Source organism: Lampetra fluviatilis, chromosome 16, assembly GCF_964198595.1.
Source record: "Lampetra fluviatilis chromosome 16, kcLamFluv1.1, whole genome shotgun sequence".
In the NCBI taxonomy this organism is placed as follows: domain Eukaryota; kingdom Metazoa; phylum Chordata; class Hyperoartia; order Petromyzontiformes; family Petromyzontidae; genus Lampetra; species Lampetra fluviatilis.
In genome coordinates this window covers 4,580,028-4,652,116 of record NC_136290.1, presented here as the reverse complement: position 1 = coordinate 4,652,116, position 72,089 = coordinate 4,580,028, and the positions used below count along the sequence as shown (strand labels likewise).

Below are 72,089 nucleotides of genomic sequence, written 5' to 3'. Positions count from 1 at the left end.
ACACATAAGCATACATTGACTCACACATGTGTAGTGATGTAAAATGGATCACTACAGCGCATATCGCAAAGTGCTGTAGAACAAGGAAATATGAGTGCAGAGGCTCGCACACCATGCAGTACTATCCAGTGGGTTACTAGGGGCATGGTACCGGATACTAGCAGAGATAGCAAATGAGTCCTACTGACAGAGTAGGGGATTGCAGCCACTCCGCCAGCGCAGTGAGTAATTGCCACATAATTGGTCACTGGGGAGCGTGGTGCGGGCTGCTGGCAGAAGGGGGCATATGAGGACGAGTCACCCCGGCACCGAGTGAAGCCTGTGATGGGCCGGGGTGAGGAATGTGGGGGAAAAGTGACCGAGAGGACACGGGAAGTGTAGCCAGGAATCGTCTAGAGAGTTCCCGAAGGGGGCGTGGTTAAGGGCGGAGCTGGGCAGGTGGGAGGTGTAAGGTAGTCTGGAACCTTTGGGAATGTTCCGGAGGAAGGTGTGGCCGAGGGTGGAGCCAGGCCGCGCTGAGAGGGATAAAATGGAAGCCCCGATCGAATATCGGGGCTGTCTGTAGGTGAATTGGAACCCAAGTGCAATGTTTTCGTCTCCATCTCTGACATCGTGGATCAGGCAGCACGTTGGCTGTTCTGACCCGGTTATAGTCACCCATGTGCGCAAGAGATAGGCGTGTTATAGTTCCGTGTGTAACGAGTGTAAGAGTTAGGTGTATTGAAGTCCCGTGTGTAACGGTGTTATGTAGTAAAGAATAAACGTTGTTGCCTTCTAAATAGTGTCTCCGAAGTGACTCACTACACATGCATGAATATACATGCACATACTTTACACACACTGACATACAATGACAACAGCTGCTGTGGTGCCATGGCCTCGAAGCAACTCTGCAAGCACCGCAACCCCCCCCCCCCCCCCTGGCCCCCACACTGAGCACACACACACAGCGCATACACGTACTCTCCTGAAGGAGGATCGCCTGGCACAACGGGTGTTAATCCGAAGGGTCCCTAGGAGGAAAGTCCCACGGTTTCCCGGTGCCAGGAGATTGGCCAACCCTCGCAGGACAGGTTACATTGCGGTGCTCCTGAGTTGGCTTAATATTGTATGGGCGCAAAAGGTTTACCGAGCCAGCCGCAATTAGTTATTCATGACATCGGGAGTGGCTGGGGTAGAATATTCAACGAGAAGGGCAGACCATGAGATCAGGGAATCGCAGCGCCACGACCTCCCCCAACCCCCATACCGAATACACACTCGCAGGGTGTGTGTTCGCCAGTCGGGCGTCATTCCGGATTAACAAGGGTGAGTATGGACAGACAGATAAGAAGTTGCAGAAGCACTCGCCGCAATGGTCAATGTAATGGGAAAAAAGTGGGTGGTAATCACAGGTAGGCGCTTGATTGGCCGCGCGAGACAACGTGACGCCGGGCTCTTGAAGTCAGGAGGATGAAAGGGGAGCCTGAGGCCGTTCAAAAATGAATCTTTTTCAACATCTTGGTCGCCAAGACCCCCCCTGCCGTCCTGCCTTCTCGAGCTGCTCACAGCATCCGTGTGATGACAACGAGTGCTGCTATGAGGCAGTGATAGGCAAGGTTTTTTCGTCCTCTTCCCTCTGCCTCTCACAGCGTCCGTGCGATGCCGTGAGTACAGATTCGAGGTACGTGGTAGGACGTTTGAGTGACTGGGGACTTGGGCAGCAGTAGGCGAGGCTCTTCTCGCAAAATATTCCCCCAGGTAGTGCGTAATTGCGCCGAGAATAACAGTTAGTACAGAGCATAGGTGTGGTGTTTGTGATTTCTGTATAGAGCCACTGCGTGGGGGAATGCGCAGTGAGAGTTAACTGGAGCCGTTAAGAGGTAATTGTCCACAGGTGCGAGCGCGTTCGTGCCCCCCTGTGTTAGCGATAGCTGCGGAGTGGACAGGCGCGTGTTACGAGGTAATGGCTCGCAGGTGCTAGCTTGTTCACGCCTCCCTTTGTTAGCGACAGCTGCGGAGTGTAAGGGCATGTGGTATAACTCAGTGTGGCTCCAAAGCCAGCAGCACGAGGATGTCCCTCAGAGAGGGTGCTAGAGCGAGGGCCCCGTTACTGGGCCAGCGGGGGCCCAGTGGGAGCCAACCGACGTGGGGGAGGAGGGAGCGGAACGGGCGGTCGTCGCGCCCCACCTGCCCAGTGAGGGCGGTGGGGAGGACGTCATGCTTCACACTGCCATTAACCACTAAGTAACGTCACCACAGTGTCTGTGCTTGGTTGAGGCCCACGTTTAGGCTATGTGAAATGTGGAAGGCTCACAGGAAGGAAATCACAGAACTTATCCAGGTGTTATGGGTTAACTGATAGATATTGCTGGCAGATGCACCACTCATGTCCCCCATTGTGCCAACCTGCTGTGTTTTAGCCACCCAGCACTGCTCATTGTCAGTGTCGCTCCTCCACCCTCCGTTTTTATTGGAGTGCGACTGCCTCCAACTGCCCAGCAGCTTCCTTCACGAGCTTCATCCTCAAGAAGTCGATCTTGAGACCGCTGGTACCAGTCATCGACAAGTACACTAAGCTATACATCTTCCTGTACTACATTAGCTCATCTCTTCTCCAACCCGTAATGTGCCGTACCAGTGTAGCCCCCTCTACCCGGCCGAACAAAAGCTGCTTGGGCATGCAGTGGCTGGGCATGTGGGCTACATGATCCAGTCAACTCAGTATCGCCTGCTGGAGGAGCTCACTGACTGGACGGTGTCCAGTCTTTGAATAATCTGTGAGCTCACACAATCCAGTCTGGTTAACTTTGATGGATCATAGGCAGCCAAGCCTAAATATTTCTAACCAACACAGATGCTCCTTTAATGGACTCCACGTTTTGCAAGCCGACAGAAAATGCCACAATTGTGGCCGAGAAGACCCAGAGCTTCGTATGGAGCAATCGGCCACGTCACTTTTACACAGCATTATGCAGCTGATGAAAAGATAATGCTGCTCAACTGATCCTAATAGAGATTTCAACTGTCAACCCAGATACGGTCAAGGGCATGCTGCCAATTTCTAGGAACACAAATATGCATATACTCATATTCACACACACAAATAAACCTCGGTGTTATGAGTGAGAGAACTCACTTAAACACTCATAACTCACAAGCACACACTCATGTACACGATTTGTACTTGCACTACTGTCATGTGTTTGTACTGTTGTAACGTTCTTACCCGCCCCTCGATAGCTCATCGGATTCCTCCAGTATCAATAAATATTCTGATTCAATGCAGTCAAGTGACTCCGACTCGCTCCTGAATTCTGGATTGTGACCTCGACTGATTGCAAGACTCGCAACCAGGCTCCTTCGGGCGAAACATCGTGCAACCACAATTTCACTGATTGCACAGCGCAATAATGACACAATCGTGTGGGAGACCGTTATGCCACTGAGAACCATTGCAATTTAAATTTCATATTGTATTCATGCTGGTACGGATCATGGCACATACAATCTCGTCAAGGCACCACGGTGGCGTGATGTTAACTACCCGACCCTGATTGCCTGTGAATTTGGAATTTTCATGTTCTCCCCGTGTTTGTGTGGATTCTTCTCCGGGTCCTCCGAATCAATGTGGATAAAATTTCCACGTAATAAACCACTTCGTTGAGCTCCCATTTGTGGCCAAGTCGATTCAGAAAAAGAACTACATTGCTCAGTGAGTTTTAACTGGTAAAATAAAATACATTTAATGGTTTAGTATAAGGTGATAAGCCATTCACAAGTAGTTCTATGGTGGCATCTTCCAGGATCGTTCCCTGACTTGATGCAACGCTGTGCTGACTGTTGAGGTTATTGAATAAATCTTCTTGTTCACTCAATAGCGTGACCATATAAGGACGAGCCCAATTGGTGCTCTGAAGCCCTGCTGGTACGGTGCCATGACTTGGAAGCCATGCTGCTGTCACGAAGAGATTGCATTGTCACTCGTGCAGTATAATTCCAGAGTGTGCATTAGGGGGCATTATTGTTATTTAAAGTTACATAAGCGACGATAACTATCATGCCTCAAGCATAACTCCTTTTGCTCTTTCATCGCTGGAAGTTTAACTTTTCTCACGTAGAATAATCTTTAAACGTGTTTATTATCCATCTGTACAGTCATTTCACTCTCGACTTAGCGACCAACTTATTGTGGCCCCATAAGTGCATATTTTCAATGTTATAACGGCCGCGTTGCATTATTTGGCGATGAAGGGTGAAATGTCTCAATCTATCCATGGCGTTTATGGATCACAACACAAATTGAGCCACCAAGTGCAAGCGATAGCGACGCACAGAACAAGGTGCCCTCGGGATGCAGTACAGAAAATAGGTTCACTCATTGTTTGCGTGGAGTTTGCACTAAACGTGTAAGTGTGGGTCTTCTCCGGGTACTGAACTTTCCTCTAAATGCCAAAAAAATACTGAGAAATAAAATAATTGTCCAAACTTATGAAATAGGATTAAAGTAATCCAATCACCGTACTGTAATATTTTCATGTTTAGGTTATGCAAATTTACATGTTGACTTATCCTTAGATTTAACAGCTTTGTACTGAGTATAGATTTTCACAGCCTACGCTCAGTATAATAATAATTGTTGCAGTTATACGGCATTGCTTAAATGCCTCAGCAACTCACAGCCCCTTAAATGACATATCATCTGAACCAAATAAACTATTGCAACGGACAACAATTTTATTTGACCAGGTAAGACCCACTGCAACTATATAGCTCTTTTTCAGAAGTGACCTGGATATAACAAATGATAGCTCAACGAAGTGGCTATCATGTGGAAATTTATAGCAAACAAATACTATAAATGCATGTTTCTAAGCGTGGAGGGAAAAATCGGAGGTCCTGCAGATAAATTCACGTGACCACGGAGAGAACACACAAACTCCAACTATACAGGCGTCAGGGTCGGGATCGAACCCACAACCTGCTATATACCAGGCGTGGCAGTTTAGCATCTCGCCACTCTGGCACCCATAATAAAGGGTGACCCCCAGTGGCAGCTGTCCCTGTGTGGCACAAGGTGACTCAGCACTGGCCTAAACGTGGAGAATAGTTTGTCGGTAAGGGGCGGCAATGGTTGCTCTGTGTTCTAACTGAGTACTTTGCAGGTACGTTCTCTAATTTGGGAAATTTTAACCATGACGCCGGCACACTCTTTAAAATTACATCCCGCGATCAGTAACACACTTTGAAGAGAAATGTCACGTACTCTACGGTTAAATATTAACCAGGGTGGCCTGTCAGATTCAAATCGTGAACCTCTCCAACATGCAACGAACGCATTTGCCTTTGAGCCATATTCACTGCCCCACGCAACAGTTCGAGTATCAAAGGGAAACGCAAAGGATTAATTTCAGAGCTGCAATTCCTTTCTTATGCCAATGCTGGTGGAAGGGCCTCCCCTAGAGGGGCCCTCTAGAAAGTCTAGAGGATATTTGGGCTGTTCTTTCACGCTGGCTAGACAACGTGTGGGGCATCCAATTGTACTGCTGTGGGGCGTCTTTTAAGGGACGTGCCCATTGTTTCAACTGCCGTGCCAGGAGATCAAAACCGGCAACCTCGAAATTAATTTAACACGTAGGCTTTCGCGACCAATATCATCCATCATAGAGGGGGGGGGGGGGGTTGGGGTTAGATCGCGTAAATATATAAATGTGTCGTTAAAACCCTCTAAATCGTGTGCCAGTCCAATGTGCCAGCCATTACACCACGGCATCACGAATGCTGCTAAGAAGAAAGTTGTCCCCGCTCAAAGGAGTGCCGCGCTGTGCGAACTGTAGCTGGTGGCCCTGGATCAGTAGGTTGGAAACATTTCACAATCTTGCGTGGCATGGGCCAGTCAATCCGTAGGACAACCACTGGCGACTTCCGAATAAGTGGCACTTACAAATCTCACATCCAAAATTCCAAATGCTGTTAATATCATCATCATTTACCATACCATACAATACACCTGACTCCTGCCCATGAACTTATCCGGGCTGTGGCGGTGCGTGCCTGTAATCCAGCACTATGGAAGCGAGGGTTGGTGGATCACATACATGTTGTCAAACTCTCTTCCCGTCAGCATTGAGGTTGCCAGAGGAACGTGGTACGGCTGCATGTGGACTCCACCTGTTCCATCTCTTTGGGATAGAGTGTTGCCCCCTCACATGTGTGGTTTTCCTCCGGATGCTCCAGTTTCCTCCAACATGTAAACACTCACTAATTGGTCGTTAAAAACGTAATATATAGAGGACCGCGTAGCTTTGGTGGAGGGGCTTAAAATTGGCACCAGTTCATCGCCTGGCTGCCTCACTTATTTGTGGTCTATCGTCCCTCTGAGTTATTTTCCTCTAATCGAGAGTAAACGAATACTGTGTGGCACATTACAACTGTATATAATAATTATTATTTTAAATGATGGGGCCTTTTTGGCAGTATCAAATTATGAAAAAGTAAAAATAGGGCAAAACTTCTTTTTTCATACTTTGATACTGGCAAAAAGGTCCCATTTTGTAGCTACTCACCCCAACCTAAAATGCTCTGATAGCTATCAATATAGTCCATTGTCTGTTCGCCTTTTGGCGTTCTCTAGTCTGACATTGATGGAACTCTGGCATAAAGGTGTTCTCTGGTGTAGGCCAATCAGTTTCAAAGACAATGCCTATATTATCAGAATAAGTGTGTGTTTGCATGTTCACCACAAGTACGTGTGGTTAATGCAGACTTGATTCCTTGCAAGAGGTTTCTTTTTTGGTGTTTGAACATCTTAACACCTGTTTTATTGCCAAAAAGTGTAAAACCTACTCTTATTTTTAAATGATGTCATCGTTCCATCCCTGCGGTGGTGGTCGTCGCCTCCGTGGATGCGTCGCCAACTTCGTCCATCGGCCATCATCTCAGAGCCCAATAAGACGTTTGTGGACGCTCCGAATATATAACACCATAATAATACTACGACTACCACGGTAAATGTTCCTTGCAGCAGGACTTCAGCCAAGAAACCAAAGCAGGCCCGTCATAAGGAAAACAAATAGAACTGATACTCAGTTGGAGCTTTGTAAGTAAATGGCAAGAGTATACTTAAACTCTCTCCCCACCCTACCAAAATCCAGCCCATTCAAAAGCAAACTATTTTCACACACTTTTGTCATCACAGACGTCTGGTGACCTGGTGACCAAGTCAAAAGGGCCATCATGCTCCAAACACTCGAAAGCAGTTATCATCTCCATTGACCAGTGAGCCAATGGGATAACTTGAAGGCAGTCTTTCCACAAGACAGTTTCTATTTAATTCCCACTTAACTGTTACAATTTTATAGGTTGTGATTAGCTGAGATTACCACTGAATGGGCATTGAACGTGGATCCTTCCGATTGAGAGTTAAATACTCTGCTAGATGGTAATGACTGGGTGCAGCCGTCTTGCACCCTCGCATTGAATTTTACCGAATTACATGTGAGCACTGCTGATGTTGCCGTCTCAAAATTGGAATTGTTCTTGTGGATTTTATTAGGTGGAAAAAGACTGCAGCACTTTGCGTGTTAACAATGTATTTTTGTATGTTTAATGGAGAGAAACAAAATACACGATTTTGTAAAGTCTTTATTGGCCATTCGCAGTGGCAGTGATGGCCAATGTGCAGTCAACTCTTACATCTGTTTTTAAACGATTCCTCGGCGACAGGAACGCAGAGCCACAGGTGTCGAGGCCGAATTGTACTCCATGGATCACATCCCTCTGTCGATCGGTTATTGTTCACCGTGGTCGGCATGTACAAAGCCTGGGCCTTGTCATAAGCCCCGAGGGAGTGGTGGCTACCCCCCCCAATCCCGCGCCGTGTGGAGGCGGCGTCGCACGCAAGGTGTTGTGAAGCTCCCTCCCCGTGGGGGTCAAAGGGGTGAGCCACAGCCCTGGTTCGCCAAGAGAAGGCAGTACGGCAAAATTGTGGACTCCACCTGTTCCATCTGTGCAGTGATAGAGTGTTGCCCCCGCACAACGCGTGATTTTTCTCTGGGTGCTCCAGTTTGCTCCCACATGCAAACACTCACTAATTGGCTGACAACACCTTCATATATAGAGGATCGCAGAGCTTGCGTGGGCAATTTGACGTCGGATCACCACGTAGCTGGTGCTGCCTTCCCCGCTCGTCTGTGGTTCTTCGTCGCTCCTCCGAGTCGTCCTCTCTCCCTTCGAGAGCGAGCCAATATTAACCATGCGCGTTACAATGTGAAATTATTTGAACAACTTATGCCACGAGCTAAAAGGCTGTTACCTGCATTGGAAACGTGCACTATGCCCATGCTCATTTGAGCAGAAACGATGGTCGACTCTGTTAATTTACGTGCACGTGTTTAAAGAGATACACTCCTAGGAGGGATTTTGACATGACCCCAGAGTCAAACATGCTCATATTTGTTTTGTTAATTAAAATCCACAGTCTGAATGGAGAAACAGCTTGCATATATTTATTTTAGCATTAATAAAAATACAGACCTGTTAATACAGACAGATGGTAATAAGATTCGATAGAAAGGTTCTGCTGAACCCTGAGAAAGGATGCAAAACCAATACCCGTGATTGTGTTCACAACATCTCAGGAAGACTCGTGAAATGTGAGGCTTTTAATTCTACCTTCATCGTATGAGGGCCCACCAGAAATTAATTTAATGATCAGGTTCGTATATATTTTTCAGAACATGTGTAGGGGTGTTAGAGAGAGAGCCGTTATGCATGGCAGCTTATGGGAAACAAACACAGAGGGCGGGGCTACGTGAGTGCACGGGGGGGGTGCTCTCAACGACGTCCGCACCAGGCAGCCCGGGGCCCCACCCCTCAGCGGGGGTAAAGTATAAAGGGGGATGTGTCAGAGGGCTCGGGGCAGAATGTTAAAGCTAAACCAGTGAAGACCGAAGATCGTCTAGCTAGAGCCCTGGACTCCCCTGGGACGCCGCCCTTGTCAGGGCCGCGCAGGACCGAGCCAGCGGCGTGGTCCCGAGAACCAGAGCTAGTGCTCTGGGACTCCGGGTACCGTAGCCCGACTTACCAGTGTCGGGCCAGACAGCCTCCCCTAGCCCGTTAGTGGAGGACTAGGAGGTAGGTCAGAGATAGCTAGCAGTGTATTCCCAGCTAGCCGGGTGAGGGGGCCGATACCCCCTCTAGTATTGTATGTCCACAGTTGTGACTACTTGTACGGAATAAATACGTGTGCCTCACCAACGGTGTCCAAGAGTCATCAACGGTACTTCATCTGGTGTCAGAACAACTACGAACATGGACATGCGCCGGACAGCTCGAGCCGGAGTACCGCAGGTGGAGGACACCGCTGAAATTGTCGAGCCCGAGACGGCTCAACAAGACATCGTGCAGCCGGGGCCGGACGCATTCTTACCGGGGCATCAGGATGAAGAGGAGCCGCCATCAGAAGGGCTGAGGCTGGCTCACGCGAGGCTGGCGGAGCTGCTTTACGCCGCTGCCGCCACACTCGAACACATCACGCGGCTGGGGGCTGGTGGACCACCACGGGGCGAGGAGAACCGACGTCCGATGCGCCTTCCCGCCATCTCAACGGATTCAAACTTTGAATCTCCCGCCATCGCCGCAGCAGCTGCTGAGGGCGTGGCCGGCCTGAACCTCGGGTCCAACATCGCTCTCGCTGGGGCTGCCGCGTCACCGCCAGCGGAGGGAGCGTCATCACGGCTGCGACAGGCGATACCATCTGCCGTTCGCGCCGAAGCGCAGCCGAGTTACGGGGACAGCAGCCTGCGAGCTTCCATGGCGACCGCTGCGCTGCACCAACGGCTGCCTCCGCTCAAAGAGTTTGTTGGCGCGGAGGGCGACTGGGGCAGCTTCCAGCGACGCTTCCTCGCCCACCAAGAAATGGCACGGTGGTCGGATGCTGAGGCTCTCTGCGCGCTGCCGGCGCTCCTCGACAGCGACGCACTCGCCGCCCTTACATCGGCGCCGAGGGAGAAGCGCTCCACGCTACAGATGGCGCTGCAGTTGCTGGCCGGGGTCTACGGACCTTCAGCGGAATGCAGGCAGCAGTTTTACGATCGCCAGCGGGGTGCAAAGGAGTCGCCCCTGGCGTACAGGACGAGTCTCCTGGCACTGGTGAAGACGGCCTTCCCTCGAATGGACGACGACGGCGTGGACGCCATGGTCACAGAAAAAATCCTCCTGCTGGCAGACGACCTGGACATCGCCGTTGTTGCACAGGAGGACACGGAGATGAGTTCCCTCCAGGCTGCGCGGCTCCTCCACGCCAACCTGCTGTCACAGCGTCGGAAAGCCAGCAGGGCAGCGGCCGGGCGTGCGGTGGCTGCAGCCACCCTCCCGGCGGAGGAGGTTTACGCCGTCGACCGTCGACGGCAGCAGGGGACGGGAGCACGGTTGGGCCGGGATGGGTCGAGCCGCTTCGACCGTCCGTCATCGCCGCCGGCGCTCCCGCGTTGCTTCAACTGCGGCGTCCGGGGCCATATCGCCTCGGGGTGCCGCTCTCCTCGGCAGCGCGGGACGACGCCTCGACAGGACGCCGGCCCTCCTCTTCCCAAGCTCCATCAACATAATCTGGCGAGTCGCGGCACCCCTCATGTTTGGCCCAAGCACACACTCGTCACACACTCGCACACCGCAACGAACGGGGGCCCGACATTGCGCTGCGACGGGCCAACACGCACCACTATGGGGACTCAAATCGAACCCAGGCAGTGGTCCATGTTGGCCCATCGCGTTGTGGCCGCGTCGTCGGGGTCGTCGGCCGTGGTGGGACACATTGACGGGGTGGAGGTACGCATCCTGGTCGATACGGGGGCATCGGCGACCATCATTTCCGAACTCATTTACAATATTCTACCTGTCCAGAGCCGTCCTTTACTGCCGGTTAACGTCCCATTCTTTGCTGCTAACGGGGGCTCTCTTGGCATCATTGGACAGATTCGAGCGCAAATTTGCATCGGGGATATCAAATTGTCGGGCCCGATTTTTGTTTCCTCCTCGCTGGCGGTTCCATGCCTGCTGGGGACGGACTTCTTGGGCAAAATGCCGATTCGTATTTTAATAGACCAGGGATGCATTGAGCTCCGGTCGGGACGATGCATGGCGTTCCTGCTTCCCCTACTGCGGCTCGGACGGCGTTCGTAACAATACAAGCGTTCGTCGTTAAAACAGTTCGTGTGCCGCCGGGAGCTCAAATGTTGGTGCCTCTAAAACTTCGTCAGCCCTTCGCTGAGGGCATTGGGGACCAGGGAATTCTGCTGGGACCATCTAGGGCCGGGGTTAGTGGACCTCATTTGATTCCGGCCCAGACCGTCGTAAGAGGGGACGGGGACCCTTTCATTGCGGTCCTCAATGTGGGGTCGCAGACAGTGGTAGTTCCTCAAGGGACGGTGCTTGCTCACGCGACGCCGGTGCCCTGCGAGGAACCTGTTGCGAATCACGTCGGCACTGCTCCCCGGCCGCACCCACATTCGGACAGCGATGGAGGGTGGCTCGATGCGCTTTGTGCGGGATCGACGGACCTGTCAAATTCAGAGCGCCAACAGCTTAGAACGCTACTGCGGGAATTTTCCGACGATTTCAGTCGGGACAAATACGATTTGGGTTGCACTCATCTGCTGCGTCACCATATTGACACGGGTGACAGCGCGCCAATACGCCAGAATCCGTTTCGGTTAAGTCCCGCCGAAAAGGACCATGTCAAATCGGCTATTGATGACATGTTAGCCGCCGACATCATTTCTCCTTCCACCAGCCCTTGGGGAGCGCCGATCGTCCTGGTTAAAAAGCAGGACGGCTCGTTGCGGTTTTGCGTTGATTTTCGGCGCCTTAACAAAATTTCGGTTGCCGACGCATACCCGCTCCCACGGATGGACGAATCGCTGGACGCCTTGGCGGGAGCGCGATTCTTCTCCACACTGGATTTACTTTCGGGATTCTGGCAGCTTCCTCTGGACGATGATTCAAAGCCTAAAACTGCTTTCCGTACACCGCACGGCCTGTTCCAATTCAACCGGTTGCCGATGGGCTTACACTCAGCGCCGGCAACTTTCCAGCGTTTGATGGAATTGGTTTTGGCTGGATTGCAATGGGAGTCGTGCCTGATATATTTGGATGACGTTATCGTCTTTAGTAAAACTTTTGACGAACATCTCCAGAGGTTGCGGGCGGTTTTTCTAAAGATGCGGGCTGCTAATTTGAAATTCAAACCCCAAAAATGTCATTTGTTACGCGATTCGGTGCGTTATTTGGGGCACATCGTGGGGCGCTCAGGTATTGCTACCGATCCCGCCAAAACGCAGTGTGTCAGCTCCTGGCCGACTCCCACCTCGGTGGGAGAGGTCAGGAGTTTCATTGGCTTCGCGTCGTATTACCGACGGTTCGTCGCTGATTTTGCGACGATTGCCAAACCCCTACATGCTTTAACATCAAAAGGGGTTCGGTTCTACTGGGGTCAGGAGGCGGAGGCTGCTTTCTGCTCCCTTCGGGACGCCCTGGTAAAAGCTCCTCCCTTGATTTACCCCGATTTTTCGGAACCATTTTTGCTCGACACTGATGCGAGCAACACGGGTATTGGGGGCGTGCTTTCCCAAGTGGTTGACGGCGTGGAACGGGTGGTTGCGTACAGCAGTCGGGTGTTGTCTCCAGCGGAGCAAAGATATTGTGTCACCCGTAGGGAACTGTTGGCAATTGTCTATTTCATCCAACAGTATCGCCCATATCTGTACGGTCGGCATTTCACCGTCCGCACAGATCATGCGGCACTGCAGTACGCCCTGCGAGTTCAAAAGCCATCGGGACAATTGTCCCAATGGTTGGAGATCCTCCAGGATTTTGATTTCGAAACCACCTACCGTAAGGGCGTTCGCCACACCAACGCGGACGCTCTGTCGCGCATGCCAACCACCTCCGAATGGCATGCCTCCTGGGGTCGGGACGTTGCAAGCCAGCAGGGGACATGCTGGTTCCGGTCCTGGCGGCCGCCGCCGACGACGAAACATTGCTTCCAAATTCTATCGCACAACAGGGAAAAGATTCCCTGCTGGGTTTGCCTGTTAATGAATGGGGGCGCCTCCAGATGGAGGATACCTCCCTCCTCGCGTCGCGTCGTCGCGCCGGGGAGGCGGGGCGGGGGACGGGTGATGCCGACGCATGGGAAATGCACGCGGGGTTGCTGATGCATTGGGACGGGAAATCCCATCGACACCGGCTGGTGGTCCCTTCTGGGTTACGGGGTAGGGTGGTGTGGGCTGCTCATGAGCGCCTCCTCCACCTGGGTACCCAAACGACCCTCGCCTTGCTCCAGCTTGATTTTTTTTGGCCAGGCATGACGAGGGATGTCGCAGATCTGTTGGCATCATGCACTCGGTGTGCGCAGCGAAAACCACCAGCACGGGAGTCAAACCCGCCTTTGCAGTCTATCAGAGTCTCCAGAGTGAACGAACTTGTCGCGCTGGATATTCTGGGGCCATTTCCCGCCACCCCTAGGGGCAATAGATATTTGTTGACCGGGGTGGAATACTTTACGCGCTGGCCTATGGCCTGGCCCCTGGCCAACCAGTCGGCAACAGCCATCGTGGAGGCCTTTGTCCAAGGTTACGTCATGGACAAAGGTGCTCCGGAGCGGCTGCTGACCGACCAGGGAAAACATTTTTCCGGCAAACTCCTCCAACAGGTCTGTGAGCTCCTGGGAACGAAAAAAATTCGTACCTCTCCCTATCACCCGCAAACTGACGGGATGGTCGAGCGTCTGCATCGAACCATCACGTCTATGTTGTCGCAGCAGGTTTCGGACTCACAGACCGATTGGGACTTGCAAATTCAAGGGGTCCTGGCAGCATACAGATTGGCCCCCCATGCTGCGACGGGATTTTCACCCTTCTTCCTCATGTATGGCCGCGAACCTGACCCACCTGTTCGGGCACCGCTGCAGATCCCCGCGCCACTGGGAAAAACTAAATTGGCCGACCATGTTAAATTTAACCTTGCGAAATTGACTGAGGCACGGGATGCTGCCATGCTAAATTCCGACAGGCGTCAGAAAGCGAATGAGCGCCTCAGACTGGGTCGTGCGCACGTGCTACAGTGGAAGCCGGGGGACAGGGCATGGCTGCACTGTCCCCAGGTACCACTCGCGACCTCCTCAAAACTGGTGCGGCCGTGGCGGGGCCCCGTCGAGGTGGTCGAGGTTTTGCGGCCTCAGTGCGTTCGCATCAAATGGGGGAAGCGCCGGTGGTTTGTGCACCCCTCTAGGCTGAAACCCTTCGTTGCGGTGCGAGGCCCCACTCCACACACGCGTGGCCAAACATGTGGGGGGTCGGCCGACTCAAAGGGTCCGTCTCTGCTGCTCTCGCCTGACGTGTTGCTGGCTGTCCCGCCCCCAGGTGCACCAGGAATGACGGGCTCCCGCCCAACAACCCCTACGGGGGATGCCGAGGGTCTCGCGACATCAAGCGCAGACTCACTTCGAAATGGACAGCTGCCACCGGATGGTCCGCCATCCGGGGTTGCCCCGTGTGACGGGCCTGCGGCAAGGACGCGCGCAAGAATGCGCAGACTCTTGTGATGCACAAAAAGAAGAAATTTTTTTTCTTTTTTATTTTCACGTGTATGGTTACTGTGCGCTGCGTCGGTGGTGTGCTCCTGGCACATTGTGTTGTGTGTGTGTTGGGGGTTCCTTGCGATTTGTATATACGTTGCTTTTACGGAATTCGTATTTATTTGGGGGGGGTGCGTCGGGTTGTTTTCCCTTCGGGGTTTTCTGGTTCTTGTTGTTGTTCTCTTCGCGTTATGTTGAAAAATAGTGATGCACACGCGCGGTCAGGGGGTAAATGCGCTTTTATTGTCGTTTTTTTTGTATGTTGGCAGCCGGGACGGCTGCAAGCTATGCGGGGGAGGGGGGGTGATGTAGGGGTGTTAGAGAGAGAGCCGTTATGCATGGCAGCTTATGGGAAACAAACACAGTGGGCGGGGCTACGTGAGTGCACGGGGGGGGGTGCTCTCAACGACGTCCGCACCAGGCAGCCCGGGGCCCCACCCCTCAGCGGGGGTGGAGTATAAAGGGGGATGTGTCAGAGGGCTCGGGGCAGAATGTTAAAGCTAAACCAGTGAAGACCAAAGATCGTCTAGCTAGAGCCCTGGACTCCCCTGGGACGCCGCCCTTGTCAGGGCCGTGCAGGACCGAGCCAGCGGCGTGGTCCCGAGAACCAGAGCTAGTGCTCTGGGACTCCGGGTACCGTAGCCCGACTTACCAGTGTCGGGCCAGACAGCCTCCCCTAGCCCGTTAGTGGAGGACTAGGAGGTAGGTCAGAGATAGCTAGCAGTGTATTCCCAGCTAGCCGGGTGAGGGGGCCGATACCCCCTCTAGTATTGTATGTCCACAGTTGTGACTACTTGTACGGAATAAATACGTGTGCCTCACCAACGGTGTCTAAGAGTCATCAACGGTACTTCACATGCAACATTCTCGCACTCTATGGCCTAAGAACGACTGCGGAATTCTGTCACGAGGTCTCTTATTCACCTACACGTCTTGTCGGATGCAATACAACAAAGAGGTTTCGAAAAAAAATAACAAAGATATATTTATGTAAAGTAATAATTATTGTAGGAGTTGTTATAAAACTCTTGTGAGGCTGTGGCACGCCAACACGAGATTTCATTGATCGATCTGCTTCGAGGCGTGGCAGGGAAGGGTCGTGACCCACTCGCCGGCAGCCAGAGTAGGTCACGTGACAAGCGTGCTGCTCGGGTTGATCAAGTGAATGGGGGAACCAGTTTAATTGCGGGGATATTTAAAAATAAACAACAACTTATAAATACAGTACAACTGAATTACAAACACGGTCAAAACACTCGAGAAGAATTTGACCTAACGGCACGAGCAAAGAAGGAACCTCCTGAAAATGATTATTGAATATTGAGTGACGCTTTTGGTGGGTAAAGATCTTCAGTTTTTGCCGATGATGATCATGATGACAATGTGGATGGCGACGATAATGCGACGACGAGAGTAAACAACGTACTGCGTCTGTCAAGGGAAAAGCTCAAAAGACCGATTGGATTCAAGATGACGAATGACGAGCAATTCTGCCCAGCTCTTGCGCATTCAACATCCCTTGACGTATTCCTTGTAAGACGCACTCGGGTGCTCGCCTCTGCATCCCACCACCTCGACCACCACGTCGCCATCCATGCGCTGCTTCTCCGGCTCCCCACCATCAACCGCCTTCACGTTCACCTTTTCTTGGATCGAGAGGGGGATGGAGGTTTCCACGGGAAAGCGTTTTGTCTTTTTCTTCCTGCCAGATGCACACACGGGGAGAGAGTTACGGACGATAAACAACGCCGTTCGGACAGATTCGCAGAGCTCATGCAGTCGCCATTCTATGGGGGAGAGACATGAGAGGAGAGGGTGCTGGCAAATTGCACCCCCCCCTCTCCTAAGGAGAGCAATGCCTGCGTGTGCCCCCTACTTAGAGGCAGCTCCTTGGAGTGGCTTAGGAAGCACTCAAGTTAAAGTCAACATCTCGCGGTGGCGATATGTTATCTTGCTCGCCTTGCGCAGGAGGTTGGGGGTACGATCCCGACCCTGACGCCTGCTGTATCTTCGGAGTTTGAATGTCTCTCTCCCCGTGGTTGCGTGGATTTTTCTCTGGGTCCTGCGGTTTTTCCCTCCACATTCAGAATCAACATCACACGTTTAGAGTATTTGCCTGCTATACATTCCACGTGATAAGCCACTTCGTTGAGATATTATTTGTGGCCAGGTTGCTTCTAAAAAACAGCTATATAGCTTAGTGGGCCTGACCTGGTAAAATAAATAATGGTTTATAGTTCAAAAAAGTCATCACTGCTGATTTTGTTGATGCCGGAGCACGTCGCCATCACTTCCTTTCTGACCCGTCCCAACTTGATATCCATGATAAAGAGCTTCATAGCTCATCGGATTCCTCCAGTATAAACGAATAAAGATTCGGATTCTTCATTCTGCCAGATCTCAGTCCAGTTGCACAGTTGTCACGTGACTTCCAATGCCTGTTCTCCTTTCAGTTTTATTCCACGGATGTTTGGAGACAACAAATTTCACGAACAAACAACAAAGCAAACGTTCTGATGTATTACATTTCACCGTTAGAGCTGCTGTGTTATAATTTTCGCACACTCAAATGTGTAGGTTGTGGTTCAAAAGTATCCTCTAATAATTGAATCAGCCATACTTTTAATGTTTGTGTGACTGTTGGAGATGAGCCGAGGATTTATTCCTACCATTCTCTGGCACTTTTAGCAGGGCAGGCTCCATAACCATCATGTAAACCACTCAAGTGATTTTCTTTTCCATTGATATATTTATGGTTAAACAAACGCAAGCTACATTTTAAATGCACTGTTACTAAACGTGTCATCCAACTGATATTTGCTGTTAAGTCGACTATAAAGTTGCTGTGCCATTGTTTTCAAGAGGAAAGTCATTGTGTATAGGTCTATCCACAAGAATATCCACTGTGGATAATCTGTGAGTAAAACAATCCCATCTCCCAGTAGGGATCCGTATACCTGCTAATGAAAACTGTGAGTCTCAGTGGGTCCACTCAGCATTCATATTTTCATTTGCAATTTCAATTTAATTGGGTAGACGCAGGAAGAGTTCGCCCACTTCATGTAAATGTTCTGCTATAAAGAGCTGTACCAAAGTGAAAGCTGCAGCGCCTGCAACTGCTCGCTCACACTACTGCTGGTAGAAGGGCGTCCACTAGAGGGAGCTCTAGAGAGCCCCCCCCTGGCGTGAATTTTGGCCTACGCTTCCATGCTATGTCATGGAAGAGGTGGGAGTACCCACACCTTACCCCACGTGACCTGCCAATCGACTATACGTCGAGAACGTATTGAACAAATGAAGGCCGCCATTAGCGTCCTCCATTTTGTATTGACATTCAGATTCACCAGCTGAGTGGCTCAAGGGTGCATCACATGATGCCTGATCACCACCCCAGCACCGTCGAGATCCTGGGGTCGAATGATCAGAGCAGGCTCTCAAGCGTGGCGAGTTGATGGACTCAGCCTGGACACCAATTGAGATACTCTACAAAAAACACGTCTATACATATAAACGTGTTTTTTTATGACACTGCATTTGCAGTAGTGCACACGCACAAGTCACAAAAACGCAACACATCCAAAGAGGAAAAATATTTGAAGCAATCGAACGCTTTAGACAAGGGTCCTTTCGTCATAGCAGAGAGATGATGGGACATGATCCAATTAATGTGTTGCATTTAAGATACATTTGTTTGTTAACTTTATTTAGAAAAGCCCATATCTGAGTGGTAACATTAATGAATGCTGTTTATCAGAGAACTGACGTGCAGTGAAGCACTCTCTCCACAGAGTGAACAGGTGTTGTCCAGCGTTCGCTGAATGGGGTCTTTTGAAGTGATTGCAAAAGTAATGCTGGTGCTGTCTCCCCTACGCGACGTGATTCTCCGCCGACTACAAGTCCCGAAAGAACATCACTCGGCTTCGTGACAGGAGGAGACGTTGAAGCGGAGTGAGGTGCCCATCAGCTAATGGATACGGCAAATGGAAGGAAGTGATGGCGAAGTATTGGTCGCTTCAATGCCATTCACGTTTCAAGTTTGGTCTGTTTCACCAGCTGAGTTTAGTCTCATTTGCAAGAGCGACGAGTGAGTGAGTCGGTGAGTGTGTGAAGTAAGAAGGTGGGTGGGTGGCTGAAGAGAAATAATAGGTGAGCGAGTGGTGACTGAGCGAGTGGGTGGAGTTGGTGAGTGGAGAACGGTAGTGGAGCGGTTATCGCTCTGCTCTATCTGAACCGGTCCCATGTCTCCCCTAAGTCAACTCAGCCTCAAATGAGTACCTGGTGCGGTGTGTAAACATCGCCACTGGGGAGACAAAGGCGGCCGGGTGTGGTGCTGGCCACCCACCCCATCCTGAGCCGTGACGGCCATCATAGGTGCTCGCTAACAGCACTTTCCGCAACAGTCTGTTAAGGCTATAGGGGGGATCTTTATCTTTGGAGTTGGTGAAGAGGGATGTGGGTGAGCGAGTGGGTGAGTGAGTGGGTGAAGATAGATGGTGGGTGAGTGGGTAATTAATCGAGTGAGACAATGAGTGCGGTCGATTTCAAATCTGAACTAGGGGAGAACTCAAGAGGCCAGGATGAGTTTCATTGGCAAGAGTGACGTGGCTCTCCAAAAACACGAAAAGAATCAAGACAGAGTACAGCACCGAAGGTGCTCGAATTGTAAATGTCGTGGGTGCACTCTCCAACACACCGGTGTGCTGAACTAGTCACGAATTGGCACGTTTGATTCACATGACAGACCTTACTAATTGGCTGTGTCGAGTGGTGGTAGGTTTGACGACACATTTATATTTACGCGATCTAACCCCAACAACTTCTATTTTGGATAATAAGGAAATAGATATTAGTTCAAAAATAACTCTGTGAGAAATTTAATTATTTGCACTTGACATAAATCAGTGTTAAATAATGACATTCTCTGTAGCGCAGGTCGGCTCCAGATTGTAATAAACCAGTACATTATATCATTACTCGCTGACCCTGAGAAGATGACAGACACGCGTGTGATTTAGATCACTATGATCATGTTGATGCAATGTTTTAATTGCGTCGTATATAAAATGCGGTTTGATCATTGAAAAATGTGTAAATAGATTCAGACAATTAAGCATAGTTATATTGTCAAATATGTGACCCGTGCTTTCAGATGATATAGTTCACTGATGATGATGTGTAAAAACATGTAACGGTGTTGATAACACTTTTACCTTCGACATTTCAAGACACAAAATGCGGCCGTGGCGATGATGACGGCGACGAAAATCAGAACGATCAGTACGGGATGTTTCCAATCTGGAAAAATAGTAACAACAATTGCAAAAAAGATCAACATATTTTTGGGGCCTTCAAAACATATATAACTATCTTCTTATCATTTCTGGCCAAATTTGTGTGGTGGCCAAGAATCTTGGATGTAAATATATCAGCCGGAGCACGTGGGGCTCATGGATAAAGCAAACGGGTGAAGCCTGTAATACGCCGATGCCTACGAGAGGCAGTACAGCAAGCGGGATGGGCGGGTGGCTCAGACGGCTACGCCGACTTTAGCGGGTTTCCATTCAAGCAGCCACCGGTGAGTTTAACTTGGTTCTTAACTGATGTTAGTCGATTTGATGGTCTCAGCGACTTCTGGATGAGGGATTGATTGCAACGTTTGAAGTGAAACTTGTTTGCATTCTGGATAAAAGTGAAACCGTGAATCTGAGAAATAGGATGATATTAATAAAACAAAATTGGGTTAGATTGTTTAAATAAAATACATCGGCATTTTGCGACCCCCCCACTGTCACTGTGTAGCATATTATTACGTGCCAGGGACTCTATGAGATGATAGGACAATAGTCTGAGCCCATAATTGGCAATAAGTAACGGCAAAGCAGTTATAAGTGACTCACAGAATTGTGCGCAGTTGCGTATACAGTACACGACTTCCCTGAAGGCATTCACCTTCAGCGAGCGCGATGCCGATCACGCAACGCGGTTCGAATTCGACCCTCGATCGATGGCTGTGCCATCGCCGCACACGCGTCGAATAAAAAGCAATGGACAAGTCCTTACTTACTAACAACTCCTCTATCATTTTTTTTTATTGCTGGAGGGGTTGCCCACCCTACCTGAAAAACCTGGCTCCGCCATTGAGGGTGTACGCATTTACCCTCACAAAGATACTTGCAGCGCCAAGGGCTTTTATGAGGATCAAGCAGCTACTACTGATTGAAATGTCCCTCTACGCTGCAGTGCCACGTACTACGATCTGGGTGCAAGTCAAACATTGTTTACCAGGTAATACATTGTCCATATACAGTAATAGGATTTTCTTCGATTTAAAGCTTTCGTGACTGCAGGAATTCATATTTTTGGTTCTTTCGGTAAAGTCACGTAGAAGGGAAATAATAAAATAAAAATTCTTACTTTATTATTTCCCTTCTACGTGACTTTACCAAAATAACCAAGAATATAAATAGTAATAAGATTACGATTATTGACTTGTCAAAACGTGTCCCCTATGACAGTGAGTAGTCATCGACTGTTGTGTGACTTGTTCGGCATGTGGTAAATGCTGAGTTCGAGCGGCATGTGCATGATGGTTCGCTTGCACCTCCACTCGTATTGTGTGTTGTTTTGCACAGTACTTTAAGTTGCGCGTCACATATCATCCGATCCTTCAGGAACTACAAGTTCTAAATCGTTATATAAATTTAATATTGCAAAATGTAAAAGTACGGACGTGATGGTGGAAGGGCCTCCACGAGCAGCCTCTCTCTGGAGGGTATTTGGCCTACTCTTCCACACTGGCGAGGAGTACTCACGCTTTTCCACACGCAACCTGCCGACCGACCCACTGCGGTCAACCCATTTCTACCACTGGATCGACAGAGGCGAGGAGGGGAGTGGATTAAATAAATAAAAAACGACGGCCATGCGGATTGCAAGTCCGGTGTGCTAACCCCTGCGCCACGGTGGCATCGCCACTCGTGAATGAGGAATGTCCACAACTCCTCACTACAGGGCAACAGTGATGGCGCAGTTGGCAACATTGTGCCCCACAGCAAGAGGGGGCCTGGGCTCAATTTACAACGAGGGCACCTTTCTGCAATGGAGTTTGTATGTTCTCTCCCCCCGTTCTGCATGGGGTTTCTCCTGGGGTTTTACGGTTTCGGCCCATGGCTAACAAAACATGAACGTGCAACAACAAATTCCGTGGCTGGAAACGTATCTGCAACTCACTGACTTGGAATCACAAACAGCAGCAACATGGGACCCCTTACTGCAAAACAAACTTTGAAAAACATTCTTGGAACTTTCCTGGTTAAACAAGCATATTCATAAAAATACGAATACATGCGTTTAGAATCTACATGCGGTTTAGAGTATGTGGCTAATAGAGATGTCTACATATAATACGCCACTTCGTTGAGCTATGATTTGTAGCCAGGTCGCTTCTAAAAAATATCTTTATAGCTCAAGTGGGCCTGACCTGGTTAAAAAAATAAGTACTTAAGTTTAGTTTAGAGATACAATTTTGAAAGTTGAGATGATAAGTGAAATGCAAACCTCAGTACGGGCACACCCTGGGGGTAGGGGGGGGTGAAGGCTACATCATTGCAAGTGAACGAGGTACTGAATCACATGTATATTTGGACCTTATGTCAGATTTAATAATTGAACGTGGCAGCGAAAAAGTCGTGGAAGTATCCGGTGTCATGGGTCTGTCTGCACCAATGCAAGGCAGCGGCCTAAACCGCAATGCGGGACACACCCTGTGCGCTCGAGGGCTGCAGCTTCATCTCCTCGGTCGTCAGGAGCTGCGCTCCACTCCCACTGCTGCTGTGGGCGAGTGTGGCATCCAACACTACAGCAGCAACAATGGTGTGACATAAACACACGGGCAATGTGTTTCACGAACAATATCACTTACATCAAGTACGCCTTTTGGCGTCCTCTGGTCTAACACCGTTTGAGACGAGTCTGAAAAGAAAGCTGTCTCTGGTGTGGACCAATCAGTTTCAAGGACAATGCATATATTATCAGAGTATGTTTTTTTATATTTGCATTCTTACCACAAGCATTGTGGTTAATGCAGACATGATTCCTTGTAAAAGGTTTTAGTTTGGTGTTTTAACATCTTAACACCTGTTTTGTTGCCAGAAAAAAGGGGAAAACCATATTATCACAATATCACTTACATCAAACCCATATTCTGTGTTACAAACTACATTTGCTATCTACCCTGAAGATGGCATTAGCTTTGACGGGGAACCATGGTGGCGAGATGTTAACTACCTCGCCTGGTATGCAGGGGGTCGTGGGTCCGACCCCGACCATGATGCATGTTCTCCCCGTGGTTGCGTAGATTTTTCTCCAAGCCCTCCAGGTCTTCCCTCCAGATTTAGAACCATGCATTTCGAGTATTTGGCTGCTATAAATTTCCACACGGTACGCCACTTTGTTGGGCAATGATCTGTGGCCAGGTAGCTTCTGAGAAAGAGCTATATAGCCCAGTGGGCCTGACCTGGTAAAATAGTTGAAGAGTTAGAGTATATTGACGATAATTATTGATTTATCCAGTGAAGCCACACTGAGTCCAAGGACTCTCTTTCAGGGGGATCCTGCGGTATTGGGTTCTTATTTTTTAAAGATATTTTAAGCCAATGAATGAGCGTTTACAAAAGTGGGAGGCAGCTGGAGCAACCCCATAGAAAACCCCACGCATGCAAGGGGGCAACATTCTATCCCCATACAGATGGAAACAGATGGAGATACGTCTACTTGCTGTACTGCTTTCTCTTGGCAAGCCAGGGTATGGCACCTCGACGCCCATGGCAAGGGAGTTTCACAGCATTTGTGTGATCCACCAACACTTGCTGCCTCGACAGCGCTGGGTCACAGAGCACTTGCATCGCCGCCACTACCTGGCTAACATGTTGCCAATACAGCACATACAGTGCATTGTCTATATTTTTAACAGTTATTCCAATTGTGCTGTCGGAGTCGTATCATAAATCAATCGCATGTTCATTTGCAATTTAGCCAGTGCAGCGTCTCACCCCGTGTTCCAGCGCAGACTGCAGAACGTGACATCACAGAATTCCTTCTGAGATCCATCTCAGGTCACCTTTTATCCACACGTACGATCACTGGACTTGCAAACGCACCGTGCTGTACGGACGTTTGTCACACACGGCAGTCTAACCGAACTCTTATCGCTTTTAGTTCTCTGAGATTGATTTGTTGAGGCAAAATTAACTACAAACCAAGCGTAATGATAGTTTGTGTATGTGCAGTCATTGGTGACTGGGTTAAGATGACCAACTCACGACGACACTTTTGAACCCAGTGTAAGCACGTGCAACGAAAGGCTATACTCGAACCTACGACCTCAAAGATGCCATCTTCGTGCAACTTATAGCTTTATTTCTTTCGTTTTCTTCTACCCTCTTCCTTTGCCCCTTATCTAATTGTCTTCCACAAAACTCTCCCACTGTATATGGACGTATTGGCGGTACACCGGTGCAGCATAACACACCGGTCCTCATAAAACAGTTGTAAAATCTAAATGTGAACTGACATTTGCCTTCCAACCGCTTCGACATCGCAATAACTGATTTTGACGCCGCACTACCACCAGTACCACCCAGCAAGATGTTCTGACGGGGTTGCGAATCGCGGGAAAATAAATAATGATTGTGAAAATGTTATATATATACCACGCGCTGGTGTATCGCCAATACGTTCATACAAGTTACGTTACAAATAACCAATACTGTGTTGATCGAAGTGATATTTTCATTTGAAGGCCAGAGTGTCCTTTTTACGAATGTGTTGAGTTTTGTTTCATTTAATGAAAAAAAACATTTAAATAAAACTATGTTTTATTTTACCAGTTAACAGCCCACTGAGCTATATAGCTCTTTCTCAGAAGCTACCTGGATATCAAAAATAATAGCTAATTAAAGTGGCTTATCAAGTGGTAATCTATAGCAGCAAATGCAGCAGCGTCGCCAAATAATTTGCGGCAACATAATCACATTATTGAAAGGAGTCTCTGGGCTATTCCATTTAGCCATGAGCTGTTACTTATCAAGTGGCAGCTGATTAGCTCTTACGAATAGAAAAGTGTGTTGCACCTATTTAATTACTTGGGTGATGGAAATAATTATGGTTAATAGATTTGTTTAACATCGCAAAAAGCAGCTAATTCATATAAATCACTTATACCAAGCCTGCAATGGGAGGAGTGTTGGCGCCACTGCAGAAACTTTGCATAAATGTGAACATTCATACCCTTCCCTTATGAAAGGGATACTCTTGAGATTTTAAAAAGTAAATTGAACGTGTATTTAATATACTGAATTTATATTGACCATTGCTGAAGTCAATGATGAGGCCTTACCAGTGAAATGTCCTTGACTGGCATAAGTGGCTGTTTGTAGATTCTGTGTGGTAGTGGCAGCCAACTCAACATTAGTCGGCACGTCGGTGAAACTTGAACCATTTTCCCACGCATCTCCGGACGCCTCGAGCTCCCCAGAGAATGGGTTAGCGTCACTCGCCACGGAAGGAGTTGCACTCGGCAAATGAAAACCACTGCTCGTGGACAATCTTCCGCTGTCATCCAAGTGCACTGGCGTCAACGTTGAAATTACATTCGTGGCACCGTGAGCCAAGGAATCGACTGTTGATTCTGAACGAGAGGGAGGTACAAATGACGGTGCAGTATTAAAATGTGGCAAAGGTGCAGCCCTGCAATTGGGATGCTCACGCCACTGCTGATGGGAAATGCGTCCACTGGATGGAGCTCTGGAGGAGCCCCCCTCTAAAGGGTATATTGTACATTCTTTCCACAATGGCCAGACGCCTCGGAGAAGGTGGAAGTACCCCACGACTTTGTCCCCCGTCGCGTGCCCCCTGTCGACTGGCCCAACCGTGGTGAACCCATTTTGCCCTGCTTGGTGGACGGAAGTGGGTGGAACCTAACAAACTTGGGCCATTGTTTCAAAGGCACCACACCAGGAGGGGAAGTCGCATCGGCGACCTCTGGACTGCAACTCCAGTTTGCCGACGATCACAACACCACGGCGGGAGTCCGATATTTTTTTACTTCAAATATCCTCATAAGTTACATTTCTTTTTATTACCCAATGGTCAACCTCCATTTGACCCCAAACATAGGGGTAACGCTTCAAAACGTCTTATTATTTCACTCAGCGATCCACATTTTAGCACACGCGGCTAACTGTGGAGTACCCATTCGCACTGCTGTGTGGACACCGGGGAGGGGAACTTAAATAACTTGCCCGAGATTTCCACTGCTGTACTGGAAGATCAAATCGAGCCTCAGACCCCTGGACTGCACATCCAGTCTGCTGAACAGGACACCATTTGAATCAAGAACAAATTGAATGAAATCGATCGAGCTGATTTATTTTTTATCCATTGCTGTCGTGAATAATGAGGCCCTTACCAGTGGGAGTTCCTTGGCTGGTCTGAGTGTCTCTTTGTGGACTCTCCGTAGTACTGACAGCCATCTCAACATTGGTGTGCGCATCGGCGGGACTGGAATCGTCTCTGGGGGCATCTCCTGATGCCTCACGATCCCCGGAGACTGGACGAGCACCTCTTGCCACAGAAGGCATTGCACTCTGCAAACGAAGATCGCTGCCCGTGGATAATTCTCTGTCACCCAGGTGTGCTTGCGCCGACGTTGAAAATGTTTTTGTGGCACCGCTAGCCAAGGAATTAACCGTTGAATCTGAGCAAGAGGGAATATACACATTGTAGTGCTTGCAACTTTGGATGGCTGAACAATTAAAACAACATCTTGCAATAGTACCCTGCTGTGTGCAGGCTGTACTTTTTGAATGTAACGTATAGCCCATAATATAGGTTTTGGGGGTAAGATTGCGTAAATATAAAAAGGTTTGTCATGTAAACCGAATATGCCATTCCGTTACTATTGTAGTAGGTTCCAGGAGACTTGGACGACGTAGTTGGAGGCACACTTATTTATTAACCACAATGTACATAACAGGCCGAGATGTACAACACTCGAAGGGGTATCGGCCCCTTCACCCGTCTAACAGGGAGATCACACAATCTATGTCATGGCTAGCCTACTCCTAGGTCCTCCACTACAGGGCTAGGGGAGGCTAGCTAACCCAGCTCTAGTTAAGCTGGGATTACGGCACCCTGAGTCCCCAGACCGGCTCTTACAAGAGCATCGGCTCTGGGCTCTTGGGGCCACGCCACTGGCTTGCCCTGGTCGGTCCTGAGAAGGACAGCGATCCAGGGGAGTCCCAGGGCCTGTCTAGCAAGTCTTCTTGCTTCGCTGGTTAAGGCTGTACACTGAACCCCGAGCCCTCCGGCTCACCGCCTTATATAGCAACTCCCCCACTGAGGGGTGGGGCCGTGGGGGATCCCAGCGCCGTGTTAGCCCCCCAGGCTAAACTGTGCGGACGTGGATGTAAGCACCTCTTGGCGTACGGGCATAACCACGCCCAGTGTGTTTGTTTGCCCTCCGTAACACCTCTACATCACCCTTCCCTGTACAGACCACAGCCGTCCCGGCTGCAACAAAATCACAATAAAGATGCATCCCCCCAAATCCGTGTGTGCCTCGCGTAATTAACAAGAACAACAACAATCAACAACAACAAGAGAGAGAAAAATAACCCGACGGACCCACCCCCCAAATAAATACCCCATCCCGTAAAAAAACCCAACATATATACAATTTCCAGGACGCCCCCCCCCCCGCCCACCCCGCGACCCCCGCAAGGGCCGCACAAGCGGCCGATCTCACAAAAGTCTGCGCGTTTTGGCGCGCGTTCTTGCAGCGGGGCCGTCAAAAGGAGCAGCCCCGGTTGGCCCAGTGGTGGGTGTCAACAATCCGGGTGCGAGAGTGCCTGGCTTCGCTGATGAGCGACCCCCGACCCCCCCGGGAGGGGTTGGCGGTCGTGAGCACGTCAATCCTGGTGCACCTGGAGGTGGAACAGTCGGTGGCAAGTTAGGCAAAATCAGCGAAGTCGGACTCCGGGAGTCGGTGGACCCCTCCCATGTTTGGCCATGCGTGTGTGTGGTAGGAACATGGGGCGCAACGAACGGTTTCAACCTGGAGGGGTGCACGAACCACCGACGCTTCCCCCATCGGATACGCACACATTATGGCCGCAAGACCTGCACCACTTCCACGGGCCCCCGCCACGGCCGCACCAGCTTAGACGAGGTCGCCAGTGGTATTTGGGGACAGTGCAACCACGCCTTGTCACCCGGTTTCCACTGGAGCACATGTGCCCGACCCAGCCTGAGCCTCTCATTCGCCCTTTGGCGGAGTTCTGAATTCTGGATGGCCGCCTCCCGTGCCTCTGTCAATTTAGCGATGTTGAATTTGACATGGTCGGTCAATTTTGATTTAGCATGCGGCGTGGAGATCTGCAGCTGAGTCGCGATAAGTGGGCTAGCCTCACGGCCGTACATTAGGAAGAAGGGCGAAAATCCGGTCGCCGCATGAGGAGCCATTCTGTATGCCGCCAAAACCCCCGGAATATGAAGGTCCCAATCGGTCTGGGATTCAGAGACCTGCTGGGACAGCATGGACGTGATAGTCAGATCCAGACGCTCCACCATCCCGTCAGTTTGCGGATGATATGGGGAGGTACGAATTTTTTTCGTACCCAGGAGCTCGCATACTTCGTGTAGAAGTTTACCCAAAAAATGTTTACCCTGGTCGGTCAGCAGCCGCTCCGGAGCACCTTTGTCGAGGACGTAGCCCTGGACAAAGGCCTCCGCGATGGCTGCTGCCGACTGGTTGGCGAGGGGCCAGGCCATAGGCCATCGCGTAATGGGCCCAGAATATCAAGCGCAATGAGCTCGTTAACCCGGGAAACTTTGATAGACTGCAATGGTGGGTTGGACCCCCTCGCTGGTGGCTTCCGTTGCGCGCACTGAGTACACGACCCTAAAAGATCATCCACGTCCCTTGCCATGCCCGGCCAAGAAAAATCCAGCTGGAGCATGGCAAGGGTTTTGTGAGTCCCCAGGTGAAGGAGTCGCTCGTGTGCAGCCCACACCACTCTACCCCTCAATGTGGAAGGCACCACCAGCCGGTGGCAGCGGGATCTCCTGTCCCAATGCATCAAAAGACCCTGAAATAACCCCCACGAGTCGACATTTTCCGCCCCCCGACCAACTCCCCCGATGCGACGGCGCAAAGCGAGGAGGGAGGTGTCCTCCATTTGGAGGTGCCCCCACTCCGCAACAGACAACCCCAGCAAAGAATCCCTCCCTTCTTGCTCAATAGGACCCGCAATCGAAGGCGCATCAGCAGCGGCCGCAAGGACCGAACCAGAGATCACATTCGGAGGACTGCAACGCCCCGAACCCAGGAGGCAAGCGCACTCGGAGGTGGGCGGCAAACGCGACAGAGCGTCTGCGTTCGTGTGGTGAACGCCCTTACGATATGTAGTTTCAAAATCGAAATCTTGGAGAATCTCCAACCATCGAGACAATTGTCCCGATGGCTGTTGAACCCGCAAGGCGTACTGCAGCGCCGCATGATCTGTGCGGACGGTGAAATGTTGACCGTACAGATATGGGCGATATTGCTGAATCAAGTAAACGATTGCCAATGGTTCCCGACGGGTAACACAGTACCTTTGTTCCGCCGGAGACAACACCCGACTGCTATACGCAACCAAATGCTCTACGCCCCCAACAACCTGCGAAAGCACGCCCCCAATGCCCGTGTTGCTTGCGTCTGTATCGAGCAAGAAGGGTTTTGTAAAGTCAGGATAACTCAATGGCGGAGCCCCCACTAGGGCGTCCCGGAGGGAGCGAAAAGCAGCCTCCTCCTCCTGACCCCAAGGAAACTTGACCCCCTTTGATGTCAAGGCATGTAAGGGTTTCGCAATTGTAGCGAAATCAGCGACAAACCGTCGGTAATATCACGCAAATCCAATGAAACTCCTGACCTCCCCCACCAAGGTGGGAGTTGGCCAGGAGCTGACACATTGCATTTTGGCGGGATCTGTGGCAATACCTGAGCGTCTGACAATGTGACCCAAATACCGCACTGATTCGCGGAGCAAATGACACTTCTGGGGCTTGAATTTCAAATTAGCAGCCCGCATTTTGAGAAAAACGGCACGCAACCTCTGGAGGTGTTCATCGAATGTTTTACTAAAGACGATGAGATCGTCTAAGTAAATCAAACATGAATCCCATTGCAACCCAGCCAGGACCAATTCCATTAATCGCTGAAAAGTTGCCGGCGCTGAATGGAGCCCCATCGGCAAGCGGTTAAATTTGAAAAGGCCGTGCGGCATACGGAAAGCAGTTTTAGGTTTAGATTCATCATCCAGAGGAAGCTGCCAGAACCCGGACAATAAATCCAATGTGGAGAAGAACCACGCCCCCGCCAGGGCATCAAGCGATTCATCCATCCGAGGAAGCGGGTATGCGTCGGCTACAGAAATCTTGTTCAGCCAACGAAAATCGACACAAAACCGCAATGAGCCATCGTGTTTTTTAACTAAGATGATCGGCGCACCCCAAGGGCTGGTAGAAGGGGATATAATATCCACAGCTAGCATGTCGTCTACGGCCGATTTGACATGATCCTTTTCGGCGGGACTCAAGCGAAAAGGATTTTGGCGGATTGGCGCGCTGTCACCCGTGTCAATATGGTGTCACAGCAGTTTATTACAACCAATATCGTATTTGTTTTGACTAAAAACGTCGGAAAACTCGCGCAGGAGGATTCGAAGCCTCTCACGCTGTGAGTCGGACAGGTCCGATGATCTCGCACAAAGCGCATCCAGCCACCCCTCATCACGGTCCGAATGCGGTCGCGACGGAGGTGCGGTGCTCACCTGACCAATGACCGGTTCCTCACAGGGTACCGGCGTCGCGTGCGCAAGCACGGTCCCTTGAGGAACCACAGCCGTTCGCGATCTCACATTGAGGACCGCAATGAAGGGGTCCCCGTCCTCTTTCACAATGGTATGGGCCGCTATCAAATCGGGTCCGTTGACCCCGGCCCTAGATGGTCCCAAAAGAACCCCCCGATCCCCAATGCCCTTAGCAAATGGTCGCCGCAGCCTAAGAGGCACGAGCATCTGAGCTCCTGGCGGTACGCGTACCGTCCTCGCAACCAGCGCCTGTACCGTCGCAACTTCCATACGGACAGTAGCGGGGGAGGACAAGAACATCATCCGTCGGCCCGACGGGAGTTTGATGCAACCCTGGTCGACCAAGATACGAATTGGCATTTTGGCCAAGAAATCCGTCCCAACAGGCACGGAACAGCCAGCGAGGAGGAGACCAATATCGGGCCGGATAATTTGATGTCCCCAATACAAATTTGTGCGCGGATCTGTCTGATAATGCCCAGCGAGCCCCCGTTAGCAGCATAGCACGGAACATCAATGGGGAGCAAAGGACGGCTTTGAACGGGGAGAATGTTATGAATTAAATCGGACACAATAGTTGCCGATGCTCCCGTATCAACTAAGACCCGCACCTCAAACACATCAATATGCCCCACAACGACCGACGACCCCGACGACGCGGCAACAACGCGATGGGCCAACTCAGACCACTGGCCTGGTTGGAACGCCCTCCCCAGCGTGGCACGTTTCGGCGCGACGACAGGAAATTTTTGACCCCCGTTCGTTGCAGTGCGTGAGTGTGTCACAGGTGTGTGCGTAGGCCAAACATGTGGGGTGCCACGACTCGCCGGAGTTCGCTGGTGAGGCTTGGGTAGAGGCGTGACGTCCGGCCGAGGCGTCGAACCGCGCTGTCGAGGAGCCCGGCATCCCGAAGCCACATGGGCCCGGAGGCCACAGTTGTAGCAGCGCGTGAGCGCCCCAGACGGCTTGGGCTGATCCTGGCAGATCGGTCCGTCCCGAGCTGGTCGTCCCCCGGATCTCCACTCCATCGGGCGATCCACAGCGCAGACCTCTTCCGATGGGAGGGTGGTTGCAGCCACGGTATGCCTGGCCGCCGCCTTGCTGGCCTTGCGACGCTGGGACAGCAAGTTAGCGTGGATGTGCCGCGCGGCCCGCAGGGAACACATCTCCGTGTCGTCTTGCGCCAAGACGACAATGTCCAAATCGTCCGCCAACAGCAGTATCTTTTCTGCCACCATGGCGTCCACCCCTTCCTCGTCCATCCGAGGGAAAGCCGCCTTCGCCAGGACCAGGAGAGCTGTGCGGTATGCCAGAGGCGATTCCTTTGAGCCCCGCTTGCGATCATAGAACAGCTGTCTGCATTCAGAAGGTGGTCCATAGACTGCAGACAGGAGTTGAAGCGCCATTTGCAGCGTGGCGCGCGCCGTTCTTGGCGCCGAGGTGAGGGTAGCGAGGGCGTCACTGTCGAGCATCGCCGGTAGCGCGCGTAGTGCATCATCATCAGTCCATAGTGACATTTCTTGGTGAGCGAGGAACCGTCTTCGGAAGGCTTCCCAGTCACCGTCTTCACCCACAAACTCTTTAAGGGGTGGCAATCTCTGCTGGAATGCGGCGTCCGCAGCCGTAGATCGCGCCCCGTCGTTCCCGCCACTCCGCACAGTTTCGGCGGGAAGGGCGGGTGCCATCGGTGGTCACTCTTCTAGTGACGCGCCGGCCGCTATTGACGACGTGGCGGCTTCTGGTTGGCGAATGTCGGTCACCTGACGTAGCCCGGCTCCGCCCTCAGCACCCACTGTACTGATGGCGGCAAATCCGACTTCCAGCCCCGTAGAAATGGCGGGAACCGGCGTCACGTGTCGTCCGTCGTCGCCCCGTGCAGCTCCTCCAGCCCCCAGGCGAGTGATTTCCTCCAACGTGGCAGCTGCGGCGTAGAGTAGCTCCGCCAGGCGGGAGTGAGCCAGCCATAGTCCGTCAGCCGACGGTCCCCACCCGTCCTGCCGTTGCGGTGTGGGTGGACTCGGCCCCGGTTGCTCGGATTCGCCCTCAGCAATCTCGGGCTCCGAGTCGGCCGAGGTTTCCTCCTCCCCCGGTTCCCTGGTACGAGCCGTCTGTCTTGTATCCATCCTTAGAAGACCACTTCTGACGCCAGTTGTAGTAGGTTCCAGGAGACTTGGACGACGTAGTTGGAGGCACACTTATTTATTAACCACAATGTACATAACAGGCCGAGATGTACAACACTCGAAGGGGTATCGACCCCTTCACCCGTCTAACAGGGAGATCACACAATCTATGTCATGGCTAGCCTACTCCTAGGTCCTCCACTACAGGGCTAGGGGAGGCTAGCTGACCCAGCTCTGGTTAAGCTGGGATTACGGCACCCTGAGTCCCCAGACCGGCTCTTACAAGAGCATCGGCTCTGGGCTCTTGGGGCCACGCCACTGGTTTGCCCTGGTCGGTCCTGAGAAGGACAGCGATCCAGGGGAGTCCCAGGGCCTGTCTAGCAAGTCTTCTTGCTTCGCTGGTTAAGGCTGAACACTGAACCCCGAGCCCTCCGGCTCACCGCCTTATATAGCAACTCCCCCACCGAGGGGTGGGGCCGTGGGGGATCCCAGTGCCGTGTTAGCCCCCCAGGCTAAACGGTGCGGACGTGGATGTAAGCACCTCTTGGCGTACGGGCATAACCACGCCCAGTGTGTTTGTTTGCCCTCCGTAACACCTCTACACTAGTACAGCACACCGGTGTGTTGGAGAGCAAATCCGCAACATTTACAATCTGAGCACAATCCACCCTCTGATATTCATATGTGTTATGAAACAACAACAAAAATTATTATAATCACCCCTAACAGAGTTTGTGTGTTAGATCGCTTAAATATAAATGTGGCGTTCAACACACCGGAATGGTGTACTCGTAACTAATTGGCACGTTTTGTTTGTATGACAAACCTTACTAAGTGGCTGTGTCGGGTGGTGGCAGCTTTAACAACACATTTCTATTTACACGATCTAACACTAAAATAACCTCGATAATGGATATTATTGATCACGAAAACCTACGCGTTAATTATCATCAATGATTACAAGCATCAAAGTCTTCTTGGGTCTTTCGGTGAAGTCACGTAGAAGGGAAATAATAAAATAATAACAATAAAACATAATAAAATAATTCTCACGACGTTTCGGCCACAACACAAGCAGCCGTCCTCAGGTGAAGAACAGGTCTGTCGGAAAGACAGCGTCTGAATGGGCACCACCAGGCTTGGCAGCGTATATTTAAGCTGGGTTGGAGGGGGAAGGGGCGCCTTGACAAAGGAATTTGCATATCAAGAGGAATTTAGCATATGTATGGGAAATGCAGATATGGGATTACTTGTGGTATGTGTAGGAGGTGGGGGGGGGTTTCAAAGTCATATTATGCCCGTGCATTATGCAGTATGCAGGATTAGCAGCATCAAAGGGAGGGAGTAGGGTTAGCAGTAATAGAGGGAAGGAATTTTAATAGTAAGGAGCTGCAGCAGCTAAACCACCACGGAAGCAACTAAAATATAAACTACATCAGTATCATCAATATACTAAATATACTCTCCAATAAGCTGAGCTACTAACAGTAAGTCATACATTACAATTCTATGTCGCAAAAAATATAATATGCCTCCAGCTAAACTTTTTATCACATCACACGGGTCTACCCCGTACTATATACTGCCATAGACAACCCCAACATTAAATTATATACTGCTTTACTATACACCAATATTACACTAATGCAGTTCGGCCATACAAAGTTTCCCCCCTCCAACCCAGCTTAAATATACGCTGCCAAGCCTGGTGGTGCCCATTCAGACGCTGTCTTTCCGACAGACCTGTTCTTCACCTGAGGACGGCTGCTTGCGTTGTGGCCGAAACGTCGTGAGAATTATTTTATTATGTTTTATTCTTATTATTTTATTATTTCCCTTCTACGTGACTTTACCGAAATAACTAAGAAGATGAATCCCTGCAGTCACGAAAGCTTTAAATCGAAAAAGCATAAAAGTATTTGCTATTTTCTCCTAAGACCGAGTTAAATCGAAGTTATAAAAAAAAACTCTTTAAAGTTTCACAGTAAAGTTTTCGAAATGTGAAACAAATTTTTCCCTGAATTTGGGAGTGCAGAAAAAAATATCTTGGTTTCCAAAAATATCAGACAAGGGCAATCTCTGATTTATTCCCGAGAACAATAGGGTAGTAAATAAACAGATGGAAGCTAGTGTAGTGGAACATATTCCTAGGATATGTATTTGAAGATGCACAAGAAGAAAATGGGTTACATGTGCTGGCAAATTTTCAAGTGTTAAAAAAACATAGCCTGGAAGGCGTATAGAGTTTCTGTTCATGTTTTTGTGATAGTTTTGGCTCGATTTACTATGCGGAAGTAGTGGCACACCCACCGCAAAAAGAAAACCCGAAGAGAAATCTTGTAATCAGGGGAGTGCCGAGGGGAATCTGGGTCATGCATCCTCATATCAGCATGCCCGAACCGACCAATCAGCTTCTGTCAATCCAAAAAAAATACAAAGATCCCCCATATAGCCTTAACAAACTGTTGTGGCAAGTGCTGTTAGCGAGGAGTAACTATGGGGCCGGCATGTCACACGAGGGGGCAGGTGGCCAACACCACGCCCGGCCGCCTTTGTCTCACTCATATTGTACACACCGCACCAGGTACTCAATTGAGGCTGAGTCGACCTAGGGGAGGCCCAAGACGGTTTCACATAACCGTCACTGGTGTTGGCCGTGAGCGGGAGCCGAACCAGGGTCATCTGGTTCATAGCACAGCAAGGCTAACCGCTATACTCTCGCTCCCACCCTCTAAGTCTCTCACACTAGTGTGTGTTTATGTGTGTGAGAATTGTTATATCTACTACCGAGGAGAAGAACTGTAGTGTCAGAGGTGGCTTAGTGCGACTTAAAAGGACAATGATGATGTTGAAGACATTCACACGAGGGGACGCTCAGAACGGGCTCCACTGATGTGTGACCATCGCCTGTACTCAAACTTAAGTGCACCAGCTTTGTAGTGTAGTGCTCGGATGTCTAGTGGCATGAACAAGGGATGTACTTGAACGATTCTCAATGCCAACATGACTACTCAAAGGACAGTCATAGGATGGACATAATTAATATTTTATCATAATCTTATGACAGTAGAGTCAACCTGTAGATCGAGTGGTCAAGGGCCAGCGAGAAGGTTCCAGAATAGGGGCGTGGTCACGGTACAGGTGCGTGACCACACACTGTATATAAGTAAAATGCGCAGGAGACTCGTGGATGTTGCAGTGGGGTCTTCGCCTGTTCGAGGGTGAGCACGTGGCTCCTTAAATAAATAAATCCTTCCCAGGACAAGTGCGTCGAAGTCGTCTTTACAATAATATTTTTGTCTTCTTGTCCATTTCCGCTGCTTGTTGAAGGTTCCCCTGTGTTGTGTTGTTTACCCAAACTTAACTGCAGGATAATAGAGAAAACAAATCTAATAGAAAATGTTGTGACTTTTTTCGAAGTCAAAAGAAACCCCGCTAATGTTTAGAATTTTTTATATCATTTAATAGAAGTCATATATATATTCATATGAGTCCACCACAGTGGATATGATCGATTATGGCATTGCATCACTGTTGACTTACTGCTGAGCAATACTCAGTTTATCACCCACAATATTCCTCTGCCATAGGAATGTGGAATTTTTACAACCAGCTCAGGATCAGCAATGGAGATTAGCACATATTACGTGGTTGTTGTAAGCAGGGGCATGATTTCACTTGGCTTAGTTTGGGTTTTTTTCCAAATATTCATACAAATTTTTCATTATATTATACAAATATTTAAACAATGGCTCACTTTTAATATTAGTGTACAAATTTAACTTCGTCGACGAAATCATTTTCTATTTTATTTGTTACAGGGGGACAAAGGTTTCCGGGGTTGAGGCAGTGTAGAGGCGACCGAGTGTGGAGGCGGGACAACTGTAGGCCGGGTCCCATGGGCCGGAAGGGCCCAGGTGCCGGGCTACAAAGAGGGGGAGGGGAGGGGGGATAGGAATCCCTTGGGACCAGGCGCCGTGCCAACCACACTACACCACTGGGGGAAAGGCGAGGAAACCTAGGGGCAGAATGTTGAGTGGAATGACTGAGGAAGTGAATGACTGATTGACTGTCACAATGTTCACAATGTCCAAACAAAATCTAAACTATTTTTTTATTTTACCAGATTAGTCCCACTGAGCTGTATAGCTCTTTTTCTGAAGCGACCTTGGCCACAAATGATAGCTCAACGAAGTGGCTTATTACTTGGAAATGTATCGCAGCCAAATACTCTAAGTGCATGATGTTGTTTCTAAATGTGGAGGGAAAAACTTGAGGACCCGGATACAAATTCACGCAATTAAAGGGAGAACATGCAAACTCCAAATGTATAGGCGTCAGGTTCAGGATAAGACCCACGACCTGCATACCAGGCGACATACTTAATTTCTCACCACCGCGGTGCTCCCAGTGTGCTCGAGCAATGGGCATGAGGACTAAAGGCTGAAGGAAGTGAACTAGGTGGAGCAGCAATGTATATGTTGGAGGGGACTGCACAGTATCGTGACGTTCTATTTATCCATAAAATCCTCACTAAGCCTCAAGACTCTTTTTTTAAGGGAGTTCTGTAATTACTTACTTGGCCAAAACAATTATTGAGGGTCAAAATTGATGTTTGAGTAAGATTGTGTTCATAACACGCGGCCTATTTATGATCATTAAACTATGAAACATTTTATTTTTATTTTTTACCAGGTAAGGCCCACAGAGTCATAAAGCTCTTTTTCAGAAGCGACCCGGCAACAAATGATAGCTCAATGAAATTGCTTATCACTTGGAAATGTGTCGTAGCGTAATGCGCGCATGATTTGCAAACAGCAGTTGCATTCATGTACGGGGTCGCAAACAGTGAGGTCAGGACGAGCAGGTGCGAGCATGTGGCATGGGAGACAGCAGACAGAGAGACGCCAGAAATTAGGGAAAGAGGCAGTGATTGGCTGGCTGCAAAGGCAAACGCGGGGTAGGCGCCACGGAGGCGAGAGATAGAGGGGAGAGACGGCCTAATGAGGGCCACCTGAGGGCACGTAAGGAGGAGGGGAATATAAGGGGAACATGTGAAGCAATGGAGAGAGTTGTTTGGAGATGAAGAACTGAAGAGAATTCAAGACAAGTCTGGCAACTCGCCTTCCACACCTCGTCCTCCCCAGCGGTGTTGGCTGATCCCCCACTGGGGGCACGGGCGAGGTTGGAGGTGCGGGTGTATACAGGCTAGCAGAGGAGAGCCTAGCGGAATCTTGAGTCTGAGTGTGATAGGCTAGCGGGGTGAGAAGCTAGCAGAGTATACAGAGAGAGAGAGAGTTTGTAACAGGTTAGGATAGTGGAGAGTAGCAGGCTAGTGGAGGAAGAGAGGAAGAGTTCGCGACAGGAGTACGTGGTGTTGAACGTGAGGAGCATCCGTGTGGGATGCTGCGAATGAAGTGACATAGGAGAAAAAGATTAATTTGTTCACGTGAATAAACACCACACTACAAATGTATCGCAGCCAAATACTCTCAACGTATGTTGATTATAAATGTGGAGCGAAAAACTGGACGACCCGCATACAAATCCATGCGATTAAGGGGAGAACATGCAAACTCCAAATGTGCAGGCGTCAGGGTCAGGATAAGACCCACCCCACGACCTCCTACATACCAGGAGACATACTTAACATCTCACCACCGTGGTGCTCCCAGTGTGCTAGAGGTTAACTAGGTGGAGCAGCAATGTATATTTTGGAGGAGACTGCAGAATATCGTGACATTATACAGACGTAGTTTCAGTGGCAGCCATAGTTAACCCATTGCTCCATAAAGCCCTCCCAAATCCACCACATCTCTTGCAATCCGGCACTGGAATAATCCACATAGCACCTGCACACGAGCTGGTTCCATCGCTGTGTCTTATCAATGAACGTCCTGTCGGACGCGTCACACTCCTAGGCTGCCACTCTGTCATTATCCTTGACGGTCGGCAGTCTTCCCTTCTAAGTGACATGCCCTGACCAATATCCACTTACTGGGCTGCAGAGATGGTGTGCTGGCCTCCGGCTTTGCTGTTGCCGTGCTGTCGGTGCGCCGGTCTGCAGACGTACGTAGTGCGGAGGTAGGTGATCTTCTCGTCGGTGCTGTTGTCGCCATTGTAATGGTGAGCGTTTTGCTGTCTTTTTCGGAGGAATTATTTATCTTGTCTGCAATGCACATGAACGTAATTTTGAAACAATTACTGCTACGTCTATTTTACTCCTTCTGCTACCAGTTGAAGTGTCGCACGTTGCTGTGTTTGAAACACCAAGTGGAGGAGAACAATCGAGTTGGATTGGATTTTAACAATGGTATATTGATTGGATCCCTTGAATCAAAATAATAATGATAATAGCATTGCCTTATATTTATCCATGAAATCCTCACTGAGCCTCAATGCTCTTTTTTAAGGGAGTTCTGTAATTACTTGCTTGGCCAAAACAATTCGTCATAATTGATGTTTGAGTAAGATTGTGTTCATAACACGCGGCCTATTTATGATGATTAAACTATGAAACATTTTCTTTTTCTTTTTTTCCAGGTAAGGCCCACAGAGTCATAAAGCTCTTTTTCAGAAGCGACCCGGCAACAAATGATAGCTCAATGAAATTGTTTATCACTTGGAAATGTGTAGTAGCGTTATGCGAGCATGATTTGCAAACAGCAGTTGCATTCATGTACGGGGTCGCAAACAGTGAGGTCAGGTGAGGACGAGCAGGTGCGAGCATGTGTCCTGGGAGACAGCAGACAGAGAGATGCCAGCAATTAGGGAAATAGGCAGTGATTGGCTGGCTGCAAAGGCAAACTCGGGGTAGGCGTCATGGAGGTGAGAGATAGAGGCGATAAGGAGGGGAGAGACGGCCTAATGAGGGCCACCTGAGGGCACTTAATGAGGAGGTGGATATAAGGGGAACGCGTGAAGCAATGGAGAGAGTTGGTTGGAGATGAAGAAATGAAGAGAATTCAAGACAAGTCCGGCACCTCACCCTCCACACCTCGTCTGCCCCAGCAGTGTTGGCTGATCCCCCGCTGAGGGCACGGGCGAGGTTGGAGGTGCGGGTGTAGACAGGCTAGCAGAGGAGAGGCTAGCGGACTTATTAGTCTGTTTGTGATAGGCTAGCGGGGTGAGAAGCTAGCGGAGTATACAGAGAGAGAGTCCGTGACAGGTTGGGAAAGTGGGAAGTAACAGGCTAGCGGAGCAAGAGAGAGTAAGCTCGAGATAGCAGGCTAGCGGAGGAAGAGAGGAAGAGTTCGCGACAGGAGTACGTGGTGTTGAACGTGAGGAGCATCCGTGTGGGATGCTGCGAATGAAGTGACATAGGAGAAACATATGAATTTGTCCGCGTGAATAAACACGACGCTACAAATGTATTGCAGCCAAATACTCTAAACGTATGTTGATTATAAATGTGGAGGGAAAAACTGGAGGACCCGCATACAAATTCCAGCGATTAAGGGGAGAACATGCAAACTCCAAATGTGCAGGCGTCAGGGTCAGGATAAGACCCACCCCACGACCTCCTGCGTACCAGGAGACATACTTAACATCTCACCACCGTGGTGCTCCCAGTGTGCTAGAGCGATGGGCATGAGGACTAAAGGCTAAAGGAGGTTAACTAGGTGGAGCAGCAATGTATATTTTGGAGGGGACTGCAGAGTATCGTGACGTTACACAGGCATAGTTTCAGTGGCAGCCATAGTTAACCCATTGCTCCATAAAGCCCTCCCCAAGCCACCACATCTCTTGCAATCCCAAACTGTAAAAATCCACATAGCACCTGCACACGAGCTGGTTCCATCGCTCCGTCTTATCAGTGGACATCCTGTCGGATGCGTCACACTTCTAGGCTGCAACTCTGTCATTATCCTTGACGGTCGGCAGTCTTCCCTTCTAAGTGACATACCCTGCCCAATATCCACTTACTGGGCTGCAGAGATGGTGTGCTGGCCTCCGGCTTTGCTGTTGCCATGCTGTCGGTGCGCCAGTCTGCAGACGTGCGTGGTGGGGAGGTAGGTAATCTTCTCGTCGGTGCTGTTGTCGCCATTGTAATGGTGAGCGTTTTGCTGTCATTTTCGGAGGAATTATTTGTCTTATCTGCAATGCACATAAACGTAATTTTGAAACAATTACTGCTACGTCTATTTTACTCCTTCTGCTACCAGTTGAAGTGCCGCACGTTGCTGTGTTTGAAACACCAAGTGGAGGAGAACAATCGAGGAGGATTGGATTTTAACAACGGTATATTGATTGGATCCCTTGAATCAAAATAATAATGATAATAGCATCGCCTTATATTTATCCATAAAATCCTCACTGAGCCTCAAGACTCTTTTTTTAAGGGAGTTCAGTAATTACTTGCTTGGCCAAAACAATTATTGAGGGTCATAATTGAGGTTTGAGTAAGATTGTGTTCATAACACGCGGCCCATTTATGACTATTAAACTATGAAACATTTATTTTTTACCAGGTAAGGCCCACTGAGCTATATAGCTCTTTTTCAGAAGCGACACAGCCACAAATGATAACTCAGTGAAATTGATTATCACTTGGAAATGTGTAGTGGCGTAATGCGTACAGGGTTTGGAAACAGCTGTTGCATTCATGTACGGGGTCGCAAACAGTGAGGTCAGGACGAGCAGGTGCGAGCATGTGGCATGGGAGACAGCAGACGGAGAGACGCCAGCAATTAGGGAAAGAGGCAGTGATTGGCTGGCTGCAAAGGCAAACGCAGGGTAGGCGCCATGGAGGCGAGAGATAGAGGGGAGAGACGGCCTAATGAGGGCCACCTGAGGGCACTTAATGAGGAGAGGGATATAAGGGGAACGTGTGAAGCAATGGAGAGAGTTGGTTGGAGATGAAGAAGTGAAGAGAATTCAAGACAAGTCCGGGACCTTGCGCTCCACACCTCGTCCTCCCCAGCGGTGTTGGCTGATCCCGCGCTGGGGGCATGGGGGGGGGGTTGGAGGTGCCGGAGTAGACAGGCTAGCAGAGGAGAGGCGAGCGGAATATTTTGTCTGAGTGTGATAGGCTAGCGGGGTGAGACGTTAGCATTATACAGAGACAGAGAGTCCATAACCGGCTCGGAGTGCGGGGAGTAACAAGCTCGCGGAGCATGAGAGAGTAAGCTCGAAGTAGCAGGCTAGCGGAGGAAGAGAGGAAGAGTTCGCGACAGGAGTACGTGGTGTTGAACGTGAGGAGCATCCGTGTGGGATGCTGCGAATAAAGTGACATAGGAGAAAAAGATCAAGTTTCCGCGTGAATAAACACGACACTACAAATGTAATGCAGCCAAATACTCTCAACGTATGTTGATTATAAATGTGGAGGGAAAAACTGGAGGACACGCATACAAATTCACGCGATTAAGGGGAGAACATGCAAACTCCAAATGTGCAGGCGTCAGGGTCGGGATAAGACCCACCCCACAACCTTCTGTGTACGAGGCGATGTTCTTAACATCTCACCATTGCGGTACTCCCAATGTGCTAGAGCGATGGGCATGAGGACTGAAGGCTGAAGGAGGTGAACTAGGTGGAGCAGCAATGTATATTTTGGAGGGGAGTGCAGAGTATCATGACGTTCCACAGGCATAGTTTCAGCAGCAGCCATAGTTAACCCACTGCTGGATAAAGCCCTCCCAAATCCACCACATCTCTTGCAATCCGGCACTGGAATAATCTACATAGCACCTGCACACGAGCTGGTTCCATCGCTGTGTCTTATCAATGGACGTCCTGTCGGACGCATCACACTCCTAGGCTGCCACTCCATCATTATCCTTGATGGTCGGCAGTCTTCCCTTCTAAGTGACATTATCTGCCCAATACCCACTTACTGGGCTGCAGAGATGGTGTGCTGGCCTCCGGCTTTGCTGTTGCCGTGCTGTCGGTGCGCTGGTCTGCAAACGTGCGTGGTGGGGAGGTAGGTGATCTTCTCGTCGGTGCTGTTGTCGTCGTCGTAATGGTGAGCTTTTTACTGTCTTTTACGCAGGAATATTTTCTCGTTTCTGCAATGCACATGAACGTAATTTTTAACAATTGCTGCTTCTTCTATTTTACTCTTTCCGCTCCCAGTTGAAGTGTCGCACATTGGTGTGTTTTAAACACCAAGTGGAGGAGAACAATCGAGGAGAATTGGATTTTAACAATGGTGCATTGATTGGATCCCTTGAATCAAAATAATAATAGCATTGCCTTATATTTATCCATAAAAGTATCACTGTGTCTCAAGACTCTTTTTTTAAGAGAGTTCTGTAATTGCTTGCATTCCAAAACAATTATTGAGGGTCATAATTGATGTTTGAGTAAGATTGTGTTCATAACACGCAGCCAATTTATGACGATTTAAATATGAAACTTTTATTATTTTATTTTTAACTAGGTAAGGCCCACTGAGCTGTATAGCTCTTTTGCAGAAGCGACCCGGCCAATAATGATCACTCAATGAAATGGCTTATCACTTGGAAATGTATCGCAGCCAAATACTCCAAACGCACGTTAATTCTAAATGTGGAGGGGAAAACAAATCACATTGAGAAAAATCCATGCAATCACTGGGAGAACATAAAAACTCCAAATATACAGGTGTCAGGGTCGGGATCGAACCCACGACCTCCTGTATATCAGGCGATGTAGTTGACATCTCAGCAGGACCACGGTATGTTTTAGAGCAATCTCACAACATGGAGAAGGGTTTCATGACACACATTTTACTCGCGCGATGTGACCCGAACATTAATTTAAATCACTTTAGACCCGAAAGCATCTGTGTTAACTTTACGATTCATGGCGGTTTGGCACTTGGGAAGGAAACAGAGTACCCAAAGAAAACCCTACACGACTGAGTTGGGTGCCAGTCAGCACTGCGGTCTGATGCCCCCTCCCAGCCCCACGCCTACAACACCTGGAAGGCCTCGGTGGTCATCTATCCCAGTGCCAACGAGGCACAAGGCTGCGTAGCCTTTGAGATCCGACGAACTCAGGAGCACACTTCGGGTAGTTTGGCTGTGCGGTTAAATTGGAAGGGAAGGCTGTTGAAACCACATGCGGGGCCAACTCCAGCAATCACCAATCCAGGGTGGATTAAGCAATTCAATAAATGCCACTCTATGTGAAGACAAACTTGGGTCTCCATATTCTTGGGTCTTTTGGTAAAGTCACGTAGATAGGTTCAAAGAAAATAAAAATTAAATGACAAAAAAAACTATGACGTTTCGATTGCAACACAAGCAATCGTCATCAGGAGAGAAAAAAATAGTAGGAAAGCTGCCAAGGCAGGATGTTTTAAAGGTTAGTTTTAAAGCTTTAAGTCAAGATTTAAACATGGGTCTCTTATGCCACCGCTTATGGTCCACCGGTGGAGAACAGCACCACTTGCTTAATCACGGAGACACTGACGTGTATTATACGTGTGTCTATTGTTGAGCCTCATGGCAGATGTGGAGCGTACGTTCACAGGAAGTTCCTGTTTTTTTATGCAAATTTTGGTCACGTAACCAGGAAGTCACGATGTTAGATTTTCAGTGAACCACGCGGGCATCGGCCATCTTACTCATAATTCAAGATGGCGGCACGCATCGCATCTCAGTGAGACCACAGCCGCACTTGTCCATAGTGGGAGCTTAAGGAGCATTGTCTGTAAGTTTGTTTATATTCCTATGATATTGGCAATGCTGTTGTAATGTTGGAATGACCATTATACTGGTAGGAACGAAGTGGACCAGCCACCAATAGATTATTTCGTCCGTCCGCCCGACCGTCCGTCCGTCCGTGTAGCAACATCGCCCCCTACTGCAAACACTTGGCATGACCCTACAAAAACCTTTAGACTCAGTGACGCTTTCCTGGCTAAACAAGTGTAACATTCCCTTATAATTCCCTCAGATAGCTTTTAATTAAAACATTTAAATTAATGAGGCTTTCCTGGCTAAACACGTGTAACATTCCCTTGTAATTCCCTGAGATAGCTTTTAATTAAAACTTTGAAATTAAAAAATAATATCGTCCGTCCGTCCGTCCGATGTCCGATTACGTGTAGCAACATCGCTCCCTACTGAAAACACTTGCCATGACCCTACAAAAACCTTTAGACTCAGTGAGGCTTTCCTGGCTAAACAAGTGTAACATTCCCTTATAATTCCCTGAGATAGCTTTTAATTAAAACTTTTAAATTAAAATTTAACTCACAGCGCCCTAAAGCCTACAGCTAGGCCTAAAGCCTCGAACTACGCCTAGCACTCTCCCTTTGTATCGTACCCCCGCGTGTGTGCAAGGGAGTTAATGTTTAACAATGTTACATTCCCTGATGCTTTTAAATAGAAACATTTAAATTTAAAGCTTTTACTTAAATAATAAAAACATTTAATTTTAAAATTAACTCATGGCGGCCTAAAGCCTACAGCTAGGCCTAAAGCCTAGAACTAGGCCTCAACCTCTCCCTTCGTATCGTACCCCCGCGTGTGTGAAAGGGAGTTAATGTTTTACAATGTTACATTCCCTGATGTTTTTAAATAGAAACATTTACATTTAAAGCTTTTACATAAATAATTAAAACATTTAAATTACAAATTAACTCACAGCGGCCTAACGCCTACAGCTAGGGCTAAGGCCTAGAACTAGGCCTCACTCTCCCTTCGTATCGTCCGATTCGGTGTAGCAACATCGCCCCCTACTGCAAACACTTGGCAGGACCCTACAAAAACCTTTAGACTCAGTGGGGCTTTCCTGGCTAAACAAGTGTAATAATACATTATGTTTATATTCTTTGGTTATTCGTTCCTACCAGCCCACCCCGCAGGGTCCTGTTAGTGATGTAAATGCCTTTATGGTGCCGTTAAGTTGTTGTAGTAAATACGAGGCCTAGTTAGTAACGAAGCCTGCAACTTTCCTTATTGTGGATGTTACTTGTGATTTAGTAGGTCGAGTCAGACTTGTGCCCAGGTGGCTATGTTGCGATCCTGATAGTAAAGATGACGAAGTATCTCATCCACAGTTTAGTGTTATGTGTAATGCTGTACTTTTGGGGTGCAGTGGGATGAATACACGATGTGCCTGTATGCAACGCACCGGCTTGTGCTTTTGTCTAGTTGTTCAGTGGTAATGTAGGGGCCTGGTCCGTCCAGGATCTATTGTTATCTAAGACAATGGTGTTTCCGGATTATAACAGATGCTGTATCTGTGTTTTCTCACCAGTTTTACCTTGTTACAATCAATAAATGACGATTGGAGTTGGACGTTCATCCTTGCTCCGAGGGTTTATTGAACGCAAGGTTATCTACTCGACTAGCGGTGCAACGCTGCACACAGCGAGACCGAGATAGTAAATATTTTCTGATTTGGTACCTGGATTCATTCGGGTTTTGGAAATGCAGGACCTCAGCCGAGCTCACTCATTGCTCTGACATGTTCGTTATTGACCCTTCTAGCCAACCAGGGTGACAGGGGTTTTATTTATTTATCCGATTTCCTCTCGACTTAAATTTTTTGCTTGGATCAACAAAACGGGAAAGCTCTATCTCATTATGCGGCACAACTGTGTACTGCTGGGGTCATGGGTCCTTTCCCAGCGCAAATCAATCTTGTCAGTGGACAAAATAATTTCACCTTGACACAGCCACGTCTCACAGCAGAGACAATGAAGGCACCCTTGCCACAAGATAAACATCTGAGGTGAGGTCAACTCAATCTTATTATACCACCGCCGAATCAACAATAGGACTATTGTCGCCATCATCACCGTTCTGTTTTGGTATGGTGGAGACGCAAACAACCGCTGGGTTGATATCGCGATTCTTAACCTCAAAATGCACACAATCAAATGAATTGTGTAAGAAGCGATGTTTTCCTTTATGTATGTATTATGTAATGAGTTCACATCAGCCTAGCAGCCAATAGAGGTGCTACTAATCCACATCAGTGTTAATTCATCGATTGTTGACTCGCTCCATTCCCCAATGCCGTCGTAAACCGTTAAGCGTTTGCAAGATGAATGCGACCTGTTTGGTCTGCACCGCTCGGTTCAGTAAATTCAGCGGCAGTTATTGCGTTAAGTTATACTGATGTCTGCCATGGGAATGTGGAGTTTCCATCTGAGCAACCAAAAAAACAATGAACAAGATGCGATACATTTGAAGTGTTCTCCTCTCGTATGGGAGGTTTTCTCTGAGAACACCGGCTTCCTCTCCTGTTACAAACACGAACAGCAGTCATCCAAAACCTGATCCTCCTCCAAATCAATTCCTAAGACTCGGTGAGGTTTCTCCTGGGTGAACTTATTTAAAAAAGGAAAGGACTACTTTAAATGACAAAAATACAACGTAAATCTGCTCAAGTGAAACACTATATTGAGATACCAGAGCATATGCAGCATGCAAAGCGCTAGCCACAAATGAACCACGACACTTTGCTGATCCCGTCAACGAACATAAACCATCACGCAAACTACGGTCATCCTCGCAGCAGCTCTTAGCCATCTAACAAAGACGGCCACTGCATTGCACACTTTCAGATGTGCTTCTGCGGCTATTTGGAACGCTTTTACTTCTGATATCAGGAAGCCACTGGAGCAATGCACTCTGAAATCTAGATTGAAAAGTAATTTCTTTAGAACTGCTTTTTGTGTTTCATGAAGTGTCCTTCCTCCGCACCTCTGATTAACACGGTTGGCTATGTACGGTGTGAAATAATTTCAATATATATACATAAACATGCAGCGTCATTGTTTAAAACTGCACGGAACCCGCATTCTCGTGTTAAGCGCGGTTATTGTTGTTTGAGTTAATCGTCCTCCTTCCCTCCTGAAGCCCTGCTGCTGCCAACTGTGATATTTCTCACAAGTGGTCGTCCTTTGTAACCCGAGGCATCGCGTGACTCGGTTTCGATGCGCTATCGGACAAAACGCCACGCATCCTAGGACGGCGTCTTGTTTTTTTGCATCGTTATCATTCCTCTACGGAACTTCCCCTGACTGATTTGCCACGGGTTGTCATTTACACTGCATGAGCCGTGCACAGACATTATCGGGGAGGGGGAAACTGATGTCTTTGAGGACTGCACTGTTGACGAAATTGCAGCCAAAGGAGGTAACATGCCTGAGAGGAAGACCCACTTGGAGATGGAACGATGGGATTTGCTCGTGTGCAGGGGCAAGATGTATCATAGCAACATGGGACCATGATGGGACGGCGACGATACTGGGGCCTTCATATAGCAGTTAATAGAACATGGATGATGGTGGTGAAGATGATGATACCTAATGTTCCTCCATGAGAAAACCATGCCTTAATGCATGGCACGTTACCCATAACACAGATCTCAATTTGAAAAACAAATTCTGATTCTGACGGGAGTTAAAAAGATCAAAGTGAAGATGTAACACCACCTAAGATAACTGATGCAATGTGACTTAAACTATTTTTTTAAAAGCTAGAACTGTTTGTTTTGTATTTTACCCGCTATACAGCTCTTTATCAGAAGCGACCTGGCCACAAATGATCGCTCAACGAGGTGGCTTGTGGAAAGTTATAGCAGCCAAGACTCAAGGTAGACAGTATGAGGTCATCGCAGCCAGTTCCACCGATGCTTTCTTCTGCCAAATGTTACAACGTTGTTGCACAATTGACACCCACCTTCCAACGTATCCGTTCACAATCTCCCACTCTTCTGGCTTCAATGCTTCCCTTTGGTCACTGGCATCTGGGTGCCACTTCAGGCCCCTTGGTGCTGTTTCAGTAACCTGACCTCAATTCTGCACAGGTGCCCCATCTATCACAACATCCTTTACCCAATTATGTCTAGAGTGCTCTCTCTTGGCCACAATCTGTTGTGAACGCCCACGTTGCTCATCCTATCCTGCCAAACTATGGAACAGCTTCACCTCACTGGGGCTCATCAGTACAGTCAGGCATGTTGAACTAAATGCTGCTGGTTGCCATAAAAGATATATATTATTTGTATGTGGAGATACAGAATGTATGGTGATTATATGACATTGCAGAACATTGAAATTGTATATGCTAATTGGCGGGACAAGAGCTACGCTTGCCTGCTGCACGTATTGGTTTCTATACTTCTGTTACCTTAAATCAACAGGGCAGGTTAACCTCTGTAGGCCCCACTCCTTCCTCGTTTGGACACGCCCCTTCCTCTTTAGACTCCGCCTCATCGGAGGTGCGGGTGTTAATAAAGAGGTGTGGAGTTAATTTACTTAATTTGGTTTGTTTTACCTCTGAGGCCTACACGTTATTGGTTTTATCGTCAATGCTTTCTATGGAGCATCGAATAGCATCATCTCGTGTTCACAATATGCCCAAGAGCTAAATGCCTTTGTCGAAGTTTGCTAGCCACGAGTGAGCTTCAGGAGAGAGTTCACGTAGTTGTGTTATTTCACTTCTATTTAAATAATGCAGATCTACAATGATTTACTAAATGGGTCTGAGAGGTTTATTGAAATGCCGACAGAAGTCGTTATATAACTTTCCGGAGACTGTTCTCTGATACCAAAGTGGTTTTCCGCTTACTTTGAGAGTTCCAAATGGAAATGTCTGGCATCTCATCAGGTGACACCGAGAGTGCATTACGTACATTTGTTGGTGATAAGAGGTAACTTAGGTGTGAATTACCATTTCGGTCAAAGCAGAAAGCATCATATTTTTTTCCAGATGTGAAGCCTGATTGTATCAATCCCAGAACATTGCGTCCGCATCTTCTATGCATCGTTACACGAGGCAGGTACACCTCCTTTTCCTTGACCCATCCATATCTGCAAACAGAGAAGTTGCACACGGTTTTAATGTTGTGTAAATGAGAACTGGTCTTGAATGTGACACTTTACTAAATGTTGTAGAATCTGCCAGTCATTATTCAGAGGGTAAACTAAACAATGAAGAGATACATCCATAAACTAACAACAGTCTGGAGGAATTCAGTTGCTCAGTTGCTGGCACAATGGCCCTATAATCATGAAGTGACAAGTTCAAATCCCAGTCAGGATCTCTTCAGTCGATTGTCATCATCGTCATCAACATCACCCACCTCCAAGGTGGGTGACATGGGTACCATGTGACAAGACTGCACCACGAGAACATAACAAATGAGAGAGTCATCACTTGAAGAGTCCCAGGGAATCTTCTTTCACCACGTGCCACGTAGCCAACTTGTTCCAGACTCTCACCACTCTTTGCGTAAAAAAGACTCGTTGTCCAGTGGACAAACTGGTTTCTGGCATAATAACATAGAATTGACATCAATGACCCAGTATCATTAACAGAGGTGATAATCGCACAACATTCATTTCATAGGTAAACATTCACCTCTATAATATTTCACACGTATGACACCTACATTAATACATCCATGGCTTTTCCAAGCCATCTCTGACCATCCATGTCATGATTCATAGCGATAATCAGACTGAGGTCAGGTTATCGGACACTTCTGAAATGCCTGTCAGGATACCATACACGATCTATAATCTGTAGTGCTCCTGTTTCAGCTTCTGATAACCTCCATTGTAGAGCTAGAGATGTACAGCTCGACTGGGAGATAGCGAGCAGTTAAACAAACCTCAGTAGACACAACACAGTATCAGCATCGGATGGCTTTAGAACAAGATTCTACTTTAATCTCATTCGCACCGTTTTGTCACAAATGCATTTTAACTTTAAAATAATAATTGTTTATTACACTGCTCGCTCTCTTTCAGTGGCGTTGTAAATCTTCCTTCCGATATATAAGGAAGCCACTGGAGCTTTTAACTTTTAAAATCGAGATTGAAAACTGTATTTATGACTGCTTTTGTGTTTTCTTGGTTGTCCTTCCCTGGGACCTCCAATTAGCAAGGTTGGCTACGTGCTGTGCGAAAAAAGTTAAACATACACACACAAACATAAATCTCTTGCTCCGCAGTGAAGGCTCTCAAAGCGTGACGTGGGAAAATGTTCGCATGACAAACTGTGTCCGATCAGCCCGACTGGCATTGCGGAAGTGTTTGACAGCTTGACCCCCTTCACCATGATTGGGGACCGCTTCGTGCGGACAGAGTGTCTCACCTGCACGCCTCAAAGTGTCCTTTTTTCATTGCGTTCACCAGCTGGTCCTTCGTGACCAGGGAAGCCTCCAGGCTGACACACGCAGCCTCTGCGTCCTCAAACGAAAACCAGTTCATCCCTGCCACCGCCTCCACGTGGAACACGCCGAACACCCGACACGGCGAGCTCTTGTACTCTGTTGGAGGAGGTGGGCATACACGTCATAGGGAACTTGGGGATTTTCAGGGTTATGGTCATGACTATGCCACACATCGTGATATGGTCTTTTTAAAATCATTGTCGAATGAAAGCCGACCCATGATGTGCCAGTCACAGGGTCGATCAGTGCAGTGCGCCATAGTGGTAAGATGTAAACTACCTCGCCTGGTATACAGAAGGTCGTGGGTTTGATCCTGACCCTGACGCTTGTATGTGTTGGAGCTTGTGTGTACAACTCTGGACGCATGTATTTATCTCCGGGTACTCCAGTTTTTCCCCTCCACGTTTATAAATATGCGTTTAGAGTCTTTGGCTGCTATACATTTCCAAGTGATAAGCCACTTCATTGGGTTATAATTGTTGATATCCAGGTCACTTCTCAAAAATATATATTTAGCTAATTGGGCCTTACCTGGTAAATTAAAACAAATTTGTTTTAGCAGGTTGGTGATGGGGGAGGGCTTTGGACCGGCTCAGACACCATTCACCGGAACTCAGGTTGTCAGGGTAATGGCGCAGTTTCGTGACTCATTGTGACGTCACTCCACCCCCAATAATGCATGATACACTATATATATATCTACTACATACCTTGTTACAATAGTGTAGTGACATATATTGAGTTACTACGGCGTTTAGCGTCAGCTACTGATACAAGAATGGAACTGTACGTGTTGGAACCTCTCTCTGGCACCAGAGTAGGTATGGCATGGAAGGGGGCCCTTGGGTGACTGTCAGAGAGAGGTCAGTTAAGGACGTGACAGTTTGGGTGAACCCAAAAGGGCACGTGACCAGGAAAGGGTAGCGAGGGGGGCCAAGAGGTGGCGAGAGGGACACGTGATGTATGGCCCAGAACCTTCTAATAGGATCCAGAAGGAGGCGTGGCCGAGAGCGGAGCCAGGCCACGCTCAGGGGCACAAAAGAGAGGTCCCGAGAGCTGATCGGGGCTGTCTTCTGGAATGTAACCCGCCGTGCTACGTCTATTCGGTCTTTGGTCGTCACGGTCGGCATTTGGGGTGAGGCAGTATGTTACTGCCGTGGCCCAGTTATGTAGTTATCCCGTTGGGGTCTAGTTACCCATGGTAGTTACCACCTATGTCGTTATCATGTACGTTTACGTCGTCACCCTGTTGGGGTGTTAGAATAAGCGTGTTGCCTCCAAAGTCAGGTGTGTGTCTCCGTGGAACCCACTACAATAATGTAATGAGCGACTTCCGGGACACGTCGTGAAGAGGGTACTCTTCTTTATTTCACGTACGGGCACAGCACAGGCCAAGGTTATCTTCTTCCTCTTCCAAGTACACACTTTAGATATTAACGTTAAACAGACTACACACACGGTTGATCACATGGCGGGTTCCACCTGTCCACTCCCAGCCTCGCCTCTGTCTGACGGCGTGCCGGTAAGGCCGGTGGAACTCTGCAGGAGATCCGCCACGTGGCCGAACGACAGAGAGAGATGATGGCGAGCAGCGACGCAGACTGGACCCAAGACTCCACACACCGACCCCGAGTCCTCCTCTACCTCCACTTATATTACCGCAGGTGCGGCTAGGCTCCGCCTCCGGCCACGCCCTTTCATGGAACCTTCTAGCCGGTTCCCAGAGTTTCCCGGCCAGCCCCGCCCTTTACCTTTGGCCCAGATACCTCTCCTTTTGGGATTGGATGATATTTGTAGTGGTGACTGTACCCGTGCTTCCCTTTTCCAACCAGTAAATGTCACTATGGTATTGTAATAAAGGACTCGATCCTGGGTCTGTCTCCGTTGTCCTTTATTCGGGTTCTTACACTCTTCCCACACGGCCCTCGCTCAGAGCTCTCCCCTTGGTAGCTCCGTAGCTGCTCTCGCTCCCATAGCCTCCACACCTCTGCAGCTCCGCTGCAGACCCCCTGTGCAGTCCTCCGGCTGCCCTCACTGCAGCTCCATCGCTGCCCTCACTGCAGCTCCACCGCTGCCCGTCGTTCCTCCGTGCTTGGTCACCGCTGGCCGACGGTGCCAAGTCTTACCCTCCGTGTATGTGGCGATCTCGCCACTCCTCGACCTCCGCCCTGCGTGGCCTCACTCTAACTCTGTCTCCCACACTCTGCTGGCTGGCGCCGTCATGAGCCCCTCAGCCACCAGGCTGAGGCACGGCGACCACCCAACGTGGTCTCCACTCTTCACTCCCCCGACTGACCCAGATGTCTTCCTGTCTCCCCGCTATACCATCTCCCCCCACGTGACCCTGACTCCTCCCTCTCGGATCGTCACATCCGGCCCGCCCATTTACGCCCGCATTACAGTATTACAATAGTAATGGGATTCCCAGCATTGGGTCAGATATCTACACCTGTCAACCCCTTATCAGTGCCAACCTTATTACAGACAAATTCAGACCTTATTCGTCACCCTGTGGCCTTATACATCTCAACGTTCATCCTAAAAAGTTCCATCACAAGGGAGAAACACCAAAAATTTACAAAAATAAATGATGCCCGTATTGAAACGGCTGTACACCGTATGGACCTGAAAACTCAATTTCCCGGAAACAAGAATACGGGTAAACCATATGTATTGGCAGGTATGGATATCATTCATTGCTGATGTTAGCCGTGACCGGAATTAAAACGCAGGTCACCAGGTTCAAAGAACGGTTTTAGACCAGTGTACAATCAATGAGTGACTGACGTTTATGTGGGCACAGTTCATCAGGCAATATCTAGAAGGCTAAAAGGAACAAATGCTATTTCAACTAACTTAAAAAAATATATATTACCAAGAAAGGCCCTCTGAGCTACATAGCTCTTTTTTTAGAAGTGGCCTGGCCAACAATGATAGCTCAACGTAGTAGGCTTATCATCACGTGGAAACTCATAGGAGCCAAATACTCTCAACGCATGTTTCGAAATGTGAAGCGAAAAACCGGAGAACCCAGGGATAAATCGTGCAAACGACAAATTACAGGCTTTAGGGCTGGGATTGAATCCACGACCTCCTGTATACCCGGCGAGGTAGTTAACATTAGGAGACCCGATCTTTCCCTACACTTCCAGCGATTGTTCAGACACCGCCCCCAAGTATTGCAGAGTGAATATCTCTCGCATGAGCTTGAACAAATGATCAGATGTGGCCAGCTCATGTGGTCTTCCGTTGCCTCAAGCGGAGAAGTCTGAGAGCACTTGTAGATACATTCTCAGTCGGGTACCGTGGGAGCAGGCACAGCGCGGATTGAGTGTGTCGAGGAGGTGCCTCAAGGGTCATGAGAAATTGGGCAACTCCGTAGCACAAAGATTGGGTTTTTTGGCACGAGCCAAATGCGGTGGAAGTAAGAAGAGTGAACGGTTTTCTTCAAACAGTTGGAGCAATCGGAGGCCCTGTCAAGAGATGTTTTTTTGTTCTTCCCCATGTGCGTGTGTGCGGTAAGGGCCGTGAATAAAATACAAATTTAAACGGGAAAAAGTCACAACGTCGGAGTATTTCAAGCCCTTAAACGCAAGTTCACCAACGTGAGACTAATCCGTTTCATCCGAGGCGTGAGCCCGCGCAGTCCTTTGTGGTAATGGCACAGTCAAGCCTTGTGTCCTGTCAGCAAAGCGGGGGGCAGACTTCTAGAGGGGTTGGAATGTGCCGTATGGGATTCCCATCCGAGAGACGGAGCGATTCAATCAGCAACTCGTGCGCAGGCACGAGGGTGGGTTATTACATCGCAAGACCCTGAGAGGTGGTAACGGATTGGGGAGGACTTCATCCAGCAGTGAATTGATCATGGCTGGTGATGATGATGATGGTGACATAAAATACTATTACATCATGTCGACATACGTGACTGTATTCACTATAATTAATAGGATTATGCAACATTGTGACATTTACATATACAACAATACTTTAAGAAAAAATTACAATTAATGCAACGAAAGCCTTATTCGCTTGTATGTATGAATAGCCACTGTAGCAACAATGCACGACACTACATAACTTTTCTACACATTTTACGAAGACGTGCATTTCTAATCCGAACCCACATGCTAAATTCATTCATTCGCAACGCACACATTTTAGGTAAATTAAAATGCTTTAATTATCGCCGTGCTGTCATATAGCACATTTGTTGAGAATTGGTGCCAAATTTAAGCCACGAGATACTGTTGATTGAATAGAGGCACGGAGTGAGGGTGGAGGTTTAGAGAAACTTACGCCAATATTTTACCTGCAGTGGGATCGAACCGGCGATCTCTGCATTGTAAGTCCAGTGTGCTAACCATGACACCACAGTGGCTTTCTGTTGATCTCAACATCACACTTCACTGTGATGATGGAGACTGAAATATTTAAGTCTTCAGCATGAGGCAAACAGCGATCGACCTCTGTATGTCTCTCCCTGTGAGTCATAGACTCGACTTTATTCGAGCCAAATTACAGCTTTCAAGCCCTTCTCAAGCAGAATTAAGAATGTATATCAGTCAGCAATGGTCGTTTATATATGTTAGATATTACATGCAATTGTATTACATGTGGTATTATCCTTCCGTTATTAGGAAGATATTCTTCCTTCGAATATTAGGAAGCCACTGGAGCTATGCACTTATAAATCTAGATTGAAAACTCATTTCTTTACAACTGCTTTTAGTGTTTCGTTTTTTGGCCTTCTTCCCCACCTCCGATTAGCACGGTTGGCCACATACGTTGCGACAGAAGTTCAACACACATACGTATAAGCTATGTATATAGTGGAGTATGTAATATATCCAAATATATATACTCGAACATAAATAGTCACAAATACGCATTCAGGCACAGATCCGAAATTCATTTTTTGGCTAAACATTTTTGCACGTTATTCATTGCGACCAAAACGAGCGATGCCTTACTTGATCCCCCGTGTTGCGCGTGAACGCCGTGCGGACCGAGCATCACCATGAGGAGGAGTACAAAGCTCAATCTACTGCAGAGTGTTTGAAAACCACACGGTCTTCTATCCATCGTGACCTTGGACTGCCGGTGCCTCCGTGCCTCTGTCTGTCACAGCCCTCGTTGTGCTTCTGACGCCCGTAGTCGGGATATTATGCGTCGCTACGACACAGGAAATGATTTATCATTGGCAGCCTGCACCAAAAAGTCAGCACTTTTAATGCCGTTATCATGCCTCTGCAGTGGCAAAATACAACTCGGGAACATTTTCATTTTTGTTCTCTGGTGCTTTTGCGGATTTGTGCCGAGAGTTGTTCGACATGATGTCCGACGTTTTGCTCAGGTCCTCGAAAGGCTTCCCAGCATGTCAAAGCGATCCGAACACGCGACGGGGAGATCTACCGTACAACTTCGCAATCTTACGCAGTGGGATATAATGTTTTCGTGAGACATTACTCTGAAAGAGTTTCCCTTGCTTAAAACAGGTAAAAGTCCACGGATATTTATTGAGGTGAAAACCATATTTGCTGAAGAGGTAATAGTTCAACAAATAAAAAAGCCAAGGTGTGTCTCACCACGCCCGTGTGCGTGGGTGTTTTTGCATCGGTATATTTTTTCCCACAGCCATCTGTTTAAGAACCAAATCTTTGCACTGGTTCTGTTTTGCCTGAGCCTGGTTAGGAAAGTCGGGCTTGCTTAAACGAATGCTGAGGGAAACACCCAGAAGGTCCATTATAGGCTGATGGTCTAAAATGTAATTTAATGTTGACATCGTGTGGCAGAGCGTTGTTTATTTGGTCACGCATTCATCAACAATAATCCAAAGAAACAGCACATAACGTGTTTTATAGAATGCTGCTGTACGTACACCAGTTCACTTATCCGGATTAAAACTAAAATAATAAACTATACAGTATTTTCTATTTACTACTCTTTAAAAAAGGTTGTTTTACCCGACAAATTATCTGGTGCAGTAATAGGAAAATGTTTACGAACACATCGCATCTCCCATGGCCCCACATTGTTCGAACTTCTCTGGAAAAAAAATGTTTCTGGAAAAAAAATGTCATGACCTGGAATGTTCGACTATTGTTTTATGTTACAAGGCAGTTATAATAATATAAGAGACTAAAAATATATATTTTTAAATATCCCCCTTGATTTGCATACTGACTGGTGTAATTCATGTTTGTTTAATTTAGTGTCTTGTGATTTATTTTCTAAACTGGGTTTATAGCTCGGACACACCAGGTGTAGAGCTGCCTCATCTTGCGAGTCAGAGTCGCAGGGTCTTTGAATGCCCTTCTGCACTCTACGTCTTTGCGGCTGACCCATAGATTCATACGTTTTGTCATGGATACCTGTAGTCCACTGCTTTGGAAGTGGGGTTGATGGGTTTTGCAATTATCGTGTCTCAATGCTACAAGGTGGTTGGTTGATGACAGCAAAGCAGATTTCGCACCTATCTTTCGTCTCCCCAAAAACGCTGGAGTTTTCTCCAGCGTTTTTCAATATTTTAAACATAGAAACAAATATATTCGTTTGCTGTCCATTAAGCAGGTGACAACTCAAGAGACCAGCAAGGCTAACCTGGGGTATTAATTTGTCAGCAGGGGGCAATAATTGCTCTGTGTAGTTAAAACTGTTGTGCATTTGCAAGCCATATTCAACTTTGGCAAATTTTGGACCTTGACTCCGGCACACCATGGCCGACTCTTTGGTATGGCATCAGGGCATCTTTCGCGTCCCACTGCGAATCAGACGTGCGCGTAGCATTACCGCGTGGTTATTGACACCCGTACGCAGCGATAATGAGGGGGCGGCCGCTGAAATGGAACCGCGAAGCTCTGCATCTAGCTCGGTCCACGTCTGCCACCGGTTGCAACGAAATGCGTTAAACGTCATCGCGAAACGATTGCATATAACAGTGGCGTCTTAACCTGGGGTGCACGCACCCCCTTGGGGGTGCGAGATTCCCTTTCTGGGGTTGCGAGACATGGCCAAATCTTTTTAGAAGGTAAACAATCTAAAAAAACGCATTAAGCACGGGGACGTGAGTACAACTACATTTGTGCAATGCAACCTACGTATTTATTAGTATTATTAGTTTTTTAACGATTGAGAACCAAAGGGGTGCAATGCTCCAGTAAAGTTGAAGAACCACTGGCGTCGAAGTCTTTTTCCGTGAAGGAAGAGGCACTGCCGCGGAAAATGAATGCAGCCTGCACACGAGCTGGATCGTAGCAGGCCACGTGTGCACCTGTGCCGTCGTTTCTCAGCTCAGCCACCGCACGGAAGGATGTCCTTTGATATATGAAACTGGCAACAACAGCAAAAAACAGTATGTTCGGCAATATCCACCTGGGACATGCCATGTGATTGATAGCTGTTTTTCCTGTGGTCTAAACATCAAGAAATAATGGTGAACCTTAAATATTCAACGAGAGTCTTAGAGTCTTGGATCTCTGACCTTTGCCAATTGATGGGTATAGCCGTGGCTTTTAGGTGGCCCACAACCATAATTTTATACTATCCCCAGTACTGCTCCCTGAACGTGGATCAATCATTCAACGTCTTTGTTATATTCTACATAGCAGATGGCTATGCATTGCCCAACAGCGTCTCGACGATGTATTCGTGTCATCTTCAACGCAAGGAGGCCGGCATGCGTGTCCGCACCTCCGATTCGCACGGTTGGCTACGTACGGTGCGAAATTTCAGTTCAAAATGCAGTGCATACATGTGGACATCAGGGTAGGCCACAGAATGTCGTGCGATGTGCAACACAAAAGCATCACCCCAACACCTCCCTCCTAATGCCCACCCAGCTCGCGTGTTCACTCTCTCAACGTGCACAGAGCCCCCCCCACCACACTTCCGCCAGCAATGGCGTGAGCAAGCAAATGCAGTCCTGCGCCTTTGCCTCTGACTTGCCCGTGCGCAAAAGCAATTGTGGAAAAGGGGGGGCAGGACATTGGCACTAAAACCCACGAAGCACAAGCGCGCTTCATGGTCTGCATTTCCAGGCTTTTACATTTGGAAAGAAACACACGGAGGCACGAGACCGTGGAGTATAAATCAGCGGCCTCTCTTGACGATTGGTTGTGGACGTCGCTCTTCTGACGATCGTGCCCCACTCAGCGTGGTGACTGACCGCGCTCCGGGCTCCGACCGCGGGGTCACTGCCGGGCTTTTGTTTGCACAGCGCCCCAGTGCCCTGGAGTCCCCTGCCCCTTGGAGGTCAGGGACTCACGGTCGATGGAGACTTCTGAGTCGCATCTGAAGACCCCCCACCAACTGTTTAACACGGCCTCCCTCCCTCGCTGTCTCTCTTTATTTCTAGTTTTCTATCTTGTCTCGTTAAGTCTCTCTCTCTCTCTCTCCTTGGTTACTATGAGATGCACTTCGCTTTCTTATATTTCTCTAGAACTGCTTTTTGTGTGTCATTTGTTGACCTTCCTCCGCACCTCCGGCTAGCACGGTTGGCTCCGTATGGTGCGAAATACGTTCAACGTACACGCCTCTCATTTATATGTCTCCTTTATATGGGATCCATTGTTTAAGGGTGCCTTATAAAATAAATAAAAAATCATAATTATTAATGCGAACGGCTGAACCCGAAAGCATTGCCGATATACGACCGCCGCTCCCCCAAACCCCGCAAGCGCTGCCCAATGTCCACTTCGCCTGACGCTGCAATAACAGCCGAGGCACCCTCGTGAAGGCGACGACTGCGGAATCTTGCGCGCTCGTATTTTTTTCTCGGCGGCATTTCGACACCAACAAAAACAACAACAACACGCCGCGTGTTTTTGCCGCCTTTCATCCGCTGACAGATGAACGAGCGTGACTCTGCACGTTGACTCTCTCGGTGCCCTTTGTCACACTTTGTTCATAAACACACGTGACTATGGGGCCCTCGGCGTGCGGAGTTGACGTCGTGCGAGGTGCGGTGGTGGTGCGATGCTCAGTACACTGCGCGACGATCCCAGCTTCCTGAGTTTTGATTTACGCTCAAATGCTCTTTGGTTTTTTCGGTAAAGTCACGTAGGTAAAAAATCAAATATAAAATTACTAAAAGTAATAATAGAAATAAAATAATTATTTTATTTTATTATTTTATTTCTATTACTACTTTTAGTAATTTTTAATTTTATTTTTTACCTACGTGACTTTACCGAAAAAACCTAAGAGTATGAATCCTTGCAGTCACGAAAGCTTCAAATCTAGAATTACGCTCAAATGCCTCAGCAACTCGTACAATTTTGCAAGGAAAAATAACGCTATTGTTTATTGTAGAATTAAAATAACTCTACATTAATACATCATAGGACAAACTAAGCTAAACTATTAAACTAAACGTTTTTTATGTAACCAGGTAGAGCTCACTAAGCTGTCTAGATCTTTTTCAGAAGCGACCTGGCCACAAATGGTAGCCCAAGGAAGTGGCTTATCATGGTGTGGAAATTTATAGCAGCCAAATACTCTGATCACGTGTTTATAAATGTGGAGGGGAAAACCCAGAGTACCCGGAGATAAATCCACACGACCACGGGGAGAGAGAACATGCAAACTACAAATATACAGCAGGCGTCAGAGTCGGCATCGAACTCACAACCTCCTGTATACCCGGCGAGGTAGTTAACATCTAACCACCGAAGGAGTCACACGAGTGAACACATTCATCAATCACATTCTTCTATGCAGATGAGGGCTCACTCATGAGCATTATCAATCGAGGTTTCTGGGTGGCTAAGGTGTCAGAGACACTCATGCAGCACCGTCAACAACGTGGGTGTGAATTTGGGTTTAAGCTGCCGATGTTCCAAGCGAGGTAGTTAACATCTCGCCACCATGACGCCCAAACACCTTGGGCAATGTGTGTACAGCAGTGTCCAATGCAGTCACTGAACGCGTTCTCGTGATTGTTTACTCGTCTTATCGTATGGTGGTGTTGAGGCAGAGAGACCCATCTCACATCTGGAAGGTTGGCACGTTGAGAAATTCAAATTGATGGGGGGGGGGGAGGTCAACGGAGCTGGTCATCCCTCTGGCCTCACGAAAATGAAGACGGCAGCCATGGCCAAGGCTCTTGACGCCACCGCAACTCAGGGCCTGCACTTTCCACCCCTGCGAGTCGCAAACCTCCACGGTCTGCCCTGACAGTCCGCCGCCATCTGGCCTTAGGTCTCCTCTTCCCCTTGGTTGCCGGACTCATATAGACAATATCGTGGGACCGTTTTTTTGGCAGCATCAGTGTGTAAAAAATTAGAATAGGTTTTTACCCTTTCTGGCAATAAAGCAGGTGCTAAGATGTTCAAACACCAAAGAGAACCCTTTTTTCCAGGAATCAAGTCGACATTAGCCACACATACTCGTGGTGAACATGCGAACAAACATGCTCTGATAACACTATGTAACACAATTTTTGTTCCTGGGTAGTAAGTGTTATTTCGTAATTGCTTATGCCTACAAAGTATATAAAATAGGTATTATTCCCCACAAACTTTGCTTTTGTGACCAGGACAGTGATATTTTGAAATGTACCTATTTTTAATGAGAAAACGGGCGAATTTGTGTCTTTTCGATCACATAAAGTCAGAAAAAAATGCAACATATGAATCAAAATTTACATGTATTTATACTAAAGTAATATAAAAATGATTACAATATATTTATAAGTGAGTAGTTTTTCGAGATTTATGATTATATTGTTAATCACTTTCACGAATCAGCCCCCAAATGTAGTCTCCCATCATGTTCTCGTTATACTGTCCTTGGTAGCGACATTCAAAGTCCAGTATATCCTGGTGGAAGCGCTTGCCCTGCTCCTCTGAGTACGCTGTCATGTTCTCCTTGAATTTATCAAGATGAGCATCAAGGATATGGACTTTTAGGGACATCCGACAGCCCATTGTGCCATAGTTCTTCACCAGAGTCTCAACCAGCTCCACATAGTTTTCGACTTTGTGATTGCCCAGGAAGCCATGAACCACTGCGACAAAGGTCTTACAAGCCGCTTTCTCCTTACTAGTGAGCTTCTTAGGGAATTCATTACACTTCAGGATCTTCTTTATCTGTGATCCGACGAAGACACCGGCTTTGACCTTTGCCTCAGACAGCTTAGGAAAGAAGTCTTGAAGGTACTTGAAGGCTGCCGACTCCTTATCTACAGCTCTGACAAATTGTTTTATAAGGCCCAATTATATGTGCAGTGGTGGCATCAGCAACTTCCAGGGGTCCACCAGTTGTTTCTCCCCACAGAGAACTCGGTCCACTGTGGCCAGTCCTGCCTGTGGTAGTGCGCCTTGGTGTCCCTGGTGTCCCAAAGGCAAAGATAGCAGGGAAACTTGGTAAAAAACACCTTAGAGACCCATCAGGAATGCCACCATTTTTGAAGTATCCGATGACCTCCCAGCCGTACTCATCATAGGCGTCCAGCAAGGTCTTGATGCTGTTGTAATACTCTTTGAGGTGCACCGAGTGAGGCCAGGGGAAGAGACGGGTACAGGTTACCATGATGGAGCAGCACTGCTTTGAGGCTCCCTGATGAGCTGTCAATGAAGAGGCGCTACTCATTCTGGTTACAGGCGATTGCCTCGAACAGACTGTTCACATTGTGGCAGAAGTTTCCACAGAATACATTTTCCCTCTTGTATTGATAAATTGGCCGCAGACATAGCAAAATGCACCTGCCGGATGCTTGCAGCCTCGTGATGCCATCTCAGAAAAATGCAGATATGTATCCACTTAGGTAGCTGGAACTAAACTGAACGGGTGGGCTTAAGGCCCCTGTATTTATACTACTATTTATATTACTGGAAAGTTCTAGAATGTTCAAGACGTTACTCCAAGTTTACTCAGCACTGAATCTATCTGGAAGTCTCATTGGAAATAGGTAAATTTCAAATATCACTGTCCTGGTCACAAAAGCAAAGTTTGTGGGGAATAATAGCCATTTTCTGTACTTTTGAGGAATACGCAATTAGAAAATAACACTTACTACCCAGGGACGAAACATGTTTAGTTACACACTGTAATATACTGATTGGCCTACACCAGAGACAGCATTATTGGTGGCCTAGTCTCACCAATGTCAAACCAGAGAACGCCACAAGGTGAACAGTATAAAGACAATGCATTATCAGAACATTTATAGCTCGGGGTGAGCATCCATATCATGAGACGTCTCAATACTTGTGCCGGTAACTGGCACACACTAATCCTACCCAATGCAATCTCTCTTTGTCTCATTATATCTACTACACTTACCTGCCATAGAATGGGTACCACCTGGTGGGGAAGTCAACTGTGGTCATCCAGCAGGAACACTATAACCAAACCTTCGTTATTGAGATTGTGCAAAAACTGTTACCCCATGGATCCCATTACTCAGCACACGGACACATGCGCACACACACTCACACGCCCGTTATGAAAATGATTTTGTTTTTAAAGGAACATTGGCAGACGCCGTGAGCCCCTATCAGCTCTTGTGCAGGGTTTTGGCCAAAAATGTTAATTGATTTTTCTTTTCTTCTTCTTCGAATACAGTTTTTTTTAATGAGTGCTCCTTTTCCCAGTGGAATATATTCACTGTAAGCTGGGAAACGTGGTAATGGGCATTTTAGTGTGGACAGGAGGTGGCTGGTTGACTCGGGGTATCCACGATGGCAATGTCAGAGCTCTAAGCCAGCACCACTCAGACTAGTTTCAAAGGTAGGCAGCCACCCGTGATTAAATTGGATTCCCAATCACAGCCAGTTGAAGTATCTCAGCCTGGTTACCAATGGCTGCACTCAAAACCATCATGCCGAAGTTGCGTTTTTCACTTATTTGAGCAGCTTACAATAAGAAATCAACTCATTATGCACCACAGAGCATTCACTCACTCTCGATGAGGGAGAATAACTCAAAGGCGCGCGGAGGAACGACAGGAAAATTGGGTAGATAGCCAGGCGGTCACAAATTCCCCCTCCCACCACCCCAAGCTCTATGGTCCTCTATATATTAAGGTGCAAACGACAAATTAACGATGTCTACATGCGAGAGGAAAACGGGACACCCGGGAAAAAAACCCCGCATTTGAGAGAGCAACAATATTTATCCCATACCGATGGAACATGTGGAGTTCACACTTTGCTGTACCGCATTCTCCTGGAAAGCCAGGGTACCGCAATGGCAAGATGTTAACTACCTCGCCTGGTATACAGGAGGCCGTGGGCTCGATCCCGACCCTGATGCCTGTATATTTGGATTTTGCATGTTCTCTCTCCCCATGGTCGTGTGGATTTTTCATCGGGTCCTCCGATTTTTCCCTCTACATTTAGAAACATTTGTGGCCATGTCGCTTCTGAAAAAGAGCTGCATAGCTGAGTGGGCCTTTCCTGGCAAAATAAGAGTTATTTATAGTTGAGAGTATGGCACCTCGACACCTGTAGGTGGGTCACAAAGTCAAATATTTTCCAATTCAAATGAGCAGTGGGGTCTTGCTAATTTTTGTTGGGTGCCTTCTGGCAGCCAGTGAAATTTCCATATTATCATGGCCTGGAAAGGTATCTCACACAAATAATTACGTTTTCGGCCAAGTCCACCAACCTCTCTTCTAACTCACTACATTGCAAGCATCCACTCCTGCAACCCGAGCTGCATACTGCCACTCTTCACAGATTACCATTGCAGGTTAGGACATTTACAAATGCTAATACCCGGGATCTCTTGGATTACATTGGAATTCCCATGCGTTGGGCTTTTGAAGTCCCGCTGACCAGCACAGCTGTTCCATTGACAAAGCAGCAGGAAGCCATAGCTATGAATATGCAAATGAGGCAGGGCACTGTTGAGGAAAGGCATTGCGCAGAAAGCAATTGAGCCATCGGGCATAAAAAAATATAATTCCTTGAACGGAGAATTCGGAGCAATAGGTCATTACCGTTTGCATTTTATTCGGGACAAATATATTGTGTAAATGCGTATTTTAATAGGATGTAATGGGAGGGATTTGGTAATGTGGGTTTATTGAAGTGTGTGCGATGGCAAGTGAGTGTTTAAAAGAAAGAACATTTCACACGCGTCAAATTAATTCCTTTAGACGTTTAAATATAGTTAAGAAGCTAAATTATATGGACAAGTGTGTACACACGGCAAACATACCCGGTGATATCGATTCACATACACCAAGTATTCATAATAAAGGTTTTTGGGTTAGATCGCGTTATTTATAACGCAAATTGCCCGATCATGCTGGATGTAATTACCAGCGAAACGTTGTAACTCAAAAATTGAAAATGTTGTGGATTTACTCTTCAACACACCAGTGGGCGAAAGTAGTGAACTATTTGTCTATTGTCAACGTGACACATCTTTTTACTGATTGGCCATGTCGGGTGGTGGAGGATTGCGACACATTTATAAATAACGCGAACTAACCCAAAAACCTTTATTATGAATAATATTGGTCGTGAAAGCCTACGTGTTATACATTAAGTATAGGCCGGTTTTGGCCGGCCAGTGTGACATGACTAAAGACTCGCAATTGATTGGTCGCGCATTCAAATTGTAGTTATGGATTGACTAGGGGGCTTTTGTTTTTGCAGGGTCGATAAAACGCGGGAGTTCAGTGGAGATTTCTCTGTGGATGAAGTCCCCCTCGCGATGTGGAATTTGGAATTTCCACCACGGTCTTTTGGGCTACCAATAAAATGAGCACCATCCCTTGCTATTTTTTTTTAGAAGGGAGACACATTTTAATAACACATATTTGATAAATAAATGCATGCCATCATTTTTTTTACGGCTAAAACGTTTTAATAACTCAATTCTGGAGGTGCTGGAAACCTCAGGAGGTTAATGTCATCTCAGAAAACTGAGGCAGCAAAACTTAAGGATCCTTGGATATTGAATATCGACAGCCAGCTGCGACTAAACTGGGTTGTCACGTGTGAAGAGTTGATGGTCTCAGCTGGCTTCCAATAATTGCACAAAAACAGTAATTTAATGCTCAAATTAATTCAGATCATTCCTACTCCTGAAGATGTTTGTTCTGTATTGACCTGCAACACATTATTTTAGGGCCCATGTGAGGTGTGATCGTTAATTGGATAAATAAACCTATCCTTATGTTTCATATGAAGGAATAGGCTGGCAATGGAACGTCTAGTTTGACGATCCACTCAGTGGCTACCCGAGATGCCCAGCGGAGACATGAAGCGCCTCCGGCAACAGATCTGAGCGCGGGGCAGGTCAATGCGATACGTTCCATGCACAGTGGTCCGGGGACTCGTGGCCACAGTCGCACCCTTGGGGTCCACATCCCTCATCTTCCACTCGTGAAGCGGGTGGCCGCATCATGGTCCGTGTCCCGTTGAGTGGATTCGGTTGAGTGCTGTCCACTGTCTTCGAGGGAGATCGAAGCCAGGGTCCTCTGCTGTTGGGTGTAGCGATGAGGTAAACCGATTGAATAAATCTACTCAAAGGACGGTATTGAATTCGTTCTCTAGAATCATATTCAGAGGCTTGTGAATGGAATTTGTTTTGTAGTTCTTCGCCCGTACCTCCAGTTAGCACGGTTGACTACGTACGGTGCGAAAGAAGTTTAACATAATACATACATGGAATTCTGTTCATCGCATGACATGGCTTTGATAATGCTGTTTGAATACAACTGTGGGGGAAAAAATTTAATAAAAAAATATACTGGAGTCCAAATAAACATACGTAAAATCACGTTTTGTCAATTATTTATTTAGAGTTAATTTGCTGTGTGATGCAACCTCCGTGTGAGCCCCAGCTGTGCGAGGTATGGATCAGTCTTGATGGGAACAGACTCAGCAGGAGACCAACTAAGAGAGCTTTGTCATCTCTCTGCTGCCCGTACTGATGCTCATTGTGGTTAACGGCCTGTTACGCGGGATAGAAACAGCGACATTAAAATTGGTCGCAACGATGTTTATGTGGACGTTCGCTTCGCTTCATATGGGCCTGCAATGCGGACAAAAAAATGCAGTCGCGTCCGGGCCTCCAAGTCACATGGAACATTGTACAAGGCCATCGTTACGTTAAGCATGCAACGTTAAGTTTTTGGGCTGTCGTTTCATCGCAGTATCCCGGGTCTGAGAGATTGAATTTGTAAACGTAAAATGGATCTATCTATGGGACCTTTTTTGGCAGTATCAAAGTATGGACAAAAATAAGAATAAGTTTAACCCTTTCTGCCATCTGCTTGGTACCTTCACAGTAGCAGGTTGGGTTTCTCATAGCAAATGCTGATCTTTGCATTATTCCTTTTGCATGGTTCCTTTTGCAAGGAACCATGTCTGCATTAACCACACGTACTTGTGGAAAGCATGCAAACAAACATGACACTGATTGGCCTACACCAGAGACAGCCTTCTCTACGGCCGTGTCTCGCCAGTGTCACACCAGACAACCTCAAAAATCAAAAGGCAAAAAATCTTAACACCTGTTTTATTACCATAAAGGGTATCAAATCATGGATGATTGACACACACCAAACAATTTGTCAACTTTATTTAATGTTTTCAATTAATTTACAAAGTTTAACTAAGACGTAACAATACACAATATAAAAAATTCTATCTAACCTTTTGTTACCTTTGTAGTGAGTTCAACTGAGCCGCAGACGTACTCTTTGGAGGCAACACATTTATTAACACCAACACACGGGGTAACTGCCCCTTAACAGGATAACAACCTGTGGTGGTGACCACCAGGCTAACTACACTAATTACACCGTAACTAGCTACAATGGACCAGACCACAGCTTGGGTCCAGGTCCACGTGTTTGAGACTCTGCAGAACGTAGAACGTAGACGAAGGTTTCTTCAGGATGAACAACAGCGCCAGTCCCTCTGGGGGACCCGGCTTATATCCTTTGTGGCATGGCCAGCTCCGCCCTTGGCCACGACCACCTTCTAGAATCCTCGAGCAGGATCTCGATCCTGACACGTGACCACCCCTAGCCCCCACCTAGGGCCCCTGTGTAGACTTCACCGTTCACGTGTCCTTCGGGGTCAACCAGAGTGCCATGGCCCTTAGTAACCCCATTCCCATGGCCGGCACTCCCACACCCTATCCTGTAGGGGCCGGCACTGCACGCCAAGCGTGGTGCCATCCAGCGCAATCGATCAGCACTCACCGAGCCTCTCTATGGCCGGTACTGCACCCACATCCGAGAGGTGTCCGTGATGTCGATGCACCGCACGCCGTGCCTCGCTAGGGCCGGTATTACACAGTGACATCCCGCGATCTCACTACATCTTGCCAAAAGTAACTGAATCGAATCGTATCTCACCTCTTCAATTGAGAATATGAAATAACGCACAAATCAGTCACGGTGTTCTGAGGTTTTCGTGCTAACGAGTGATTTCCTGAATTTTAAAATGTTACCCTCAGAGATGGACTCAGCCACATGAATTTCGAAACAATTGTTCATGAATTTTGTGCAGTCATAAGTGTTTTGAGTCCAAAATGTTATTCCACTTAACATTTACTAAAATCTCAAGATAGAATTTGCATTCAATCTCAGGATGCTGGCTGAGTGCTTGGGCATGACCTCTACAATCTCCCATCAGATACCCAGCCACAGTGTTCTATCTTATTTTAAGCCTGCATTGTTTGCACGTCATATGTAAAATATGGAGGAAATTAGAACATCCTCACGCTTTTGACGACCTGTCATAAGGGTCTTCCATTTGGAATACTTGGCCAGTTCCTTGAGGAGGGTTTTGGATGTGGGAAGGAATTAGAGTATCCAGGAGAGTAAAACAACCCAACACTCATAATTCTACACACACACAGGTCACAATCCTACTTGCTCGCCTGCCATCTGCTAGGTACCTTTACAGTAGCAATTTGGGTATCTCATAGCAAACGCTGATCTTTGCGTGATCCACCAACCCCGCCTCCAACCTTGCCTACAACAATCTCACCAAAATCGAGCCCAATCCCATCGAATCTAAAAAGCTAAGCAAGTGTTTATCCTGCTTAGTAATTGGATGGGTGGCGATCAGTGCTTGCCAGTTGTTGCAGGCGTGGGGAGTGAGCAACGTGGCCAGGAGATGACAGTGTTGAGTGTTGCCCGCGCTCCCGCGGTGGGTTTTCTCCGGGCACTCCGGTCTCTTCCCACAAGCCACACAACCCCTTAAGGCAATTGGCCAATCGCCGTTATGTGGAATCCTCCGAAACACGAGCCTTGGGACTCAGGGAGGAATTTCTGTGTGAATAATTGCCATTATCATTATTATTCTTATAAACCCTTATATTTTAAAGCCCTGCATGTAGAGACACCTTTTCCGTTTAACTTGTATTATTTTATGGTACAATATTTAGTTTATATTATTGCAGCATACAACCTTACCCAAGGTCAGTAACCACCTCCTGTAGAGATGATATTCCCTCATGGCATGATTATCCATGAAACACATGACAGCATTTATCATGCAAGATCTACTTAATTGTATATTGTCATGGTAAAATGCTACCTTTAATCCGTGGCTATTGTTGGCTTACTATGATTTGTACGCTGTGCATTTAAAATGTGCACCCCTTTGTTATTTTTCTGTGCCTATCATAATCCATTTATAGACACGCACAAAAACCACACTAGATGGGCTGAATCAATGATATGTTTGAAAATAGTATTTTTAGGCGTTTTTTTTGTATTCAGTGGTTTTTAAAAAAATGGCGCAGAATTTTGAAAACGTCAAAATTCGAAAAATGATTTCGGTAGAATGGTAGCACATTTCTTTTGACGGACAAAAAAATTACCACGTTTTATTGACGACCACCTTGTAAATATGTAATAGGCTGATATCATAGCAGTGGTCTGTGCTATTGAAAGGCCAGTCAGTTATTTATTTTTTAAACTCCTTTAGAATGTGCGGCTCAGTGGCATACGCAATTAGAATGCTTCATTCACATTTAAAATGTTGGAATATTTATCAACTCCAGCCTGGGATTAATTCGGCAGGTTATTGATTTTTTTTAAAACGAGCTCCGATTTGTGGCTGTCGCGTGAGGAGATTTATAGGAATGTGGAATTAATACCACTGGTCCAGGACCACAAATGGGGATGATGAAACCCACCCACCGCCATTTATTTTTCTCATAGCAAAGGGAAATGTAGATTATTTTTGGGTTTCTTCCATTGGTGCACTGCTGGATCATATCCCAGGGCAACTGCTCAGTGACAGAATTACCCAGGCACAGGTCACATCACGGTAACCCTTGGCAACGCAGCCACCTTTGTACACTCGTGTTTCAAATACCACGCATCCTGTGACACGAGGCAAAGGAATGACCTGTGGCCAGGTTAATGGCCGCCTAGATTAATCCTACCGATTTTCCGAACCAAGGAGGAGGCTTAGAAACATTGACGCTCAACAGAAACGTCAATTATAAAATAACAATAATTACACCCTTTTTTGGGACATTTCATTGTCAGGGGGTGGGGTGGGGTGTTAAAAAAAAGAAAATTGGCGCTGGTTATTTATTAATTTATTTGTAATCATCCATGTGGCGAGCGATGTAAGTGCCAAATGGAATCACGGGAGCCTTTGATCTTGATGAATCCCCATCCACAACCATGTCAGGGAACGAACACATTGTCACTTTTTTTTTCTCTCTCTCTCTCTCCCATTTGCCGTATTCCCAATGGATGTGAACCACTCTGCAGCCAATGCATCAAACTCTCTCACACACACACAAACAAGCGCGCACACACGCTCCGCATACTCACGTGAGCCATCATGCTCACACAAACATGTGCACACACACACACACGAGCGCACGCGCGTGTGTGTGAGCCTTTGTATTCGCACACAAAAAAATAAAGGGTCATCCGTGCACGCACAAGCACTCACACACTCACACATTTGGACCACACATTTGGACCACGTATCTTTGCACACACAAAGCTAATTGATTGCGCGCACGCGCGCACCTTTTGTGCACGCAAGACAAAGATCCCCCGTATAGCCTTAACAGACTGTTGGGGCAAGTGGTGTTAGCGAGCACCTATGAAGGCCATTACGACACACGAAGGGGTGTGTGGCCAAGACCTCGCCCGGCCACCTTTGTCTCCCTCGTGGCGATGTTTACACAGCATTTGAGGCTGAGTTGACCTAGGGGAGGCCCCTCACCGGTTCAGATAATCGTCGCCGGTGTTGGCTGTGAGCGGGAATCGAACTCGGGCGGCCAGGTTCATAGCGCAGCGCGCTACCTGCTACGCTAAAGCACGCACACACACACAGACACACACACAAACACACAGACACACACACAAAGAGACACACACAGAGACACACACACAAACACACACACAGATACACACCAATACACACACACAAACACATACACACAGAAACACACAGACACACAAAGAGACACACACAGAGACACAAACACACACACAGAGACACACACACAAACACACACACAGAGACACACAAACACACGCACATGCGTTTGCTCTCTTGCACACAGTGCAGAGTGTGGGCACACCAGTGCAGCACGTGTATCTGTGCATGTGCCACATTGTACGCTGGTCCATCCGTTTACACATATTCGTGCATCCATGTATATCCACAAACAACAGCAGCCGCCATTCGCCACCAAGTGGCATTGATCTCACCGCAGCACTCGTGCGAGGTTCAGTGCACGTGGAGGCCACGTGGAGTGTTGAAAGCTCGCTGACAGGAAGTCACGGGACAGAGATGACTGCCAGTTGCACCACTATGTGCTCCCTACTATGCCAAACTTGCTGTATTTTAGTCGTCCAGAGGTCCGCTCGTTATTGTGAGCGTTGCTCATCGGCCCTCCGCTGTTGTTATCGACTGCCTCCAACTGCACAGCAGCGCCCTTCACGAGCCTTCTCCATTGAGGCTGAGCTTGACACCGCTGGTACCAATATTCGACAATTTCGATTTAAAGCTTTCGTGACTGCAGGGATTCATCTCCTTGGTTCTTTCGGTAAAGTCACGTAGAAGGGAAATAATAAAATAATAAAAATATAACATAATAAAATAATTCTCACGACGTTTCGGCCACAACGCAAGCAGCCGTCCTCAGGTGAAGAACAGGTCTGTCGGAAATTCAGCGTCTGAATTTCCGACAGAAATTCCGACAGAAATTCAGACGCTGAATTATTTTATTATGTTTTATTTTTATTATTTTATTATTTCCCTTCTACGTGACTTTACCGAAAGAACCAAGAAGAATATTCGACAAGTTCACTCCCCATCCTCCTGTACCACATCACTCCATCTCTTCTCTAGCCCGTGT

General features: G+C 47.9%; 1 protein-coding gene and 1 long non-coding RNA gene across 2 annotated transcripts; both read right to left on the bottom strand.

The window, feature by feature from the left end:
* Window positions 1-15,993: 15,993 nt before the first annotated feature.
* Window positions 15,994-38,655, bottom strand: LOC144936395 (uncharacterized). The gene is made up of 4 exons (XM_078863444.1): window positions 38,647-38,655; window positions 22,377-22,469; window positions 19,825-19,909; window positions 15,994-16,316 (listed from the first exon to the last, which is right to left on the bottom strand). Coding segments are annotated over exons 1-4 (372 nt in total). The 5' UTR covers window positions 38,648-38,655; the 3' UTR covers window positions 15,994-16,123.
* Window positions 38,656-42,518: 3,863 nt separating this feature from the next.
* Window positions 42,519-50,713, bottom strand: LOC144936394 (uncharacterized). The gene is made up of 3 exons (XR_013637425.1): window positions 50,699-50,713; window positions 49,271-49,410; window positions 42,519-42,658 (listed from the first exon to the last, which is right to left on the bottom strand). It is a non-coding gene; the product is annotated as an uncharacterized LOC144936394 (long non-coding RNA).
* Window positions 50,714-72,089: the final 21,376 nt, after the last annotated feature.

What these genes read in the sequence shown, in the direction of transcription:
- LOC144936395 (XM_078863444.1), bottom strand. An exon ending in GCAGCCCTCGAGCGCACAGG is followed by an intron (nt 19,910 to 22,376) that starts GTGTGTCCCGCA and finishes CTATTTTTCCAG; the next exon opens with ATTGGAAACATCCCGTACTG. An exon ending in TGTGTCTTGAAATGTCGAAG is followed by an intron (nt 16,317 to 19,824) that starts GTAAAAGTGTTA and finishes TGCATCTGGCAG; the next exon opens with GAAGAAAAAGACAAAACGCT.